The sequence below is a fragment of the Monodelphis domestica genome, chromosome 4, assembly GCF_027887165.1.
Source record: "Monodelphis domestica isolate mMonDom1 chromosome 4, mMonDom1.pri, whole genome shotgun sequence".
Lineage (NCBI taxonomy): Eukaryota > Metazoa > Chordata > Mammalia > Didelphimorphia > Didelphidae > Monodelphis > Monodelphis domestica.
This window is the reverse complement of record NC_077230.1, coordinates 73,007,500-73,079,588: the sequence shown is the minus strand read 5'-3', so window position 1 is coordinate 73,079,588 and position 72,089 is coordinate 73,007,500. Positions and strand designations below refer to the sequence as shown.

Below are 72,089 nucleotides of genomic sequence, written 5' to 3'. Positions count from 1 at the left end.
TTATTAGTTATAAACCCAGTTCCCTTGTCTTCTGGAATATCATATTCTCAGCCTTCTGATACATCAGTGTAGGAGCTGCCAGATTTTATGTAACCCTGACTACAGTTCCATGATATTTGAATTGTTTCTTTCTGGCTGCTTAAAGTATTTTCTCCTTGACCTGTGAGCTCTTGAACTTGACTATACCATTCCTGGGCATTATCAGTTAGGGAATTATTGCAGGAGGTGATCTGTAGATTCTTTCAATTTCTATTTTATCCTTTTGTTCAAGAATGTCAAAGCAATTTTTTTGGATAATTTCTTGTAATATGATGTCTAGGCTTTTTTTTTTAATTGTAACTTTCAGGTAGACCAATAATTCTTATATTATCTCTCTTGGATCTATTTTCCAGGCAGTTGTTTTTCAAATAGATAGTTCATATTTTCTTCCACTTTATTCTTTCAGATTTGTTTTATTGTTTGTTTATGTTTCATGAAGTCATTAGCTTCTATTTGTCCAATTCTAATTTTTAAAGACTAATTTCTTCCTTGACCTTTTGATCCTCCTTTTCCATTTGGTCCATTTTAATTTTCATGGAACTCTCTTCTTCATTGGATTTTTGTACCTCTTTTTCAAGTTGACCAATTTTGGTTTTTAAGATGCTATTTTCTTTTTTGCATTCTTTTCTTTTTCCCAATTTTCTTTGCCCTGTCTAATTTGATTTTTGAATTTCTTTTTGAGTTCTCCCAGAACCTGAGACCAATTTCCATTTTTCTTTGATGTTTTTCATGTGATTGCTTAGATCTTACCATCCCCTATTGATTCAATGCCCTATTCTTTGTCACCATAGACATGGTCTATGGTTAGGTCTTTCTTTTTCTGTTTGCTCATTTTCCCAGATTTTTTTTTTTTGCCTGTAAACTTGGAGTTCTGAAAGCTGATGATTCATTCTCCTCTGCTGATGGCTTGCAGGACTCAGCACTCTGAACTATTGTGCCCTGGGACTCCACCTTGGCTGGAAAGGACAAGCACTAAGGACTTTCAGGCCTCAGCAAGAGGTGGTATCAAGGCGTGGGACTTCAAGGTGTAGGTTTCGGGGGTGGGTTGCTCTGCTGTTGATATAGGCAGGGTCCCTGGATCCTGTAGTTGGCCTTTGTTCAGGCTCTGAACTTGGTGTAGTAGTTTTGCTTCACCTCTTATCCAGTAAAAATTGACCCTCTTTGCCTACCTGTAAAATTGTTTTCCACATAAGAGTCCCCTCTCTCCATCTTTTTGTTGGTTTTTGACTCCTATTGTTTCAAGGAGGTTTTTAAAGATTGATTTAGAAAGATTCTCACAGCCATTTTAGCTTTCACCACTACTAAACTTCATTTTTGGCTCAGCCAGACCTTTACATTTTGAATGGTGAAACTATCATTAAGGGAAGGTAAGAAATTATTATTATTATTGACAAAGAAAATGCCAACAAATGTATGAATAGGCAAAGATCCTTCTTACCACTATATCATGTCTCCATGCCCAATTTCTGATGAGTTTCCTAAATTTTTCTTTTTTTTGCTCTATAATATAATGAGATGGTAAGGTCACTTGCTCATTTCTCTACTGAATTTCAGTCAAATGCTCTGTAATCTCTAGTTCCTTGATTTCCTCATATGAATATATTTCATTAACAAAGGCTTTTTTTTACACCTTTATCTTCTGTTTTGGATCCATAATAAGTGCTGGTTCCAAATCAGAAGACCAGCAAGAGATAGCAATTGGAATTGACTTGCCTAGGTAGAACATGTGGGAATGTCTGAGGCCAAATTTAAACTCACCTTTCTCCAGGCCTGGTACTCTATCCACTGAATCGCCTAGCTGCCTTGATACTACCACATCTTAATGATATCCAAAAGGTCAAATATGCTTTCTTGCATTGCAATCAGTTGTTTATCTAATTTATTACTTGTACAACTATATGAAGGCTATAAAAATAACTTGGTTTGCTTTCTGTGTCTTTGTTTAAAGATATCCAAGATAGGTTTTACTGCTGGTTCCTTTAATTTTGTTGCCTGAAAACTTTTGGCTTTCATTACTGTTATTATTCTTCCTACATTGTAGTGACTCTTTATAGTGTCTAGATTGGTCTAAAGATATAAATAGTTTTCTTCTGTCCCTTTTCTTTTCAATTTGAAGATCTTTTGTGATTCACCCTGATACATCCTCACTATCTACTCACAAATGTTTTTATCTAGGCAAGCTTTCTCAGATTCCAAGAATTCTGCATGTTTTTATACTCTTAAAACAATAACTCACAATACCCTCCTACTATGTTTACTTTTACTAGTCAGCCAGATGGTGCAATTAATTTAAAACAAAGCCATTTACTGAAATAGATTAGTAAAAAAAAAAAATTTTCCTCTGTAAACCCATGGCACACATTCCCACAATTATGCTCATTATTAGTGGGAAAAGTAGATACATGGAAAGAACAGATTTCTAGGAGCACACACAGGTAATGCACATTATAAAATAACGGTAATCTTCCTAATTCACTGAAGAGTTACCACTGTCTTACAGTGATAACATTTTCCCACTTTTATCAGACCTGGTTCACACTGGTCTTCCTTGGCATTCAGGTTCTTGGCTTTTTCCAGTGTCCAACTATAGCTAAAATACTCAACTAGATCCTTCCTCTTTTCTTTCAGGAAAAAAAAAAGATGGGCCTTCACATTTTTTTAGCCTACATCATTAAATATACCTCTTTCAATAATGTAGGGCCTTCACTATTTCAGTCATTAGACTAGGGGAAAACACTTAGCTTTGTTTTTCACTATATGGAGATGCCATCCTTGGCCATAATAGGCTTTTTTCCCCCAAAGAAAAGTCATCAACTGCTGAAACTAAGGTTTTTAAAACATAGAACATCCAGAAAAATAAGTCATTCCTTTGGTATTGTTTATTTGTTAACCTTTATTTCCTGTTAACATAGGAAGTTGTTTCTACCTGAAATCTCTATATAACAAGATTAGAAAGCCCTTTAACTCCTTGCTTGATGTCACTTTTCTTGGCAAAGAAACTGGAATGGTTTGCTATTACCTTCTCCAAGTCATTTCACAGGAAACTGAGACAAACAAGGTTAAGTGACTTGCCTAGAGTCACCCAGCTAGTAAGTGTTTAAGCCAGATTTGAACTCAGGGAGATGAGTGTTCCTGGCTCTAGAACTACCTCTCTGATCACTGTGTCATCTAGTTGCCCCAGAAGTTAGAGAAATAGATAAGCATTTATTAAGCACATATTATGAGCTAGTCACTGTTCTAGACTGTATACAAATACAACAAAACAAAATTACCTTGACTCTAAAGGTTGTTATATTCCAATTTTGGAAAATAAAATTTAAAAGGGAGCTGGAAAGCAGGAGATAAAGGAAGTAAGGTTGTTGGTGAGGAGGTAGAACAGTCTGGAGAATGAGTTGAGCTAGGAGTGAATTGAACAGAGCTGCCTCTCTACCTCTTCCCCAGTAAGAATGAATAGAAAGGAGAAAACAAGAGGAAAAAAGAAACCTGAGGTTCAGCCAGCCCCTCAAGTCTTTGTTTCAAGTACCTGCCTTTATCACACATATGTGCTTAACCTTTGGGGATTTTGAGCAATACCCTTTTAGAATTAGATTTATCTAGTTCTAAGAAGGGGAAATTAATGTCCCCACTCTTCTAAAATTCTATATACCACCTTAATTTCTACAATTAGATCTGCAAAATTGCATTTGGCTTCATTTCAAATATAAGTACTGTCATTTACAGATCTTTGACTATGGACAGGTCATTTCTCCTTTCTGTGTATATCTCTTAATTTGTAAAAACAAGTATTTGACCATTTAATGCAGTTAGTGTGATGAAAGCATTTTGTAAAAAAAAAAATATGTTATCCTAAATAATACTTGCTATCATTGTTCTTTATATTTTTATTCAGCAAAATTAAGAAATATGATCTGTAAGATTCTTGAACAGGTCTTCTCTCATGTTGACCCCATGACTGGTAGTTTTAAGCATAAATGAGTACACACCATTGTAGTGCTTATCTCCATCTTCCAAAGTGTACTGATTGTTTTATAGAAAGAAAAATTACATTGAGAGTCATAAAACATATATTTTAATAAAAGCTTTACCATTGACTAGAAGTAGGATCTTGCCCACGTTACTTTCACCTCTCTTAGGCCTCAATTTCTTCATACTAAAGAGAATAGAAGGACAATATATCAGAGTCCCAATTCTAAAATTCCTACCAATACTATTTCAAGATCTTATACTTGTTGAACTAATGGGGAAAAAAAATGGGAAGGAAGGTAGCTTAGCAGAACCAGATCTCAAACTGTACTATAAAACAGCAATCATCAAAACAGTCTGACTGTAACTGGCTAAGAAATAGAATGGCAGATCAACAAAGTAGATTATATACAGGGGTAAATGACTTTAGTAACCTAGTATTTAATAAACCCCCAAACCCAAGCTTTTGAAATAAGAACTCACTATTTAACAAAAACTGCTAATAAAATTGGAAAATAGTATAGCAGAAACTAGATATAAACCAATATCTCACACCCAAGATAAGGTCCAAATGGGTGTATGATTTATTTTTATTAAATTAATTTATTTAGTCAATTTAGAACATTATTGCTTCTCTGACACTTCCTAGCTGTGTGACCCTGGGCAAGTCACTTGACCCTCATTGCCTAGCCCTTACCATTCTTCTGCCTTGGAGCCAATACACAGTATTGACTCCAAGACGGAAGGTAAGGGTTTAAAAAAAATAGTTTTGATTTCCCCAACCAAAACTTGCCCATTCATGTCCCCTGCCCATCCATCAACTGGAGAATGGCTCAATTGCCTACACAACTGGTTTTGTTCTTTATAAATCTGGTCAGAGGCTTGTCAGAGGCTTTTGCTATGAAGACTGTCTCCCAACTTGTTACTTCCCCTCCAATTCCAGATGCATTAGCCCTCTTTGTACAAAAACTTTTCAACTTGATGTAATCAAAATTTTTTATTTTACATTTTGTGATTTTTTTCTAGCTCTTGCTTGGTTCTAAAATCTTTACTTTCCCAAAGATCTGACATGTACACTATTCTGTGTTCACCCAACCTGCTTATAGCCTCCTTCTCCACATTCCGGTCACTCACCCATTCCAAGTTGACCTTGGTGTAGGGTGTGAGATGTAGATCCAAACCCAGTCCCTCCCATACTATCCTCCAACCTTCCCAGCAGTTTTTATCAAACAGTGGACTTTGGTCCCAAAAGCTGGGATCCTTGAGCCCACCATAGACCATCACGTTGAGGTCATTTACCCCAAATCTATTCCACTTATCCTGATGACCACTGCTTTATACTATAGTTTGTGATCTGGGACTGCAAGTCCTCCTTCCTTCGCTTTTTTTTTTCATGATTTCCCTAGATATCCTTGATCTTTTGTTCCTCCAAATGAACTTTGTTATGGTTTTTTCTAATTCAGTAAAAAAAAGTTTTTTGGTAGTTCAATGGGTATGGCACTAAATAGGTCAATTAATTTGGGTAGGATTGTCATTTTTATTATGTTAGCTCATCCTACTCATGAGCAGTCAATATTTTCCCAATTGTTTAGATCTAGTTTTAATTGTGTGGAGAGTGTTTTGTAGTTGTGTTCATATAGTTCTTGTGTTTGTCTCAGCAGATAGATTCCCAAATAGTTTATATTGTCTAGGGTGACTTTAAATGGAATTTCTTTTTCTAATATTTCCACTCCTAGTGCTACCTTTTCTTCTTTCATTATTTCCTTCTACACCAGTTTTGTTTTTAATCAATCCCCCTAATTCCCACCCTTATTTGACTTCCCTTTCTACCCCGATCCCTTCTTATTCCTCTCTTATTTTCTTTACATTTTTTTATACCACCCCTACCCTCTCCCTCCTTTGTAGTGCTTCTCTCCCCACCAGTCAGTTTGTTATCCTTCTACTTCCCTATAGGGCACACATACGAGTTGAGTATTTCCTATCTCCAACCTCTTTACCCTTCCAGTATATTGATGTTCTCCCCCCTCCCACCATGTGCTTCTTTGTGACTTATAAATTTACCCCCTTCAGTTTCTTTTCCCATTTCTTTCAGGATTAATCTCTTTTTTTAGCTCTAGTTGTATATATATATATATATATATATATATATATATATATATACATATACATATAAATATACACATATATATGTATATATATATACATATACATATAAATATACACATATATATGTATTTGTGCATACATATATCTATATACATATGTATGTCTTATCATTTCATCCTATACAGTTTTTCACTGTTCTCTCTAAGTGTAATTCTTCTAGCTGCCCAAGTGGTAGTAACAATTTTTAAGCGTTACCAATGACCTCTTTTCTTATAGGGATACATATCATTTTAACTTATTGGATCTCTTATAAAAAAAGGTTTTATTCTGTTTTGTTTTGTTTTTCTTTTTTCCCTCTTTTTTAATTATCTTTTGATGATTCTCTTGAATTCTGTGCTTGGACATCAAATTTTCTGTTCAGGTCTGGTCTTTACAAATGCTTGGAATTCTTCTATTTTGTTAGATGACCATACTTACCCCTATAAGAATATAGTCAGTTTTGCTGAATAGTTGATTCTTGGTTGTAGACCTAGTTCCCTTGCTTTCCTGAATATCATATTCCATAACTTTCGGTCCTTCAGTTTAGATGCACTCAGATCCTGTGTTACCCTCACTGTGGTTTCATGGTATCTGAATGACTTCTTCTTAGCAGCTTGTAATATTTTTTTCCTTGGTCTAATAGTTCTTGAATTTGGCTATAACATTCCTGGATGTTGTCAGTTGTGGATTAAGTATAGGAGGTGATCTGTGGATTCTTTCAATCTCCACTTTTCCCTCTTGTTCTAGAATATCAGGGCAGTTTTCTTGGATAATTTCCTGTAGTATGATGCCCAGGTTTTTCCTTTTGTCATGGTCTTCTGGTAAGCCAATGATTCTTAAGTTGTCTCTCCTGGAACGATTTTCTAAATCTTCTGTTTTGTGAATGAGATGCTTCATATTTTCCTCAATTTTTTCATTCATTTGGTCTTGTTTTATAGATGCCTGCTGCCTTGTGAAGTCACTTGATTCTAGTTGTTGTATTCTGGTTCTTAAAGACTGGATTTCATCCCTGGCTTTTTGGTCATCCTTCTCCTTCTGGTTTGATTTTCTTTGGAGATCTTCTTTCATCCTCTTTACCTCTTCTTTCATCTCCTTTGCCTAATCTTTTATCTCCTTTGCCTCATTTTCCAGCTGGTTGATTTTGGCTTTTAGGACACTATTTTCTTGTTTTAGTTCAAGTGCCTCTGTTTCCAGATGGCTTATCTTAGTTTTTAAGTTCTTTCCCCAATTGTCTTCAGCCTCTCTTAATTTTGTTTTGAATTGTATTTTGCATTCTTCCAAAGCCTGTGTCCAATTCACTGGGATTTCTGTTTTATTGTTTGGTGTTTCCTCCTGCTCTGTTCCATTTGCTCTTTGTTCATTGTCTGTATAGAAGCTGTCAATTGTAATTTCTTTTTTCTTTTTCTGTTGTTTGCTCATAATTGCCCCTTCTTTCCTCCCTGTAGTTGCCTGTACTCTTGTTACTCTCATTATGTGTTGGATCTTTGGATTTGGGCTTTTCTGTCAGTCTTCCCTCTTGGAGTTTTGTCAGCAAGTCTCTCAGTGCAGTCTGTGGGGGAGGGGTATTGGAGCTTTTGTTTCCCTGTGCTCTGGAGGCTTTGATTGGATTAAAGTCCACCAGTCTGTGAGGGAGGGATATTGGAGCTTGAGCTTCCTTGACCTATGAAGATTGTTGATGGGATTACGTACTGCTGGGTTGGACTGAATGTGGCCTGAAGCCAAAACCTCCTGGAAGGCTAGAGCAATATGGAGGGTCTCCTCTGCTGCAACCAGGCTGCTCTCTCTGACCTCCCTCTCCATCTCCTTCCCCACTGTCTGTGTTCAACGCTCTCAGTTTGGCACAGCCATGCCCACAAGGTACTCCCTCCAGACCAGCACCTTTGCCTGCCCAGAGGTTCTAGCGGTCACTGGAGGCTTAGTGCTCTAGGTGGGGAGGGGAGTCCTGGGACCTTTCTTCTCCCTTCTCCTTAAACCCAAGTGTTCTTGAATTCCATATTTGGAGGGGGTGGGGCGTACTTTTTAAATTGAGTCCAGCAGGAGGGTTCCTTGGCTTTGTCTTGTTAGGTTTGATTTTCAGTCCCCTGGGAGCATTTAGTTTGTAATTGGTAGGGTTTTCAGAGGTCTGAACTTTTGCTGCCTCTACGCCACCATCTTGACTCAGTCCCATATGATTTAGATATAAAAAGTGATACAATAACTAAATTAGGGGAATAAAGAATAGTTTAGTTGGCATATCTTTGGATATGTCCAAACAAGAGACAAAGATTATTATAAGATATAAAATGAATAGTTTTTTATATTAAAAACATTTGTACAAATAAAATGAATGTAACCAAGATTAGATGAAAAAAAACTGGGGGAAATTTTAAAACAAATTTCCTGATAAAGCTCTCATTTCTCACATTTATAGAGAACTAAGTCAAATTTATAAAACTACAAGTCATTCCCCAATCGACAACTGGTTATGGATATGAACAAGTGATTTTTCAGATGAAGAAATCAGAGTCATAAATAATCACATGAAAAAATGTTCTAAATCCTTCTTGCTTAGAGAAATGTAAATTAAAGCAATGCTAAAGTACCACTTCACACCTATCAAATTGACCAATATGACAGTAAAGGAAAGTGGTAAATGTTGGAGAGGATGTGGCAAAATTGGGGCACTAATGCATTGTTGGTGGAGTTGTGAACAGATCTAACCATTCTGGAGGGCAATTTCGAACACTGCCCAAAGGACTCTAAAACTGTACTTACCCTTTGATCTAGTAATAACATTACTGGGTCAGTATCCCAAATAGATCATGAAATGGAGGAAAGGATATACTTGTACAAAAATATTTATAGCAGTACTTTTTGTAGTATCAAAGAATTGGAAATTGAGGGTATGTTTTTAAATGGGGGAATGACTGAACAAATTGCGGTATATGTTAGTGATGGAATACTATTGTACTATAAGAAATGATAAGCAATCTGGCCTCAGACACTTCCCAGCTGTGTGACCCTGGGCAAGTCACTTAACCCCCATTGCCAACCCTTACCACTCTTCTGCCTTGGAGCCAATACACAGTATTGACTCCAAGACGGAGGGTAAGGATTAAAAAAAAAAGAAATGATAAGCAAGATGATTTCAGAAAAAATCTGGAAAGATCTATATTAACTGATGCAGAGTGAAATAAACAGTACTGGAAGAACATTATACATAGTAACAACAATATTGTACAATGATTATCTTTGAAAATTTGGTTCCTCTCAGTAATGCAATGACCTGGGACAATCCTGAAAGACTTTATTCACTTCCAGAGAAAGAACTGTTGGAGTCATCCTTCACATCAGAGTATTTTTGGTTTTATTTTGAGGTTTGGTTATATATGACTTTGCTCTTTCAACAATGAACAATATGCAAGTGTGTTTTGCGTGACAATAAAAATAAAATTTTAAAAAGAACTTACTCTTGCTAGGGAAATGATCATTTGATTGAATCACATAAGCATGTTGAAGTGGAAAGCATGCTAGATATGTTCCAAATCCTGACTCTTCCATTTACAACCTGTGTGAGCTTGACCAAGTGACCTTGCTTCTGTCCTTCAGCTTCATCATCTACAAAATGATGAGGTTGGCAATAAAATTCCTAGAGAAAATGAAACCGAACTCTCCCTTCATGGAAGAGGGAGGGATCTATCTACTAGGATAGAAAGTTAACAAATGTTGTCACTGTAGCAATTATATTTGTCAGAAATAGAATAGCTTTTTATAGAGGCGGGGCAAAATTAAAATAATTGCAATATGCAAACCAAAGACATCAATGATATTTATTTTTAAAATTATATTTTGATGATGACATTGAAGGATAAGAACTGTGAATGAAGAACACTGCATGTACTGTCAGAGTAGTACATTGGATAGTTTTTCTGAAGCCTTTTAAAATTTATTTTTCTTTCTTATCTTTTGTTACAATGAGGTAGTGTGATGCTGTGAACAGAGAGTTGATCTCAGAGCTAGGAGGACATGGGTTCAAGTCCCACATCTGAAGCATAGTGGCAATGTGACCTTAGGCCAAGTCACTTAATGTCTTGGTACTCTAGGCACCAACCTAAGACGAAATTTCAAAGATGGAAATCTACATTGACAGAAGTGCCTCATGAGAGCTCTATAAAAGCCCACTTTTAGGTCTAGTCCCTATCCTTACCCTTATAATGACTGGCTTCCTGAGTAGGGGCAGGGATCCATTCAGAAATGAGTGCTCTCATAAACAACAGATATCAATAAAATTGAACATAAACAAAATAGGGAATTGAGCTGGATGACCCTTAAAGTCTCTTCTGACTTTAAATCCAAGAGCCTATGGTTTCTTGTAGGACTGAAGTATACTCTCCCTTTAATATATTCATTTTTTTCTTCAATGCCCCTGCAGTAGCACTGCAGCTGGAACCTCCAGAATGATGACCTGCTTCACTGATTTCCTTAGATTCTGTTTTTGGCATCTGTAACTAAGCCACTAATCTGTGCTTGCCCAAAGCTTCAGCCTATTAGAAGTACTGTAAGACAGGAACTTACTGGGGAAATGGTCTTCTGGCATTACAACAGCTATTGATCTTATTGGAATATTTTAAAATGTGCAGGTCATTCTGACAGACTCAGCACAGACTCTAAAGTACAGTGGAGAGGGTGAACTCTACTGCCATTTCCCAAATCTTAGCATGGCATTTTTTATTTGCTTCTTGCTCAGTGATTGCTGCTGATCTCTTATTCTTACTTGAAGCATAAAGGACAAATGAGTGAATATATTAGAAAAGCATCTATTCATTTTCTCAGCATAGACCAATGACCCAGAAAAAGTAAAATTTCCATCTCAAATGATTCTCTACTATTTCTGGTCACCAGTAGCATTCTATTCCAGAGTCTATAGTCTTTCCCATTGGTAGGCAAGTATATCTATCAAGGTTCTCTGCTTCAAAAGCATAGAGTGTCCTGATAAAATATATCAGAGAAGTCAAAATAGAATGGTGGCAGGTCAGGGGGCAAAGCCAGAACAAGCAGGGCTAGATAAGATGAGGCATTAATTCCCTTCCCTTCTCCACAATCCTCAGATTGAGCCCCACTTTTATGGAGCTAGAGCAGCATCACCAGAATCAGCCTAAGAGATGCCTTTTGCTTTTTGCCAAGGTCACGTTTCACAGACTCCAAGCTAGAAGCAAAGTGGCAAGTACCATGAATAATTCTGGAAAGTGCTGTAAGATGTTTTTGTTACCTGTCATATAGCAAATTAGTTCATCCACAAATATATGTATTTTGTCTTTATTTACATAGAAGATCCCTTTGAATTTTAATCAGAATGATTTCTCCTAGAATTCTCTACACCAATGAAATCAGGGGGTCATACAAAGTCAAAAATAAAACCAATGTTCTTCATCTCAAATGTGTCGCTGAAACTTCATGATATCATGGAGTTTTCCCTGATTTCCCAGTGGTTATGCCAGAATGTTCTGCCAGTAGACAGCCATCTACTAAACCTTTGAGCATGGTTCCAGTGGCCTTTATCTCCTGAGGACCAACAATTAATCTACAGAGGTTTATCATCAGAATATGGGCTGACAGGATATAATTCTTAGCCTTATCACTTGATAAAGCCTATCATTTAAGGGGTGGAGGAGTCACACAGACTGTGAGGGCAAGAATCACACAGTCAGCTAAAGTCAGTGATCTTTGTTGACTCTTTGGCAAGTCTGACCTTCTGGTTTCTTGAATTTCTCTATATTGTTATTGAGGAGCCCCTGGGTGGTACAGTGGATAGGATATCAGGGCTGGAATCAAAAGACTCTCCTGAGTTAAAATCTGGCCCTAGATACTTACTAGTTGTGTAACCCTGGGTATGTCACTTAATCCTGCTTACCTGAGTTTTCTCCGCTGTAAAACAATCTGGAAAAGAAAATGACACACCATTCCAGAATCTCTGCAAAAAAACAACAACAACAACCCAAATGTGGTCATGGAGAGTCAGGACATGACTAAAGTGACTAAACACCACCATATTGCTATTTGCTTTTTGGTCATCTTGAGCCTCACTACTGATACCTTTAAGTGCAGAGAAGCTCTTTCTTCACATATGAACTCTGGACTTCAAATACTTTATCACCTCTGGAGAAACAGAGAAAAAGAGAGATTTCCATCAACCTGAAAGGATTTACTCCCAGTCTACAAAGACTCCTAGAAAAAAAACTAAGTGTGGCTTAGTTTTGTACCTCTTTTCTCTATTCCCACATTACAGGTCCTCATTACCACCAATCTTGATGATGATAATTGTCTCTAGTAATCATTCTCATTATTATTATCTTTCCTACTCCAATATCCTTCAAAACACTGTCAGACTTTTTCCTGAATGCCACATTCATCACTATTATGCTCAAAAAATCTTCAAAGTTGGAGGAAATCTAAGACTTGGGAAAGACCTTGGAAGTCATCTAGTCTAAGTCATGCATGTCTTAGAATCTCTTCTATAGAATTTTCAATAAGTGGTCATCCAGACTCCATGTGATGACCTTTAATGAAGAGGAATTACTAAGTTTGTCCACCTTGTTATATGTTGTTGTTCAGTCATTTTTTAGTCCTTCTGTCCTCCACTATCTCTTTTTTCTTTTTTTAAATGGCATTTTATTTTTTCCCAATCACATGGAAAAACATTAATATTCTTTTTTTTAATTCCACTATCTCTTGAAGTCTAAGTTCATGTTTGTTTCTAAGACTCTGTCTATCCATCTAATCCTCTGTTGTCCCCTTCTCTTTTTGCTTTTAACCTTTCCCAAAATTAGAGCCTTTTCCCATGAGTCCTGTCTTCTCATTATGTGGCCAAAGCAGTTAAGCTTCAGCTTCTGGTGAATATTCTGAATTAATTTCTTTATGATTTTGATTTGATCTACTTGCTGTCCAAGGTTCTCTTAAGAGTCTTCTCCAGAACCACAATTTTAAAGCATCAATTCAATGATGATGCTCAGATTTCCTATTTCATTTTTTGGTTAACTGTAATTGTTAGGAAGTTTTTCCTTTTCATAGAGAGCCAAAATCTGCCTCTCTGTGGTCCATTGCTCTAAACTATAGATGAAATTAGCCTGAGCCCATTCTTATCACATGGTTCCAACTGGGGGAGCCACTAAAGATAAATGAGCACACTACAATTCTGCCTCAACACTGTGCTAGCCTAACTCTAGGAATTTTGAAGCACTGTTTAAGAACATAAATTCTCATATAGTTGACAAATAATTATCAGCCCCTCCCTAAGTCTTTTCTTTTCTCTGGGTTAAACATCTCCTTTCTTTCAGCAGATCTTGACATGATCTTAAGACTAGAGTAATATCATTTTTACCATATTGGTGTCACCCAGTTATAGACATTAACTATTTCTACATTATTTAGATTTCCTTTATTTTAGAAAATGTGTTTCATAGTTATATTTTTATAAATCTACTATGTGTTAACAGACTAACTCACAAATATGTATTGCATTTTACAATTATTTTCAATGGAATTTCTTTTAGTACCTCTTCCTGCTTCTTGTTATGGAAATGCTGATGAATTTTAGATTTATCTGTAAACTACTATTTTATTGAGAAAACCATTATGTTATAATAAAATAGAGTAAATTCTTCCTTAGTATATTCTTTTCATTTACTTTTTCTCTATTGCTATCATTTATATTTCTAATACTCTATCAATAACTCTCATGACCGTGCCACCCCCTTGATCTTATTATGTTTTTCCATAATAAAGGATTCTTATCCTTGTTTACAAATGCTATTAAAAGATGTGATTTCAGGGGCAGCTGGGTAGCTCAGTGGATTGAGAACCAGGCCTAGAGATGGGAGGTCCTAGGTTCAAATCTGGCCTCAGATACTTCCCAGCTGGGTGACCCTGGGCAAGTCACTTGACCCCCATTGCCTAGCCCTTACCACTCTTCTGCCTTGGAGCCAATACACAGTATTAAGGTAAGGGTTTAAAAAAAATTCATTTCAATGACTTTCAGTGTAAGCATAAATGAATTTGTTGAATGCTTTCTCTCACCCTATTGACATAATCATGTGACTTAAAATTGTTATTAGTGTGAGTAATAATTTTAATAGTACTGTACTGTACACTGGGACAGCTAGGTGGTTCAATGGATTGAGAGCTAGTCCCAGAGAAGGGAGGGTCAGATCTGACCTCAGGCATTTCTCAGCTGTGTGACCCTAGGCAAGTCACTGGGCAAGTCCCATTGCCTATCCCTTCTCACTCTTCTGCCTTGGAACCAAAGCACAGTATTGATCCTAACACAGAAGGTAAGGTTTTTTTTTTTTTTTTAATGTCAATAGTTCTTCTAAGGTTATGCTACCCTAGTTTAAATCCAGCTTAGTCAACACTGGTATTTTATATATTTATTTATTCTCATTGCTATTTTTCATCAATATTCATTGATGATATTGGTTTTTAGACTTTTTTTTCTCTGCTTTATCCCCCCACTAATTTCTTGTCAGACAGGCAGAAGAGCAGTGAGGGGTAGTCAATTGGAGTTAATTGACGTGTCCAGGGTCACACAGCTAGGAGGCATCATAAAGTCAGACCTTGCCTCTCTAAGCCTGCCTCTCTATTCATTGAGTCACTTAGATGCCAGAAAAATTATCAGAATTCATAAATTAGTTGTTGATTTGATCTAAAGTATTTATGTAATACTATGCAATGTATCTCAGTGATGGTGAACCTTTTAGAGACTGTAATATTTAAAATAGTGTATGGCATAAATTGTAAGTGATTAAAATAGTGGAAGATATAAATTGGGATAGATATAAGAGTGGGTGAGTAAATTGTGACCACAGGAAATATGTTTTCACTACAGTGTCTTGGTTTTTAAATCAAATATAAGGTGGTCGCCAGGGAATATATTCCCAAATTATGAATATGCCCAAGTCAACTGGGTTTTATAGAGAATTTAATTAATAATACAATGAGTAATTAAAGGAAATAAGTATGAAGGGCCTTAAGCCAACATGGCCTAGACCTGAGTCTTAAGAGAGAGAGAGAGAGATCAGTCAGTGATCACTCACCATAAGATTTGTCTTAAGCAAGGATGTCTGGGGAACAGAATCTCCCCAGAGGGAGTTCCAGCCAGAGTCAGCCTCCCAAGGGACTTCTCAAGAGATCTTCAAAGGATCTCCTCCAAAAGGATCTATCTCCAAGCCTCCCAGGATCCAAGGATCTCCAAAACCTCTCGTGCTTGAGATTCCTTTTCTTATATAGGGGTTTTTTTTTCCTATGTCACCTCCCCTAAGTTCTTCCATCTACCAATCACCATAGATGTTTTCTAAAAGACAGCCCATCTGAATTCCAGCTAAGTCAACTAATCTCCTCAGTAAGTCTGAACCAGAGAAAAAACTGTTGTGTTGACTAATCCCATCAAGAGAAAACCTGCCCGGCCTTTATAGGTACCTAGCATCCCATTGTATCAATTCTAAAAACAGGCATGGCTCAAAGAACTCCCTGCCTCATCATATGCATGGGTCCAAGTACTTTCATTGTTTAGCAAGGATTTTCTCCCCTAAAGCAGTCTTAAGTATGGGTGGAGTAGAGGTCTTCCCATTTCTGATCCTGGCGAGTTCTCACATCAAAATGGGAAATGTTTCCAGTAGGGAATTTGTTCCAATGGAGGATTCCTCAATGTGGAAATTTTTAACATTCACAAGTCTGAGAAATTTCAAGATTTACAAGACTGAGTACCCAAACTGCCACATATGAGCCCTCACCCACCCACTCCTACCATCACCTTACCCCAGGTGGGGAGGAAGGAAGTGCTCCTATTTGGCTGCCAGCCAGAGTGGTGGGTGATGTGAAAAAATGTCCTTAGGTGCTCATGGAAGGGAGGAAGGGAACAGCCCACTTCTGCATGCTCCAGAACATGTATCATAGGTTGGCCAACATAGTATTATTTTTATTTGCATCATCTTCCTTTCTAAATCTGAGAGAATGGACTGTATCTTATCTAAACTTTGTATCCCTCCTCCCTCAGCACTTAGGATACTATTCTACAGTGTAGGGACTTGAAAAAATGTAAATGAAATACAGAAAATTAATGGTATCCCAATTCATTCTAAATTAGGTCTTTGTTCCTTCCTTCCTTTGTATGAAGTGAATTTTCAGAATTATCAGGCACATCCATATTCAAATATTAATGCAGAAAGTTATTCTTAAGCTATTACTTGTGGATTTCACATCTTTCTCCCCTTTATTACAATAATTAAGATTTAATTGCAGCAATCTCATCTCTATTGTATTCCATACTCATTTATTTGTGTGCTTTTGTCTTTGCTGCATATTTTACAGTATATTTTTTTTGGAAAACAAAGACAATGAAATTTACTTTGAACAGGAACACACTTAAAAGGAAACTTATAAGTATGCTGGAATAGGCAGCCACTCCTGTGATGTGATCTAAAGGATATAATGAAGAAACTCATCCTTCCTCACTTATGTTCCATATTATTTCCCTTACTGCCCTTTTGTGACCTGAAGGATATAGAAATTCAGTTGGTAGAAATTTGAGACCATTGAAAGTCAAGTCTAAGTGGAGTATGATGGAAAGCCAGTAAGCAGTGTTAAGTGCTTGAGAGGCTTGATGTAAGAGCACTCAGCTTGAAGGAAATGGCAAGATTCAAGCTGACGGAACCATGATATCTTGAGATATTAGAGTGCATGGGACTGCCATGTTAGTGCAGACCCCATCAGAAGGGACCACCTCATCCCTTCTTGACTTATTTCTGCAGTGATTCATTTTCATCTTCTAAATCTAGTTTCACCATGATTCTCAATCAAGCCACTTAAAAAACAAACAAACAAACAAACAAAAAAACAATTTTACCTTCCATTTTAGAATCAATACTATTTACTGGTTCCAAGGCAGAAGAGCAGTAAGGGCTAGGCAATTGTGGTTGTTACTTACCCAAGGTCACATAGTTAGGAAGTATCAAAGGCCAGATTTGAACCTCTCTTTTCCAGGCTTGGCTCTCAATCTGTTGAGTCACCTAGCTGCCCCTATGCAAGTTAATTTCAATTCTCAGTTTTCATTCCTATATTTCCTGTTTGTAATAATTGCATCAGTTTGGACTTCAGTATTACATTATGCTCATCTCCTCTTTCTAGTGTGATGCTGTGGTACCTTTCTGTTATCCTTACATTCAGCCATGCAAATTTGTATCAACACATACTAGTAACTTTTACTCCCCTGTGGGGTTCGGCACTGTCCCCAGTGGTCCATACCACTTCCCTAGGCAATTGAACTAGCATCTTGAGGTGTTGTTTTTTTACACTGTAGATGACACCCCATTCTTATCACATGGCTCCAATAGATGGAGCCACTAAAGATAAATGATATCTTCATAACCCTGCTTAAACAATGGTCCAGCTAGCACAATCCTAGGAGTTTGTGAGCAACAATTAAGGACAGTGTTTAGTCTTTGTGCTGATGCAAAGATAACAACTAAACATGAACAATTCTTCCATCATCCCACCTGTTACACTCTAGAAAGCAGACAAAGGGAAAGGTTTCGTCTTCAAAGAACAAGAAGCTTGCCTTGTTTGTTTCTTTCAAGTTTTAAAAAGATCTCAGGAAATGATAACATGCCTAATTTTATACATATTAACTGTATTGTTCAGAGGACATTGGGGACTTGTGGAAAGGGAGACAAAATTCGGGATGGAATTAGGGGAAATTTCTAGGACTCTTAAAATTATTTTTACCTCTAATGACCAGACCCCACCAACTTCTTCAGATATCCTTTTGAAAATAGAATTGATTTCTTTTTTAACCTTCTTTTGTTTGTGAAATGGCTTGATCTAGCTGGTGCAATGGACAGAGTATTAGACTTTAAGTCAGAAAGACCTAAGTTCAAATCCCCCTCAGACACTCACTAGCTATGTAACCCTGGGAAAGTCAGTTAATCTCTTTCTGCCTCAGTTTCCTCATTTGTAAAATATGCACACATATGTCTATATACATGCATAAATATATATGTACACACACACACACACACACATATATATATATATATATAATTTGTAGACCATAAAATGTTAGCTCTTATTTTTAACCTACTTTTCCTTGGGTACCCATACCATTCATCTTCAAAAAGGCTTTCAGTGATATCCCTAAAAGGCTTCAAAAGGTCCACAAGTTTCTCATTTATATTAGTTTAGGTTTATAATATGAAATGATTGATTAATCTGAAACAAATATAGATGATTTACTAATGTGCAGTGAAAAGCATGAGAGCAATGTTATATAGTAGACAGAGGACCGAGCTTGGTCCCCTAAGAAGAAGGCTTCTCAAATTTTAGCTCTATCTTGTATTAGTTGAATGACCACGGGCAGGTCATCTAATCTTTTAGTGAAAAAAGCACCAGCTCTGGATTTAGAAGTCCTGGTTTCAACTCTAATTTTAATCTACATGGTTTTATTCATGTGAGCAAGTTACTTCTCTTCCTGGGACTTTTTTCAGTTCAGTTATCAATGATGTTTTTGTTTTTTCTGTTCAGCTGTTTCAATTACATCTGACTTTCTGTGACCTCATTTGGGGTTTTCTTGCCAAAGGTACTGGAGTGGTTTGCTTTTTTTCCTTTTGCAGCTCATTTTACAGGTGAGGAAACTGAGGCAAGTGGGATTAAGTGATTTATCCATAGGACCAATGATCCTATGATTCTATAAATTGCAGAGATTGGCTGAGCTGCACCTATGAAAGAAATATCTATAGCCAGAGTTTCCAACATGAATGAGATCGTTAGCCTGGACCAAAACCAAAAGGAAATAAAAAAGCAGGTCTACCTGATGATATCTCAATTACAGCAGGCCCATTTTCCCTTTTTATTTTAGTGAGGTAAGTTTAATAATGTAGCAAGCCAGACTAGGAAGGCTAAAGGATCCATGGGCTCTTTTGCCCCTCTGAAGGGCAAGAATTTTAAGCTCAAGAAAACAGAAACCGGGGGCAGCTGGGTAGCTCACTGGATTAAGAGTCAGCCCTAGAGATGGGAGGTCCTAGGTTCAAATCTGGCCTCAGCCACTTCCTAGCTGTGTGACCCTGGGCAAGTCACTTGACCCCCATTGCCTAGCCCTTACCACTCTTCTGCCTTGGAGCCAATACACAGTATTGACTCCAAGACGGAAGGTAAGGGTTTAAAAAGAAAGAAAGAAAGAAAGAAAGAAAGAAAGAAAACAGAAACCAGTCCCTCATTGAAAAAAAATCTCCAAAAATTTCATTCCTTTTGGAAATCAAAGCAAATCTGTTTGTTTGTTTCTAGACACACTGTAAAACTAATTATATTCTTTTCTTTTTTTTAATAGCTTCTGCTAAAAACATGCTTTTGCCTTCCTGCTACTTTGAGAATGTTGCCTCTGTAGTGCTGTATAGTTGTTACTCTGAGTATACAGAGTATACTCTGCACTTGTTATCTGTAGAAGGAAAACGGCTTACAAATGCAATCTAAATGAAAAAAATTATAGCTGGGGATTTCTCAACGTCTCTATCCATTGGAACAAAGCACCTTTTTCCCCTCCATCCAAAAGTAGACATTTCTCCATCAACCCAAATTCCCTATCTCACTGTCCTTCCAGACAAAATTATTCCAACACAGAACATTTGGACCAAAGCCATAAAATTCCAATTTGGGGGGGAGGGGATAATGTAGAGGGGGGTGCAGGGAAGCTAGCATTGAAATTGAGGGAAAGAAAAACTATAAGGAAACTAAAATGATCCTATCTTACCAAAAAGGAATTATTCAATAAGATGCTGCTCATATGATTGCCTTTAGCATTTGCTAAGGAATTCCGTTTTCTTTGATTTGGCTCATTTCTAAAGGAGGTGAAGGCAAGCCTGGGCTGCAGCATCTGTTTTTCATACTTGCTATCCCTGGAGGCTTTAGGCATCTGTTCAATGGAAGAGAAAACTGTGATTATGTTGGTTTAGATCTCTAGGGCCAGATGAGACCAGCCTGCCACACAAGCAGCCGAGGACCCACATTTCCAAACAGGGCTACTCCATTTTATTTTCCCCAAGTCTTTTGAGTAACCTTGTATTTAGACTTAAACATCTCTTACTCATTTAATTGGGTGAAAATGAGAAATGAAGGAAGATAAAAAAATCGATGAATCAATTCAGTGTCATTAGATGCTAAAAATAGTAGGTTGGCGGTTGCCACTGACACAAAGAATATATTCCGAAAGATTGAGGCAATTTACTCAACCCCACAGAAAGCTCTGCCATAGAAATGGTCTTAACATTTCAAGATTGGGGAAAAATATGGTTTACAGGATAATAATGCTTATTTACATGTATTTGCATGACCCTTCTTCCATCTCCCATTTTAATGCCAATTTTTCCCCCCTGAATGAAATTCTGTCATTCTCTGGTACACTGTGTTAACATTTTAGTTTCTGAATTCATTAATATAAATTCAAATATTGGTGAACTTTTTAGTATCTTCCCAACCTCTTGACTGAACTGTGTCATAATTGCACAAAGTAGGCACTCTATAAGGGCAGCTATATGGCACAGTGGATAGATCACCTGGCCTGGACTCAGGAAGACCTGAGTTCAAATCTTGATTCAAACATTTTCTAGAAGTGTGACCTTGGGCAAGTCACTTAGCTCTGTTTGCCCCAGCTTCCTCAGTTATAAAATGAGCTGGAGAAGGAAATGGCAAACCTCTTAAGTGTCTTTGCCAAGAAAATCCCAAATAGTATCATGAAGAATAGTCGGACATGACTGAATTAAAATCTGGTCTCCAACACACTTACTGGCTCTTTGACACTGGGAAAGTCATTTAACTTTGTTTACCCCAGTTTCCTTATTTGTAAAATGAGCTGAAGAAGGAAATATCAAACCACTCCAGTTTCTTTGCCAAGAAAATCCCAAATAAGGTCATGAAGAGTCAGACATGACTGAAATGCCCACCCTACAATGTACACTATAAAGAGTTATTTTTTAAACCCTTACCTTCCATCTTGGAATCAATACTGTGTGTTGATTCCAAGGCAGAAGAGTGGTAAGGGCTAGGCACTGGGGGTCAAGTGACTTCCTCAGGATCAGACAGCTAGAAAGTATTTGAGACTAGATTTGAACTGAGAACCTTTCATCTCCAGGCTTGGCTCTCTATTCACTGAACCACTTTCCTGCCCCCTCTGTAAAGAATCATTTAGTGAACGCTAATATTTTGGATTTTTAAACTTGGTGATTCTATCCTGGTGTTAATTCTGAAACATCATGATTCCAGAAGAATCAGTTGCAAGTGACTGTATGATGGGATACAAGCAGCATACTACCAATGATGATAATAATAATAACAGTAGTAATAAAGATAATAATATTTTATTTAGATGGAAATTTAAGGCATACCAAGAACTTTGCATAGATTATCTTTCTTTTATCTTCACTACCACCCTTTATAGTATTTGGTAATACTTTTCCTACTTTATAGCTTCTGTAAGGAAATTGAGACTCAGGGACCAAAGTCACTCAACTATTTAGTTTCTGAATTCAAATTCGGGCCACCCTGACTCCAAGTCTATTACCCAATCCATTACTCATAAAAGACATTATTAAGGACATGCCTGACCAGAAAAGGAATCAGATGAGTCACCTAGCTAAAATGAGGGATAACAGTTGCATAGCCCAAGTTCCTTCTGGGTGACCATAAAAGATAAAAAGAAACCTAAACTGTGCTTTCTAGAATTCATTCTATATTTGTCCTCTTTCTGGTGTGACTCTTTCTATAAAGGAAGAAGCTTGGAGAAGCAGGATACATAATGAATAGATATCTGGTTTCTACCCGTCAGGAAAAGAGGCAGCTGGGTGGCTCAGTAGATTGAAAACCATCCCCAAAGAGGGAACACACATATTCTGTGTTCTACAGACTATTCTAGAAAAACTCAAGAGGGTTGTATTAAATCAGGAATCTAGACCATAGACAATCTTGATGATATCATTATTTTTTAAATTTCTGTGATGTCCTTTATAACCTAAAGACCCCCTAGGGAGGAGGAGACTGGGTAAAGAAAAACTTATAGATCAATGATGGCAAACCTTTTAGAGATGGAGTGCTGGGCTCTACCCCCATCATACCTCCCAGACTGAGTACCATGCTTGTCCATTCCCTCCCCCACTGAGTGCCAGGTATCCTCTGCCCCCACCCTTACCCTACACAGGGGAGGGAGAAAACACTCCCATTAGGCTGATGGCAGAGGGGCAGGTGAAGTAAGGAATGTGCTCTGGAAGTGTAGAGAGGGGGAAGGGAGTGATCAAGATGCTCTGCTCCCCTCCATCTCTGCTGCCTCTGAGCTGCCCACCTTACTGCTGCCCCTACCTATGAGCTCCCATTGGGCTGCTGGGCAGAGGGGTAGGGGATGTGAAAAAATGTCATCAGGCACAGCAGAGAGAGGGAAGGGAGTAGCTCCACCAGAGACACTCTACCTTTCTAGTAACAAACTTGGGGGTAGGGGATGGGGAGGGGAGTTGGCTAAGTGCCCACAGAGACCACACTGTGTGCCATATTTGGCATACATGCCATAGGTTCTCCATCACTCTTATACATAAATATTTTCAGGGGGTCTATCAAAGGCTTCTAGATGACAGTTGTTCTCAAACTTGTTGGTCGCAGGACCCTTTTACACTTTAAAATTATTGAGAACCACTTCCCCCAAAGAACTTAATGAGGGAAAACAAACCTAGGCACAAAACAGAATGGATTAAAACTTCCATACTCATCACTAGTGAGATCTATTCATGAGTGACTACTGTTTTTTCATTCTGAATAAGATGGGGAGACCTATGGAGAGACAGAGACAGAGATAGACAAAGAAGGAAAGAAGGAGAAGGGGAGGGGGAGAGAGAGAGAACAGAGAGAGAAGGAAAGAGATAAAGAAAAAGAGAAAGAAAGATAAAGAATGAGAAAGAGAAAAAAGAGAGAAAAAAGATTGATTTGTAGAACGAGAATAGACATTTATAATATTTCTTCTCAAAAAGACTCATGTATATATGTGTCAAATGATAAATAATATGTGTTTATATGATAAAAGTCATAAAGACGATATTCTTTAGAAATCCATTTGCTCTATAGCAAGATTTATACTTGCCATTTAAGATAGTTTTTCATTCTCAGAACAGTGACATGGAAATTGACACTATTATTTTAAAGGAAGAGGAATATAACAATAAGAAAAAAATGTCATAGAGTTATCATCAGGCTTCCACCAGCAAATCCAGTCATTGTCAATTCCCATGATTAGAATCCATGTCCCAGCTCTGTTCTTACAGAGACAGACTTCCACCCTGTACAATGAATACATTTCCTCTTCTCTCTTGCCTTCTAGAGTCATTGGCTTTCTTTCCAAACACAACTGAAAGGCCACCTCTGGTTGGGAGCCTATCTTGATCCCCCTTGCCTACAGCTACTAATTCCCTCCCCTCCCAAATTATTGTATGCGTAAATTTTATATTAATTTTCTATGTCTTAATAGTATCTTCCCTAGTGGAGTGTAATTTCCTTACAGGCAGGGTCTATTTCATTTTTGTCTTTCATTTCTAGTATCTAGAACAGTTCATGTCATATAGCATGTACAGAATAATTCTTGTTGAATTTAATGTGATCAAATCACTTCATTTAGGAATTTTTTTTTTTTTGGAAATCAAGTAAGCCTGCTTTATGAACACTCTGAATGTTGGTCACAGATTAAATTTGGAATTCTAGGAAGAACATGCACTTTGTGAATCTAAGGAAAGTAAATATATAATTGGTCATTTAATACCTAGAGTCCCCTTTATTCCAGAAGGGATGAATCATATTGTAGAAGTAACTAAGAATTAAGGATTTACTTACTGATTGATTTTATTATTTTTTTCACAAACCTTACTTTCTGTCTTAGAAGAGTGGTAAAGGCTAGGCAATTGAGTTAAAGTAACTTATTCAAGATCACACAGCTCAGATGTGTCTAAACCCAGACCCTGCTCTGTATCCACTGAGTCACCCAGCTGCTTGCTCCCTGATATGAGCATAGCATCATTGTTGTTCACTAGTTTCTCAGTCATCTCTGACTCTTTGTGACCCCATTTGGGCTTTTGTTGGCAAAGATATTGGAATATTTTGCCATTTCCTTCTCCAGGTCATTTTACAGATGAGGAAACTGAGGCAAACAGGGTTAAATGACTTGCCCAGAGTGAAAGAGCTAGTAAGCATCTGAGGCAGGCTTTGGACTGAGATGTAGTCTGACTCCAGGATGGATACTCTGTCCATTGTGCCATAGCATCAATAGTCCAGAATATTAGGGAGAATGTAGCTTTGACCTTCAAACTGACCAGGAAAAAGGAACAAACAAGCATTCATGAAATGCCATCTATGTTCCATGAACCATGCTTTGCACTTTAAAAGTATTAATTCATCTGATCCTTACAACAACATTATCCCATTTTATAGATGAATAAAGTAAGGCAGATAGAAATTAAGTGGCTCATTGAAAGTCACATAACTAGTGGGTGCCTGAGGCTGTATTTGAACTTGGGTCTTTCTGACTCCAGATTCAGGTGCTCTATCCACTGTGCCACCTAGCTATAGGTACATGAGCCATAATTTGGACTAAGTCTGTACTTAACTACTGATTAAACCAAATTCCTCTGAAAATGGAATCGTATTTAGGTGGAGAACTTTGTCCTTTTCTGATCTCAAAAATGAAGTATTATGAAACTTGTTTGACTGACTTTTTCATGTTGCAACTATTCTCCATTTTGGATATCATGTCAGAAGTGGTCTTGGAGACACAGACATGGTAGAGATCGTTTAGTCTGTGTCCGTGCCACAGTCAGGCTTTTTTCTTAAATCCTTCCTTCGTCCTTGGCAAATATCTAGACTGGATTTTGGATTCAGTATATCTCTTTGGTATAACTTAGTATCACAGGAAACCAGCCCTAGAGATCTGATACCATTACGTGGCCTTTCCACACAATAACTGTTTCTCCTGATAATCAGTGGGGCCCAAGTCTCAGCTTCTGGGCTGACACAATATAACTAGAGATAAGATAGAGAAGAGTGCATGATCAGGCAAAAGTTTTGCATTTTCTGCCCTGGTCTTAGTCCTGTGATCTCTGAGCCCTTTGAGCAAACAATTGACCTCATTTTCCCTTAAATGCAGAGTAAAGAAGTTGAGAGAGAAATAAAATATGACAAACTATATAATGTCAAAGAAAATAATACAGTCTTATCCACTGCTGTAAAGATGAGTTGCTGTCCTTGATAGGATATCCCTTTCATGTTATATTATCCACTGATATCTTAGATGAAAGGGACATGTACAGGATTTTTATAAAACTCCTTACTTTCCATCCTAGAATCAATACTATGTGTTGGTTCCAAGGCAGAAGAGCAGCAGGGGCTAGGCAATAGGGATTAAGTGACTTGTCCAGGATCACACAACTAGAAATTATCTGAAGGCAGATTTGAACCTAGGACCCCTATCTCCACACCTGACATTCTATCTACTGAACAACCTATCCCCCCCCCTTCCAATATAGTAGTTTTTAAAGCATATGGTCACCTTTTTCTTGATGTTCTTGAACAGGGAGTGTTTTCCCAAACCTGAAAACAAATCTTACCAGTTATATGGCAAATGTTTCTACAAGACTCACCCCACTTTATTTTAGTTCTTTCCTAGTGACTCAGTGAATAGAATCCCAGACTAGGACTCAGAAAGACCTGAGTTCAAATCTGGCTGCAATCAATTCCTACTGGTGTGACCTTGGCTAAGTCAACTTAGACTTTGTTTGCCTCAGTTTTCTCAAGAATACTTACCTTACAGGTTGTTGTGAGGACTGAATGACATAATATTTGTAAGAGCACCTAGCACGGTTCCTAGCACATGGTAAGAATTAAGTAAATATTTATTCCTTCCCTTCCTCCCTTCCATTTGCCCCGCCTTCCTGTACCTGGCTGAAAGTACCACAGAATGCTGCTGATTGGTTGTGTTCTCTAAATGGATCTGGAAAAATTATAAATCTGTACCCTGAGAAACTGAAGTTTCTACTAGCAAAGAGTCTTCCTAAGCTGCTAATAAAACTTTTCTCTTCTTTTTCATTTGACCTCCAGGCTGTAGATCCAGCTGGTGGGTGAGATTCTCCTTAGGCTTTCCAGAAAACTAGACTGAGGAATCCCCCCCCCCCAAATGAAATCTGTGTCTTTGAAAACATTATACTTATTTATCTAACTTCTTCCACATCCATTTTTCTCTCTATGGCCAAATTTCAAACCCACAAATAGTATATAAAAAATTTTAGCCATTATCTCCCAGAACAAAATATCTGATGAGAGATCTGACTACACCATTAACTGATGTATTAAACAAACAGGCTAGAAACTATAGATCCCAAGCAGGGCTGTTCTTTAGCTAAAAATAGTCATCTCGGGAGGCTATGTACTTTTTTCCAGTGACATTGCCACTGCTCAAAATATTTCTGGAACTCCTTTCAGGAATGGCCTTCAAATCTAGTTTCCCAGTCACAGAAGAAATTAATTCTCAGAATTTTCAAACAATCCCTTGGATTATATAATGCCTTATCACCCAGATGACGCTTATTGACTTTCTTTTATGATGAGGACGTGGATGACCAAATCATCTGTAACCTAAAACTTGCTGCCCTGAATTTCCAATCAAGGTCACTAGGCGGGCTCTCCTAAAATCCTATTTCGAGAATAATGTGGTCTTTGTGTGCATTTTTCAGACTGTCTTGGAGACTCTTGGCTTTTGGTTCCAATAAAAGCTCAAAGTATGTTTAATCAATAACACCACCTATTCTCATTATCTTAGATTGGTCTGAGACCAAGATGCATTTACAAATAGCTGGCTTTGATTTACCGGAGGCCTCAGAAAGATTTGTTCTTACATAAGCGCAGTCCATAAGATATTACGAAGACATACAAACATGAGCCTCTTTCTGTGTCATAGCTAACAAAAGTTCAGTACTTTATCTCTTCCCTCCCATCTCCCACTCTGTTCATCAGCCTCGGTCCAGCATTTCCAAAGAGATATCCTGGCATAATTCAGGAACTTGGGATCACCAGTCCACATTCAGAACCCATCAACAACAGACAAGTCATTTTGCTTTTCTGTCTCTTGGTATCCTTACGTTGGGATAAGGAATAAGGATCACATCACTGATCCCGTTCTTATACTTTACTCCCTTTGATGGAAGTGGGCAATGGACAATGAAAGAAGCAGGATCCTCATGCTCCAAAATCTCATACGTCTCACCAGTTAGCACTAGATAAGCATAAACTGCAAAATCTGTAACCATGCCATATTATTAATCACTCATAGTGGCTTTGTGCTATTCTCTACCTTAGTTCTGAACTGTTAGACTGTTCTGTGCACTAGTTCTGTGGCTGGTTTGTATTGTTAATTGTTCTGTACTTACCTTAGTTATGTTCCCATCTTTGTCAGAAGAGTAGCAAGACCTCTCCCACAGCTGACAAATACAATAAATAAGCAAGCTTTGAATTACCCTGGAGTGGGGCGGGGGGTCTACTCCACCAGCCCAGGGCTCTGGGGGCTATACCAGCTTCCAGGCTACTGCATCAGCTATTATTCCATCAGTCTCTGAGGCTACTCTATCAGCTCGAGGGTTTATTCCACCAGCTCCCAGGCCATTTCAACAGCCTAAGTTACTGCATTATCTAAAAACCTCTTCTTCTTCAAATAAAATTATTTTCTTACTTCTGGATTGAACAGAATTTGACCTTCCCATTCTTGGGGTGAGATCCTGCTACAAAATTGGGTGTGTTTTCCCACAATGCTTTTTAAATCCTTTAAGTTTCAATCAAGGGGCAGCTAGATAGCACAGCAGATAGAGTGCTATCTGGGGCTGAAGGCAGTAAAACCTGGATTCAAATCTGGCCTCAGATACTTCCTAGCTGTGTGACCCTGGGCAAGTCATTTAACCCCAATTCCCTAGCCCTTACCACTCTTCTGTCTTGAATCAGTACCTAAGTGGGACCCCCTCCTACCAGTCCTTCTCTCTTGCACAGGATCATCTTTCTCCTTTCAAATTGTGAAGTCAGAGACTTGACTTACCAATTCTCTTTCAGAGAGACAGTGTTAACTGTCACCTACTCTTTTCTTTTTCTGGAGTTCTCATGCCTAGTCATAGAAAGAGAAACATAAATTGTTTTCTTATGCCTCTGTTCTCTGCAAAAAAGTGTGGTTGCTACAAAAACCTACTGGAAAATATAGAATGAAGTGGGAGTAGGAAAAGTTGGTTCAGTAACAAAAATCAGAAAATTGTTGCCATGTAATACAGGTATTTTTATTTAATCCCAGGCTCCATGTACAACTCACTAGGGAAGGGTGACAATCCTTAACTTTGGGAACACTTTTAACAATAAGATGTCAGGAGTATCAGGCAGAAATATGGCAGACTAGAGTATAATTTTACTATACACCTACACCTCTCTCTCTCTTTCTCTCTTATTTTTTTCTCTCTCTCTTGTTCTGAGACATTCATTATTCTGAAGATGTGAAACTAAACTGTAAGATCCTAATATCATACAATTAAAACTGGAAGCAGGATGATAGAGCCATCTCAAACTGGCTCTGAAGAGGCAATGATTAAATTTTCAACATGGAATTTTTGCCTAGGAAATTGTTAAACCTCAGAAATCAGCAAAGGATACAAATGAAGACTTGATTTATTATTTTGTTGACTTATTAAACATCAAAGTGTCCACTGTACATTTTTTCTGACATGAAAGTCCATTGTTAGACATTTGAAAGCACATAACTGGCTGGAAAGAAATTCAAAGATCACCTAATCCAATTTCTTCATTTTATAGTAGAGAAAATAGAGGTTATGGGAGGTTACATGTCTTTTCCAAGGTTACATGGGTAGCTAGTTTGGAGGAGATATAATTTGAACCCAGGTTCCAAACTCAGTGGATGCTGTGAGATTTAAAATGGTTGAGGTCTTAAACTGTAGTGATTAAAATAGTGGAAGATATAAATTGTGATAGATATAAGAGAGGGTGAGTAAATTTGACTGCAGAAAATATGTTTCACTACAGTATCTTGGTTTTTAAATCAAATATAAGGTGGTCGCCAGGGAAATATTCCCAATTATTCAAATACCCAAGTCAACTGGGTTTTATAGAGATTTTTAATTAATAATATAATGAGGAATTAGAGAAAGAGAGAAAGAGTAGGAAAGGAATAATTATGAAGGGCCTCAAGCCAATATGGCCTAGACCTGAGTCTTAAGAGAGAGAATCAGTCAGTCAGTCTTTTAACACTCACCACAAGGTCTGCCTAAACAAGGATTCTAGTGACACCAGGCCAGCTCCATCTCAACTGACTTCACCAGAGAGCCTTCCAGCCAGAGACTGTTTCAAAGTGCCTCTCTCCAGAGCCTCCAGAGGGACAAAGACCCCTTAGAGGAGCTCCAGCGAGACCTCCTTAGAGATTGTCCTCCAAGAGCTTCCCTTCTCCAGAGCCTCTCTCAAGAGATTCTTCCCAAGCAATCCTCATCAGAGATCCTCCAAAAGGAATTCCTCCAAAAGGATATATCTCAAGAGATTCTGCTTTTTCTTATATAGGGGTTTTTCTCCCATGTCACCTCCCCTAAGTCCCAACATCTACCAATCATTGTAGATGCTTTCCAAAGGACTGCCCATCTACATTCCTACTAAGTCGACCAATCTCCTCAGTAAGTCTGAATCATAAAAAATGCTGCTGTGTCGACCAATCTCCTCAGTGAGTCTGAACCAGAGAAAACACAGCTGAGTCAACTAATCTCATCAAGAGAAAACTTGCCCGACCCTTTTAGGTACCTAGCATCTCATTGTATCAATTCTAAAAACACGCCTGGCTCAAAGAACTCCTTGCCTTATTATAAGCATGGGTCCAAGTACTTTCATTGTTTAGCAAGGAGTTTTCTCTCCTAAAGCAGTCTTAAGTACGGGTGGAGTAGAGGTCCTCCCATTTCTGATCCTGGCGAGTTCTCACATCAAAATGGGGAATGTTTCTCAGTAGGGAATTTGTTCCAATTGAGAATTCCCTGATGGGGGAAATTTTTAACATTCACAAGTCTGAGAGATTTCAAGATTTACAATGCTCCATTTTTTTTTTTGTAGTCCTCAAACATGACATCATGACATGAAGTTATGTTCAAAGAAAATGCAACTGAAAGGATATCGATACTCAAAGGTCTTTCAGTTCTCTCAGGATAGAACATTAGCAATAATATATATTTTTTATTCTTGTGCTCATTCTCTCTGTCTCTCTCCCTCAAAAAACACAAAACCCAGTCAATGTCACAGACTACTTTCATTTTGGGGACTTTATTATTGTTGGGCTTAAGTTTTACTCTTCTGTCCCAATGGAATTTCTGTTCTTTTCCCTCTAGCATTTGTATCCCACCTTTTGTTAGCACTACTATTAGCTGGAGAAGAAAGGAAGGAAAGAAAAAGAAAGAAGAAAGAAAGAAAGAAAGAAAGAAAAGAAAGAAAGAAAGAAAGAAAGAAAGAAAGAAAGAAAGAAAGAAAGAAGAAAGAAAGAAAGAAAGAAAGAAAGAAAGAAAGAAAGAAAGAAAGAAAGAAAGAAAGAAAGAAAGAAAGAAAGAAAGAAAGAAAGAAAGAAAGAAAGAAAGAAAGAAAGAAAGGAAGGAAGGAAGGAAGGAAGGAAGGAAGGAAGGAAGGAAGGAAGGAAGGAAGGAAGGAAGGAAGAAGAAGAAAGAAAGAAAGAAAGAAAGAAAGAAAGAAAGAAAGAAAGAAGAAAGAAAGAAAGAAAGAAAGAAAGAAAGAAAGAAAGAAAGAAAGAAAGGAAGGAAGGAAGGAAGGAAGGAAGGAAGGAAGGAAGGAAGGAAGGAAGGAAGGAAGGAAGGAAGGAAGGAAGGAAGGAAGGAGAAGAAAGAAAGAAAGAAAGAAAGAAGAAAGAAAGAAAGAAAGAAAGAAAGAAAGAAAGAAAGAAAGAAAGAAAGAAAGAAAGAAAGAAAGAAAGAAAGAAAGAAAGAAAAGAAAGAAAGAAAGAAAGAAAGAGAAAGAAAGGAGGGAGGGAGGGAGGGAGGGAGGGAGGGAGGGGAGGGAGGGAGGGAGGGAGGGAGGAAGGAAGGAAGGAAGGAAGGAAGGAAGGAAGGAAGGAAGGAAGGAAGGAAGGAAGGAAGGAAGGAAGGAAGGAAGGAAGGAAGGAAGGAAGGAAGGAAGGAAGGAAGGAAAAACAAAAGCAACTTCAAAGACTTAACTCATATATTTATTGTTTGGGAGTCTATGATTTCATTTGGAGTGGAGGCTATTTCATTCACTTACAAAGACCTTGAGATCCCTATATGACCTTAATAGATGATTTTCCAGGGTCATTGTGGACAAGAATATCCATCACTCTGCACCCTGCAAGCAGCCAACCTGGTTCTGGGCTTCTCCAAAATTAGCTAGGCTGTTTCTGAGATATCAGGCTTACAATTCATCACCAGGATGCGCCTTGATGCCTTTCCAAATTAGTAGGACATACTAGAGCTGCACTCTGGGAGAGCCTGTGAGAACCCAGGGTCACCTCCACCAAATGATGAGGAGGGCTTGAGTGAAGGATTTTAAGAGAGACAAAGTCAGAGGCAGAGATTCAGATAATTTACATAAGACATCCTTTTACCCTTACAAAGGTAAGTGAAATTATTAAGATATGCATATATCATATATACATAGCATACACAGAGAATATCCATGTTTATGTGTGCATGTGTATATATATGCAAATGGGTGTGTATGTATATGTATCTATACATATGCATGTGTGTATATATGTTCCACATGAATATCTTACGTGTATACATATATATGGTTGTGTGTATTAATATATATCTATATATTCTTATATGTGTGTATGTATATACATAAGAGATCTAGATAGCACAGCTCAAGGCCTGGAGTCAGGAAGATCTGAGTTCAAATCCAGCCTCAAATATTCCTGGGCAAGTAATTTAACTCTACTTTCCTCAGTTTCCTCATCTTTAAAATAAGCTAGAGAAGGAAATGGTAGAACTCCCCTGTATCTTTGTCAAGAAAACTCAAATGGGGTTATGAAGAGTCAGGCAAGACTGATATGACTGAAGAACAACAAAAGAAACGTATTAAAAGATTTTAATCCGATAGATAGATAGATAGATAGATATATAGATAGATAGATGAATGGATGGATGGATGGATGGATGGATGGATGGATGGATGGATGGATAATTTATTTTTCTCATCTTCTTGAAGGTAAAAGAAAGACCTTTTTTTGGAAATTTTAATTTCTCTGTACACACACACACACCTGTGTTTGTGGGTGTGCATAATGGGGTTAGTGGGGGGGGGAATCCACCTCCTCCAGCAATTCTGACTATAGCACACCCCATGGAATATGTGTGGAATTGAACTAAGTTCCCCAGAGAGGTCTTTGATAAAGGATTTTAGAATGACACATTTCTCCATGATGTCTGCAGGGAGCAAAGAGCTGAGTCAAAGAGTATTGAACATTGACTGAGCCAGGAAGAATGATACACTCAGTGGATCTTAAGAGAAGTGACTACCATTTTCCTGCTCTCTATTGATCTTCTTGGGACTCTTCAAGACTTTCCATTAATGGCAATATTATTGTTCTTCAGTCTTTTCAGTCATGTTTGACTCTATGTGACTTGATTTGGAATTTTCTTGGCAAAGATAACAGAATAGTTCATCATTTCCTTCTCCAGCTCATTTTACTGATAAGGAACTGAAGCAAACAGGGTTAAGTGACTTACTCGGCATCACTCAGGTAGTATCTGAAGTCACATTTGAGCTCAGGAAGATGGGTCTTCCTGATTTCAGGCCTGGCACTCCATCCACTCTGCTACCTAGATGCCTTAGAGATATTGTGAAGAAAACCTTGAAACTGTGAACGATTAAGCAATTCTAATCAACATAATGACCAGCCACAGTTCCAAATGACTCATGATGAAACATATTCTCCACATTCAGATAAAAAATGATAGACTCAAAGTGCTCTAGATTGAAACATATTTTCTTCTTATCCTTTTTTTTCTTTTCTTAAGAAATGGCTAATGCTGAAATTTGTTTAGTATGCTCTATACACATTTGTAATGAGTTTTCTGTTGTTTGTCTTATCAATAGATATAGAGGAAGAAAAGAGAGAAATCAGAACTAAAACTAGAAAAAAAATTACTTTGAAAATTCAGAGAAACCAGGAAAGATATATGAATTGATACAGAATGAACTGAGTTAATAAATAGTTACAGAAATGTTTTAGGAGCAGCTAGGTGGCTCAGTGGCTAGAGAGCAAGGCCTAGAAATGGAGGTCTTGGATTTAAATATGGCCTCAGATACTTTCCAGCTTTGTGACCCTGGGCAAGTCACTCCACCCCAATTGCCTAGCCCTTATGGCTCTTCAGGCTTGGAACTGATGTATCAATTCTAAGACAGAAGGTAAGGTTTAAAAAAAATGTTTAAAAAAATTAAAAGAATATTATTACCTAAGAGAAAAAAAAAAGAGCTAAGAATAGTACATGAGCTAAAAGTACAATTAATTTTCTTTTGCATTAATGTATTTTAATATCCAGTTTTAAAACCTTTATGTAATAGAAGTTCACCTCATTTGAGGTCTTCAAGAAACAACTGGATGAGCACTTGTAGGGGTGACCCTAAAGGAGATTTTCAGTCAAGCTTGGGTTAGACAAATGGATTCTGAGATAATAAGTCTGTTCTGTGAGTGCGTGCAATTATGGATTCTTGATTTATTAATGTTTAGAAACCTCTCCTTATACTCATCTCATTCTCCAGTCTTAAATGGCAGCTTCCTTCTCCTCCATCTATAAAAATCTTGCCCAGCCTTCTTTCAAAAGCCCATATCAAATCCATTCCTCCCTAACCAGTCTAGACCCAAATAATCTTCCTCCCTCCTTTGAAGCCTGTAGCACTAATTGCTTATCCCACATATTTGGCACTTCACAAGGTTATATCTTTCTGTGCCCCGCCATAATGCTACATGTAAAATGTGATACACAACGATACACTTGCTCAGCAAGTGTCTTGTGGATTGATTGATTGCCTAATGAGATTGCTAAAATACAGGAATTATCTCACAACTATTTACAATGTAGAAAGAAATTTGTCACTAGAAGATCCAGGCTCTGGGTAATTAGGGTGTAGAATAGGGAAGATCTGAATAGGGAAGAGAATTGAGAATGCTTTGGAACATGGGCTTCTCATAGAAAGTCTTTGTGGACCTTCACCAGCATCTCTCTTAGCTTCACAGGACAGTAGATATCTGAGAACTAAGTAGCCTAAGCAGGCAATTCGATGGATCAGTTAAAAGTCTGTGTCTGGAGTTACAATAGCCTTGAATTCAAATCTAGCTTCAGATATTTGCTAGCTGTGTAACTCTGGGCAAAGCATCCCATCTGGGTCTCCTTCAGTTTCCTTAACTGTAAAATAGGGATAAGAATGGCCCCTACTTCCCAGGGTCATTTTGAAGATTGTTTTTGTTGTTGTTCAGTTGTATCCAACTCTTTGTGACCTATTTGGAGTTTCCTTGGCAAAGGTACTGGAGTGGTTTTCCATTTCCTTCTCCAGCTCATTTTACAGATAAGGAAACGAAGGAAAATAGGGTTAAATGACTTGTCCACGGTCACACAGCTAGTAAATTTTTGAGGCCGGATTTGAAATAAGAAATAGGAGTCTTCCTGACTCTAACAGCTCTCTACCACTGTGCCACCTACCTACCCCTCATTTTGAGGGTAAAATGAGAAAATATTTGCAAAGTACTTTGCAATCTTTAAAGAAATATCTGAGGGCTAGTTATAAATATGAAGTGACTTGCTAGAGAGGGAATTCAAACTCTTTCCATAATTGAGACATAGAAAGGGAGACAGAAGGTGCAAACTTCACTCTGTTCGGGTACCTAGATCCAATTCTGTGAATAAGTCTAGAATCCAGAGATCAAAGGAGAACACAGAACTGATAAAAAAATAAAATCTCCTTCTGCTGTGGGCCCATTTATATCTCTTCAAGCCTTAGTTTCTTCATTTATGAAATATGGGAGTCGAACTAAATGATCTCCAAAAGTCTTTCAAGTTCTCATTTACTCTTGTTTGTGGATTTCCAAAGATGTCTGTCTGAATGAATTCCAAACAGGAATCTTATCAACAGGTCAGCATGAATCCTTTTGAATAATTCATCTTTTTTTTAAAAAAAAATTCTTTTAGAATAGGCTGATCTGTGTTGAGAGGAATGAGCCCATCCCATCTAATCTGCCAGACATGATCATCCTAGGCTGTCTGAGCAGTTTATTCTGTTTTTCTAATGCTTCGAATGTAACTGACAATGACTATAGTTTTGTCTTGATCATGAGTTGTGATTCACATAGAACATTTAAGAAGCTATCATCTCATAGGCCTTTCATTCAAAGCACTCTTCTCATTCATCCTTGTTGTCTTAATGACCCATTCGAGGATTTCTTGGCAAAAATACTGGAGTGGTTTGCCACTTTCTTCTCTAGCTCATTTTATAGATGAGGAAACTAACACAAATAGGAGTAAATGACTTGCCCAGGGTCACACAGTTAGTAAGTGTATGAGATTTGAACTCAGGTTTTCCTGGCTCTAGGCTCTATCCACTGCTCCACCTAGCTTTTCACTCATCCTAGAGAGGTATTATTTTTGATTACTGTTTTCATTGGAAGTGAGCAAAATCAGAGGCATAGGTGGTACCATGGGTCTTTCTTTCCAGAAGAGTGGTCTGAGGATGAGAGATATTTGAGAATTTGACATATGACTGTCTTCTTTGGGTGTTGTTTTTTTTTTTTATTAACTCTCCAAACTTACACATGACCACAAGACCAGATTTCTAGAAGTGAAAAGGATCTTAGAAACTATACAGTCCAATGCCTCTCAATATCTAGTCTGAGAACTCACCCCTGAGGATGCCAAGACCCTTTTAGGAGTCAAAACCATTTTCATAATAACATTAAGATATTTTTTGCTTATTAAAATTCGACTACCTTTTACATATCAATACGAATCTCAATTTCTTTCTTATTTCTTGTTGTTTTTCAGTCATATTCAACACTTTGGAACCTCATTTGGGATTTTTTGGTGGAGATACTAGAATGGTTTGCCATATCCTTCTCCAACTTCTCTCCTATATCATCAATCAAAACAATAACCCACTTAAACAAAAGCTCTTTGGCACCCTCAATAATTTTTTAAGAGGATAAACAGGTCAACAGACTAAAAAGTTTGAGAATTACCAACTTCTTATTTTGGCAAATGAATCTGAGGCCTACAGATGTTAAGGGGCTTATGCAAGATCACAGAGTTTCTGAGTCATTTTTTGAAGATAGGCTGTTTGACTCAAGAGCCATTGCTTTCCCATTGTGCCATGATGCCTACATTTCATTAGTTAAAAGTTGCCTCAGCCTCTGTTTTAGATACAGAAGTTCATTTGCTACTCTAAAGACAGGATCATAGGATTATAGAAGCCCAAGAAGTTTAAGGACTTCCTTAAAGTCATAAGGATGGCACTCAGAGGCTGAATTCCAACCCAGATCCTCTGACTACAGATCCAGGATCCCTTCCATGCTAATGATGCTGACAACAAGTGTGAGAGGTTCATCCCTATGCATTTATGGATTGTCTTCTAAGTGCAAGAGACTCTTTGGGTCCTAAACTATCCCTGAGCCATTTGTGAATAACAAAGTACTAAACCAGACATTCAGCATCTATTGAGTTACTTTTTTGTTATTGTTAAAACCCTCACTCTGTCAGACTCAATACTGGGTATTGGTTCCAAGGCAGAAGAGCCATAGGAGCTAGCAATTAGGGTTAAGTGACTTAAGTGCCCAAGGTCTCACAGCTGAAAAGTATCTAAGGTCAACTTTGAAGCCAGGACATCCTGTCTCTAGGCTTGGCTCTCACTCCACTGAGCCACCTAGCTGCCACTTTGAGTTATTCTTATGATGTTAGATGGAGAGTGGAGTACTTGGACTTTTCCTATCCTGTCTTTCCCCCTAGGGAATTCCTATCTTTCTTCCTCTCTCAGAAGCTCTTTTAAATTTTTTTTTTATTTTCCCCAATTACATTTTTAAACTATTTCGAACATTTTTAAAAAATTGAGCTTCAAATTCTCTCCTCCTCCTTCTACCTCCCTGAGATAGCAACCAATCTGATAGAGATTTCACATGTGCAATCATTTCAGAAAAGTTTTAAGTTCAGGATCACATGCCATGCCGCAGTACGTGGGAACTGCAAAGCTGAGGATGTGAAATGTCATTCAGATGCCCCCCTCTGGTGATCCATAACCTCTTTGTCCTTGGTTTGACACAAGGAACCGGGGTAGAATAAGGATAACATAGGGATACTTCCTCGTTGCTTAATCTATAATTAGACTTGTCCACATTTGGAATGGGATACTTCCCATGGTAGTAAGTTCCCCGTGACTAGAGTTCTTCAAATTGAGGTTTGGTGACCATTGAAGAAGAATGTTGTAAAAAAATATCTTTCCAGGGTATGACTGGAGCTAGGAGGGCTCTGGGGTTCTTTTTATGTCTAAAGTTCATTATTCTATCATTGTTTCTCCTTATAGAGAAGGTTTATTGAATTTGAACCCATTTCATTTCTCTTCATATTCCTACCTACCGAAATTCCTCTCTTCCTTCAAGTCTCACTTGAGATTCCAGCTCTTCTTGGAAGATTTTGCTGATCTACTTCCTTGGCTAAAAGCAACAGGTTTTTGGTTTTTTTTCCCCTCAAATTTCTAATGTTTTGACAGCTAGGTGGCACTATGGATAGAGCACTTGACCTGGAATCAAGAAGATCTGAGTTCAAATTTTTATTCACTAGCTGTGTGATCCTGGACAAGTCATTTAAGTTTTCTGTGCCTCACTTTCTTCACCTATATGATGAGAGGTTTAGACTCTAAAGGTTTGTTCCAGGTCTGAATCTATGATCCCATGTTCTCTTCTTTATCTTTGTCATGTTCCATGTGGTAACACAATTACTTAAACTTTTTTTTTTATCCCTTTAAATCCTTATCTTCTGTCTTAGAATTGATACAAGCAGGGGATAGCTAGGTAGGTCAGTGAATAGTGTCAGACTTGGAGACATGAAGTCTTGGGTTCAAATTTAGTCTCAGATAATTCCTAGCTATATGATCCTGGGAAAGTCACTTAACCCTCATTGCTTAGTCTTTACCTCTCTTCTGCCTTAGAACCTAACATAGTATTACTTCTAAACAGAAGGTAAAGGTTTGGGGGGGGGGGGGAGAATGATTGTCATGTCCAACTCTTTGTGACCCTATTTGGGGTTTTCTTGGGAAAGATATTGAAGTGGATTGACATTTCCTTCTCCAGTTCATTTTATAGATGAAGAAACTGAGCTAAACAGGGTTAAGTGACTTACCCAGGGTCATCTAGCTAGTAAGTGCCTATGGTTGGATTTGAACTCAGGAAGAGGAGTCTTCCTGATTCCAAACCCAATGGTCTATCCACTGCATCATCTAGATGCCCCTAACCCATAGCAATCACCTAATAAGAATGTTCCTTGAATTCTTGTCTTTAGAAAACTCCCTTGCTCTCTCTTTCTCAAGTAGAGGAGGGGATGATTTCTGATGGTTCTTTCTAGTGTTAATTCCTATGATCTTACAAATCAACCCTGGCCCAGGAGAAGTTAAAAGGAAGAAGATGTCCACTTCTAGATGCAAGATTTATTATTATTTTTAATTAGGTGAGTACCTAAGAACAATAGGGGAATTGTTGGCAAATAAATAGACAACCAAATAAATAAAGTACTGGAGAGGAAGGTTGGGGGAAGGAAGGGCTTCCAGGAGAGACAGGGACATCTTTGCATAGTTCAGTAATGAACACTGGGTGGCAGCGATTTGAAATATGAATTCTCAGCAGAAATGTAGCATTTGCAAAAACCAAGGAGAGAGAGGTTTTGAGGAAGAAGAGGAGCAGGTTGGAAGGTTGACTAACTACATCTGTTTTTTTTTTTCAGCAGAGATCATGCGTGAACCTTTCATCCTCTCTACAGAGGAAGAGGAATCAAATGTTTTACATGATCTGCCTGGGCATCTCCCCATACCCAGTCATGCCCGACTGAGATGCTCCTTTGTTGCTGCCCATCTGTAGGCCTATTACATTCTGTCCTTGGCGAAGTTGCTCTTCAGAAAACCCTCTTCGGTTTTGCTGAGCTTTCCTGAACAGAGAAGAAAGAAAGGGAAATGTCATTCTGACCCGCCTCCATAGCAATATAAAACTTATTTCTATTACTTTGACCATCTCAAGATAATGTTGTTGGATAAGCTATAATGTGGCTTTCCGGCAGGTATAATCGGAACCTATTGGCAGATGTCATGATTTACCTGGTTGATCTCCAGATGGCTGCCACCATTTCTCTCTACCTTCTCTACCTCCCCTCCTTTTGAGTTTTGCCCTGATTTCGAGGAAGGAGGCAGTGAAGCCTGAAGCAATAACCTCCTCTCTTGAGAGAGACAGTTCAGGAATTTCCTACTCTTGGGCCCTCCTAACTCAAAACCTACTTTCATTACTTTTTTCCCATAGTAATCTCAGTTCTTAGGGGGAAATGAAAAGGAGCTTGCCCTAACTAAATAGATGGGGATCTTGGGCTGTGTAGATCATGGGTTGTTCATAAAGCTTGAAGGGCTTTAGAGAGCAGCTAGTCTAATGCACTCATTTTAGAGATGAGGAAAGAGAGACCAAATTGATGGTTTCCCTTATTAAATAGACAGTTTAAAAAATTAGCTCAAGCATGAGTCATGATAAAAGTACTTTTTGGTATTCAATACACACTATACATGCCATATCATACCTATCAATTTTTTTAAAACCCTTACCTTTTGTCTTAGAATAGATAGTGGGTATCAGTTCCAAGGCAGAAGAGCAGTACGGGCTAGGCAATTGGGGTTAAGTGAATTGCCCACAGTCATAGAGCTAGAAAGTGTCTGAGGCCAGATTTGAACCCAAAACTTCCCATCTCTAGATTTTTCCTATTAATTTTAAGCTAGGGGAAGATTGTGATGACATCTGAGGATACAAAAGATGTGAGGTGAGTGTCCTGAAGTTCTAAATGAGAATAAAGGTGGGGGAAAGATTATTGAATTTGGAATGAAAGGACTTAGGTTCAAATTTCAGTTCCCCTTCTTAATTACTAAATGGCTTGGGGTTTCAGGTTCCTCATCTATAAAATGACAGAAATTCCCTTCAATTCCAAGTCAATGATCCTATGATCCTATATATCCTCCCAAATGGCCAGCTCGCACCTGATTCCTTTATTTGGTGTCATGTTAGGCAAGATGAATGCAAGGTTCTTTCCAACTATGTGATCCTGTAATTCTGGGCTCCCTGTGTGCTTGCCAGCCTCCTAGGCTTCCCTCTGCACACCACTATTGGCTCCAAGTATATTGACTTTGGGATTTTTGTTTGTTGTTTACCTGTGAAACCATGATGGATCTCCTCTGTAGCAGCCATCATTCTTTGTGACTGCCAAGCTGCCTAGTGCCATCAAGGTTCTCTGCACAGCAGCCATGTCCTTCCCTAGAAATACATCAAGAAAAGTGTTGAATTAAAATATAATTCACAGGAACAAACAAATACTAGGATTGGAGCTCTTGTTGGGTTTCTAGAAGGAAAAAAAAAAGATTGACTAGTCATTATAAATGGTCCTAACAAGATCATATCAAATATACATAGTGTTTGAAAAGTGTTATTTTAAATGATTGGGGCTTAAAATTAAATTAAGATGGGATATCTAAGTAGTACAGTTGATAGAGTACCAGACCCTGGAGTCAGGAGGACTAGGGTTCAAATCTGGCCTTGGATATTTCTTAACTATGTGACCCCAGGCAAGTCATTTAACCCCCAATTCCCTAGCCCTTGCAGCATTTCTTTTTTTTAATTATTCCTAAGACAGAAGATAAGGATTTAAAAAATAAATTAAGATGTTTGGAATACCCTATAAACACTATAAATCAGTCAATCAATAAACATTGTTGAGCACTGACTGTTTGCTAGGCAATATGCTATGTGGTGAGGATGCAAAAAAAAAAAGAAAAGAAAAGGTTATTACAGTCCCAGCTTTAAAGGAACTCACAGTCTACTGGAGAAGACAACATGCAAACACACTGTACAAATAAGCTGGTTATAAGACAAATTGGAAATAGCAGAGGAAAGTGCTATAATTAAAAGGGATCAAAAAAAGCTTCCTATAACAGGGATAATTTTAGCTGGGACTTGAAGGAAACCAAGGAAGCCTGGAGGTGGAACCGAGGAGGGAGAACATTCCATACGTGAGGAAAAGCAACAGAAATGTAGGGAGATGGAGTGTCATGACTGAGGAACAGCAAGGATGTCAGTGGCAGCCAAAGTGGGGAAGGCATAGAAGGTCTATAGGGTATAAAAAGGATTGGGAAAGGTACTTGCGTGTAGGGTGGGGCATGTTATGAAGGACTTTTAATGCCAGTATACTTTTGTTTGATCCTGGGGGGGACTGGGAGCCATCTCCATTTGGGAGGGGAGTGAGGGAAACATATATACTTTGGGAAAAGCAACTTTGACAGCTGAGCAGAGAATGGAGTGGAATACAGAGCACTTGTGGCAGCCAGACCAATCAGCTGGCTTTGTGAACTGGTCTAGGTGAGATGATGAAGGTCTAGAGTGATGACCGTGTCAGAGACAAGAAATAGGGTATTCCAGAGATGTTGTAGAGATAAAATCAACAGGTCTTGGCAACAGCTTAGGAAATGGAGAGTGAGAGAGAAAGGAGATGAGTGGGTGCCTGCCAAGTCACAGTGATATTTCTGACAACGTATTTCTGAGGTTAAAGGTTTCAGAAGATGGACAGAACCGCCAGAGTTAAGTAGCACATTTCAGTCGCTGATGTGAGAAATCCTAATGAGTTTACAGTCACTGATTCTAATCAGTTCACAGTTATAATGTGATCATCTATTTCAAAGAATTAGCAGGTGGCAGGGCTAAACACATCCAGCTTCCTTCCCTGAGCACAGGGGCTCCATTTTGCCTTGCCATGTTTCTAAAACCATAGATTACAGACTGAGAGGTAGGATAGACCTCAGAGATCACTTAGGCCAACACCTGCCATTTACAGATGAGAAAACTGAGGCCCAAGGAACGGAAATGATTTGGCCTAAGGTGGGGAAGAGTCTATCCATCTGGTGGCAAGCATGAGGTGCCTGTACCTGACAATTTAATAGTAATAAGAGCTTCTGGCTAGGTCTAGATCTCCAAAGAGATCAAAGAAAGAGAAAAAGGGCCCATATGACGAGACCCATGTAATAATAATACTAATAGTAAAAATAACAAGCAGCTCTTATTATGGTGGCAAAGAACTGGAAACTAAGAAGTTGGCCTTTATTTGGGGAATGTTGAACAACTAATCATATAATTTTTAAAAATATATTTTATTTTTCCCCAATTACAAGTAAAAACAATTTTTAATGAACAAGTGATCATAAATGAATAATATGAGTACTATTTCATCGAAAGAAATGATGAATAGGAAAGGGATGATTTCAAAGAAATCTTGGAAGAGTTCTATGAATTGATATAAAGTGTGTAGAACTAAAACAGTTTATACTACAACAGTGTTAAAAAAGGAACTAGAAAGATTTAAGAACTATCCATGCAATGGCCAACCATGATACCAGAGGAGGAATGAGAATGCTACTTATCTCCTGAAAGCAAGTAAACTAAATAGAATGAGACCCACACTTTTGGATATGGTCAGTGTGGGAATTTGTTTTGCTTAATTATGTATATCTGTCTTTTTATCTTTTACTTTTACAAATAGAGTGATGAGGAAGTACAAGGGTGAGAAAATAAATACATGTTCAGCAAAAAAAAAAATAATTTTAGAAAGAACACCCAGAGCAGTTAGGTGGCTTAGTGGATAAAGAGCCAATCCTGAAGTTGGAAGGACCTGGGTTGAAATGTAGCCTCAGATACTTCCTAGCTGTATAACACTGGGCAAGTTAACTAACTTAACTAACCTCCATTGCCTAACCCTTACTGCTCTTTTGCCTTGGAATTAATACACAGTATTGATAGGAAGAAAGAAAGAGAAGAAAGAAAGAAAGAAAGAAAGAAAGAAAGAAAGAAAGAAAGAAAGAAAGAAAGAAAGAAAGAAAGAAAGAAAGAAAGAAAGAAAGAAAGAAAGAAAGAAAGAAAGAAAAGAAGAAAGAAAGAAAGAAAGAAACGAAAGAAAGAAAGAAAGAAAGAAAGAAAGAAAGAAAGAAAGAAAGAAAGAAAGAGAGAAAGAGAGAGAGAAAGAGAGAAAGAGAGAAAGAGAGAAAGAGAGAAAGAGAGAGAAAGAGAGAAAGAAAGAAAGAAAGAAAGAAAGAAAGAGAGAGAGAGAGAGAGAGAGAGAGAGAGAGAGAGAGAGAGAGAGAGGAGAGAGAGAGAGGGAAAGAAAGAGAGAGGGAGAGAAAGAGAGAAAGAGAGAAAGAAAGAAAGAAAGAGAGAAAGAAAGAAAGAAAGAAAGAAAGAGAGAGAGAGAGAGAGAAAGAAAGAGAGAAAGAGAGAAAGAGAGAGAAGAAGGAAAGAGAGAGAGAGAAGGAGAGAGAGAGAGGAGAGAGAGAGAGAAGAGAGAGAGAAGGAGAAAGAAAATGAAAATAAGGAAGAAACACCTAAAATATTAAAACTAACTTAATTACATATCTTTATATACTGTTTTTAGATTAATTAGGACATAGAGAAGTGAAATGATTTGCCCATGGTTACACAAGTATCAGAGCAGTTAGGTGACGCAATGGATAGAATGTTGGGCTTGGAGTTCAAATTTGACCTTAGAAACTTACTAGCTATGTGACCATGGGCAAGTCACTATTTGTCTCAGTTTCCTCATCTGTATAATGAGCTGGAGAAGGAAATGGGATATCACTCCAATATCTTTTCCAAGAAAACCTCACATAGGGTCATGCAGAGTCAGGCACAACTGTAAGAACTGAATAACAAATCAGCTATTAAATGTCAGACATGACTTAAACTCTGTCTCCTAAATCCAAGTATTGAAATCTTTTTACTGCACTAAGATGTGTGTCCTCCTTTAAAGAAGAACACTTGTCCAATGTCCAAGGCCTGATAATGGAGAGAAGAAATGGAGGTAAAGCAGTTGGCTCAGTTCACATTGTGTAGAGAAACCCCAGGTGGCTTCAGGGATTGGCATATTTTGTTTTAAACTTTAAAAGGTCTACCCATCTATGTACAGGAAACTGAGCATTTATTTCGTGATCCAGTGAAAACACTTTTGTGTTTTTATATAAATCCAGTGTGTGTGTGTGTGTGTGTGTGTGTGTGTGTGTGTGTGTGTGTGTGTGTGAGTGTCTGTGTGATGGGGGTGGAGGAGGGATGTAACTTGAGAAATTAAGTGACCTCTAAGGGACAGAAGACATGGTGGGGGACAATAGCCTGTTCTCCTCACTCCCACTCCTCTCCTTGTTTCCCCCAGTGACAGATGGTCCCAGTGCTGGAGGAGATGTATGGTGAAACTCATGTGATGTTTATAGCAAAATGAGCTGCACAAAAGAGAGATGAAAATTGTAGTGGAAAGATGGGGAGGACAAAGGTTAAATAAAAGGGAAGGCTCAAATCTGCTGGTGGTAGTGTTGAAAGTTAAAAGGCAGGTATTAAAATGTCCTATTAATATCTAGAATTACCAAGTCTGGCTGCTATAGTGCAGTCATTGGAGAATAAAGAATTATAAGGGGAAACAGATTGGAAGGGGCAAATGGAATTTGGAATTTGAAATATAGTGGAATAGACAAGGTGTATATAGGAAGACCATTTTGAGACAGATGGGTAGTCTTCTGTTTCAAATAGTGAATCCTAAAGCCCAGTAACATTAACATCTGCTTGTGGTCTACGAAAATGAAAAGTGATCTGTGAAGAGATGATGAAACTTGAGAAAGTACAGAAATAGAAGCCAGAGAAAAGACTGTGGAGGCAATAAGAGAAAGAAAGGAAAATCCAAAAGATAAAAAGGCAATATTGACCAGTGAATAGAGTTGCTAGGCTTGGAGTTAGGAAGACCTAGGTTCAAACCAGCTATTGATACCTGTGTGACTTTGGACAAGTCACTTGTTCTGATTGTACCTTGGGAACTCTCCTAAGATTACTGGACGAGAGCTAGAAGGTGCTTAGAGGTAGGGCATTGACCCTCTTTGCCCCATTTAATGGAAGAGGAAACTAAGTCCCAAAGAAATTAAGTAAAATGGTCTCATATTTATCTAAAGATAAATATAGATAGATTGAAATAGATATGTTACATATAAAGCATACATATACAAATAGATTAAATTATAGATAATAGATAAATATATAAATTATATATGTGTACATAAATATGTACAAAATATGTAAATATATTAGAATAATTCATTAATGTTATAATATTATATCATATTTTATATATACATATATAAACATGGCCCCAAACTTATAGAACTGGATGCCCTCTTCATTGCTGGAGAGAGTTTTCTTACTGACCCAATCACAGATATTTCCTGTATTTATATAGAAATATAAGAGGAACATTTCCTAAGAGAATACTCAAAGATAATGAATCTGACTGGTTGTGCGACATTTGTTGATAAAGGGACAAATAGAATTAAAACAAGAAAGGATGATACTACCAGAGGCAGAGATTCACCATATGATGCTGAAACCAAGTAGGCTTGAGCAGGCTTAATGAAAGATGTGGAGACAACTTTAATTACTAACTTGTCTTACTTAAAGTGATACCAAATTAGTTCTATTTTAATTGGACTAGACCTTTTCATAACCAAGGCAACTGATTCAGTCTGATTGTATATTTTAGCTTTCAAAAAAGTTGGCTCACCCAACTCATCACAGCCAAAGTAGGGAGCTGTCCTCCACTTCTTGCTTCAGCAGAAGATGACTATCCCTGACTTCAGTATTTTAAAAGACATATTAACAAAAAACACAGGATCACAAGATCATAGATTTAGATCTTGGGGACCCTTTCGAGGCTTTTCTATTCAAAGTTCTCATTTTATACATGAGGAAACTGATACAGAAGATTAAGGGACCTGCTTAGGGTCACACATCTAACTTTCTGACTCTTATTCACTGTACCAAGCTTGATCTCATCATTACTTTCCCCCCAGTCCTGACATACCTTCTAAAATGTGTTTATATAACCAAAGTAACATTAACAGCAGAAAGAAAGAGAAAAAAAGCAGAAATAGATGAAACCAAAGGCAGATTACAAAGCCTCCTGCTACATTCAAATCCCACATTTCATACTGAGTACCAATCCTTACAGATAAAAACCCTTAGTTCAAAATGTTTTATTTCAGAAGTGCTTATTCTATTTTAGATGAATCATGCATGATTCATACTCTTAACTCTTGGAAGACTGGTTGTTTTCATATTCCAGTAACTACCAAAGGGAAGCAAGAGCACTGCTAAAGCAACATAAAGATAGCATGAAGAAAACCCTCAATTTTTGCTTCTTTCTTAAACATGGACAGAGAGAGAGGCTACTTCTGAGATTTTGCTGGGATAGGGAGCTCTCAGAGGGAGAAAACTCTCTACCAATACAGGTTGACACCTCCTTAGAAATTTCTAATCTTAGAAAGTTGCCTAGAGTAGCAGTTCTCCAAGGGTAGTCCTAGGACTTCAGAGGTTCCCCAAGACTCTTTCAGGGGTTCCTTGAGATTAAATGTATTTTCACAATAATACTGAGATTTTAATTTCTAATATGATAAATGCTAATAAATGTAATCCATATAAATAAAAAATACCTGGGGGCAAGGGCAGCAAGATAGCACGGTGGACAGATTGCTAGACTTGGAGTCAGGAAGGTTCATCTTCCTGAGTTCAAATCTGACTTTAGACACTTATTATCTGTGCAGTCCAGGGAAAGTCATTTAAGTCTGTTTGCCTCAGTCTCCTCATCTGTCAAATGATCTGGAGAAGGAAATGGCAAACTATTCCAGTGTCTTCACAAAGAGAATTCTAACTGGGGTCATGAAGAGTCAGACACAACCAAAATGACAAAACAATAAAATTAGGTCTCTCCTCAATAATTTTTCAGAATGTAAACAAGTTCTAAGACCAAAATATTTTATATTGATGGTCTACAACACTGAGAGACAAAGTGATTTGACTTAGACAGTCCAGAATTTATGTGTGAAAAGGCATACTTTAACCAAGTTCTTCCTGGCTTCAAGGCTGTCTCCCTATCCACCATGTTACAATGTTTCCCTGAAATAACCTTGGAATCATCCCTAAAGGTGTGGATCAGAGTACAGGAAAAAAAAAAAACTGAAGAAAGGGCAGAAGGGAGAGAGGGATGAAATATGGTTCTCCTCAGAATGTTCTAAGTTATTGTGTTTGCCTCACTGAGTTTTTTGAGGAAATACTAAAAAGTAGAAAAACAACAGAGGACCTGTCCAGAACACAGTCATATTTCCCTCTAAGGTTACCAAATTATATGGAAAAAAGGAGGAAGAAGAATAGCAGAATAATTTACCATGAAGAAGGCTAGATAAAACAACAATAAAAAACTAGTGGGGAAAATATTTCCAGCCCTGATAAAAGTCTGATAACCAAGCTATATGGGGTATAGGCACAAATGAATAAGACAAAGGGCCATTCCTCAATAGATTAATAGACACTGGATGTGAGTCTACAATTTTCAAAAGAAAAATATAAACTATTAACAATCATGTAAAAATGCTCCAATATTGAGAGATATGCAAATGAAAACAATTCTGTGGTTTCTATGGGAAGGGACCTTGGTAACCATCTTGTCCAACTGATACATGGAAAGGAATCCCAACCACAATATATTGACAAATAAATACTCCTCCAGTTTTAGCCTGAAGATCTCCAAGGTGGGAGAATGTGCCATTTAAAAAAAAAAATAGCCCATTTTATCTAGGGACAGCTCCAATTATTAGGAAAATTTCTTTACTCTGAACCTAAATTTGTCATTTTGAAACATATATCCATTGTTCTTGGTTCTGGCTCTCTGAAGTCAGATGGATTCAATCCAATCCCTCCTCCACATACCAGTCCTTTGAATCAAATTGTCAAAGATGATTTGTAAAAAAAAAAAAAGGTTAAGTAAGCAGATTGGCCAATATGACAGCAAAGGAAAGTGATAAATGTTGGAGAAGATGGGCTAAAATTGGGACACTAATATACTGCTGGTAGAGTTGTAAATTGGTCCAACCATTCTGGAGGGCAATTTGGAACTATGCCTAAAAGGCACTAAAAGACTATCTGCCCTTTGACCCAGCCATAGCCCTGCTGGGTTTTTACTCCAATGAGATAATAAGGGAAAAGACTTGTACAAGAATATTCATAGCCATGCTTTTTGTGGCAAAAATTGGAAAATGAGGGGATGCCCTTCAATTGGAGAATGGCTGAACAAATTGTGGTTTATGTTGGTGATGGAATACTATTGTGCTCAGAGGAATAATAAAGTGGAGGAATTCCATGGGAACTGGAATGACCTCCAGGAAGTGATGCAGAGTGAAAGGAGCAGAACCAGGAGAATGTTGTACACAGAGACTAATACACTGTGGTACAATCGAATATAATGGAATTTTCTACCAGTAGCAATGTGATGACCCAGGACAATGCAGAGGAACTTAGGAGAAAGAATGCTATCCACATCCAGAGATAGTACTGTGGAACCAGAAATGCATTAGAAAAATGTTATCTATCACATAGTATTATAGGGATGTAATTGGGGTTTGGACTTTAAAAGATCACTACTGTAAATATGAATAACATAGAAATAGATTTTGAACAATGATGCATGTATAACCCAGTGGAGTTGTTTTGGGAAGGGGGAGGAGAAAGTGTGGGGGGGGAGGATCATGAATCATGTAACCATGAAAAAATGTTCTAAATAAAAATGTTAAAAAAGGATAAGTAACATTGGAGAGGTTCTGAGAAATTAAACATACTAGTACACTATGAATAGATCCAACTATCCTGGAAAACTATTTGGAATATAATAGAAAAGTGACTAAAATGTGCTGGTTCTTTGTCTCAAACACTGGGCACTTACAACAAGGAAGTCAAAGGTAGAAACATCCCAAAATGGACCAAAATATTCATAGCAACAAATTTTGTGCTAACAAAAAGCTGAAGAACAAAATAAGTGTTCATCGGTTTAGAAATGACTGAACAAACTGTGGTGCTGAAATGTAATGGGATTTTTGTGTGTGTCATTAAAAACAATGAAAATGAGCAAATTAAAGAAACTTGGGAAGAGTCAATTGCCATTGTATTATGGGATTCAGAGCCAAAACAAAACGAAAAACAGGGCCAAGAAATCAATATACTCAAAGGCTATAATAATGTGAAGGAAAACAATACTAAAAACCATCAGAAGTTACATTAATGCAATGACAAATCTTGAACCCAAAAGACTGATGATGATAGATACTTCCTCTCTATGAAGAGGTGGTAGACTACAGATGCAGAATGTTTCATACTTTGTTGGACCTGATGGGTACATCTGATTCCCTTTTGTTTCTCTGTGTTACTAAAAAAAAAAAAAAGATTCTATTGTGGGTGAGGGATTATTGGGAAATTACAATGATACTAAAAATAACTCCAAAACCATAAATAAAACTTTCTAAGGGGAAAAAAAGATTCTGGACTCGGTATCAAAAGATGTATGTTCGAAATCCGATTCCATTAATTATTTTGCAGCATGCCTCACGTCAGTCAATTAGTCTTTATGACTTTCAGTTTCTTCATCCATAAATGAAGGGAGAGATAGACCTTTGATTCCCTCATTGCATAGCTCTAAACCTGCCTATGATTTTAGCACATACGTTGCTCGATGTATAAGGAATTTAGATGATTGGAGCAGGATCAAATAGTCCGTAAATGTTGATCTGAATTTAAACCCAGGTCTTCCTTCCTGATGCCAGTCTTAGCATTTTTCCCACTATCCTGCATTCATTCTCGCCCCCTGACAAAAAGGATATAAACACTTGTATGACTCATCTCAAGGGAGGAGAGGTATTGAGAGGAAAGCATTTACTAAGCCATGACAGGGCTACCATATAAAGGTGAGCTATTGTTATGGATGCACAGGGCAGAAGGCCTCCCCCTGTCTTTCCACAGGTCAGAAAGCTTAAAATGATTAGCTAAATTGCAATGTTTAATGTCACCAGGGAAATGTCTTCCAGGCAGATCCCTAGAATACTTCCCAAATGGAAAGGTTTCCTCCTCCATGGAAACACAGCTCAGCTGCCCGTGGAGCTAAGAATGGACCATGTGGCAATACCTCTTTCCTCCCCCAGCAGCCTGGGGATAAACTTAGGAGCACATTTAAGCCTCCCTACCATCCAAATTCTAGCTTAAACCATTTTTTCACAGATCTAGTGAGGGTGGCAAGGAAAAAATGAAGGAGAGACAGAAGCATCTTTGCAGATATTTGAGTCACATTGGCAACTCTTCTAGGAATTCCACCCATTTAGCTTCTCCCTTTCCACCCATGGCAAAGAATTGCTTCAGCTTATTGCCTGCCCTTATGTTCCAGAACCATCAGCATACAGGAATGTCCATCCACCTCCCCACACCATCCCCTGTTTCAGGATTTCTCAAATTTTTTTCAGTCCCCTCAACCCTTGACTTTCCAGTAAAGCTTCTTGAACTTCCTATTCTTTATGAAAGGAAATAGTCTAGAGTTTACCAATGTATAATTAGAAAAGTTGGACTCCATCTCCCAGAATTCTCTCCTCGTCCCAAAATTCCTTTTCCTTTTCTGTTTACGTGTGTTCTTGCATTGTTGTATATAATTTTTTGTAACTCCTCCCTCTCTTTCTCCACATGCAAGGCTGGGTGAGCTCTCCCTGTTTCTCTAGATTTTAGTTTCCTTTTGCTTCAAGTTAAATATTAATAAATCTTATTTAATATAATACTTGGAGTATTGGATATTAATTTTTAAGATCTACACCACACACATGCATGTAAGAAATATAATGAATTAATTGATTTCAATAAGATTAGTAATTAACTTTACTTATAGCCCCTGGGAGTTTGAGTACCCCAGGTTAGAAACCACTGTTTTTCCCTCTGTATACCAGGGACTCCAGGGCTATTTCTTTCTTTTTCTTTTTTTAACCCTTACCTTCCAACTTAGAATCAATATGGTGTTTTGGTTTCAAGGCAGAAGAGCAATAAAGGCTAGGCAATGGGGGTTAAGTGATTTTCCCAGGGTCACATAGCTAGGAAATGTCTGAAGCTAGATTTAAACCCAGGACTTCCATATGTAGGCTTGGGATCTTAATTCACTGAGCCCCTTAGATGCCCCACAAACCTTGACTTTTAAGTAAAACTTCTTGGAATTCCTATTCATTATGAAAGGAAATATTCTGGAGTTAACCACGTAATATGCATATAAAAAAACATAATGAAGAGGGGGCAGTTAAGTGGCTCAGTAGGCTGAGAGTCCAAGGCTAGAGATAGAGGTTCTGGGTTCAAATCTTGCCTTTACACTTCTTAGATGTATAATCCTAGGCAAGTCACTTAGCCCCTATTGCCTAGCACTTACCACTCTTCTGCCTCAGAAACAATACAAAAAAAGAAATATCATAAATTAATTTCAATAAGATTAGTTATTAGCCAATTATTTTCCATACCTTTCCAAACCCCCTGGGGGCTTGAGTATCCTAGGTTGAGACCTCCTGTGCTACCCTCCCTTCACTAAGGACTCAGGGTTATTTTAGGAACTAAGATCAGGTTTGGGGGTTGAAGGGTGACAGGGAACTCAGAGATGTCTCAAGGCTTCATCCCTAAGACCAGACAAGCTCTGAGCTTCCTTGAAGTGGAGAGACCTCTGTATCAAATCCAGGGTTACTCCCTAGAGTTAATATCAGACAAATCCTGGCAGATTGGACAGAGTACCAGACCTCGAGTCAGGTAGAACTGAATTCTAATCCTGTCCCACGCATACTTAGAACCTTAAGGCTTTGGGAAAGTCATTTGATGTCTTTCAGCCTCAGTTTCTTCATCAAGAAAATAGAAATGATAATAGTACCTGTCTCAAAGAGTTGCTGTAAGGATCAAATGAGATAATATATGTGTTTTAGAAGCCTTGAGGTTCTATTAGCTATTATTACATTTACCCAAAAGAAGTAACTCCAGAAATACTTGTATTTCCCAGATTGAATCACGGCCCTGGTGTAGTTGGGTGCATGGGCTGAGGAGCAGTCTAAACTTCAAGCTGGAATCCTCATGCTATCACCCACTTGCTGCACGATGTCCACTGAATTGCCCAGCCTCTCTACACTTCTACTCTTATAGGGATTTGGGGGTTAGGAAGCAAGGAATGGCAGTTGGGTACACTTCAGTTCTTCTCTCCTTCAAAGCAGTTATGAGGGACCCTGCCTTCCTTTGTCCCTCTTCATTCTCTCTGCTAAGGTGCCAGCTTGTGTCTATGGGGGTGAGAGAGAGGGAAGGGAAGGAGGCTGAAGCTATAATTCCTTTATTTCCTTAAAAAAAAAAAAAACCTTTACCTTCCATCTTAGCAGTACTAAACTAAGTTTAGTACTAAGTACTTAGTCCTAAGATTCTAAGGTTGAAGGATGGTAAGGACTAGGCAATCGGGATTAAGTGACTTGCCCAGGGTCACGCAGTAAGGAAGTATCTGAGGCCAGTTTTGAACCCAGGAACTCCTAGCTCTAGGCCTGGCTCTCTATCTACTGAGCAACCCAGTTGCCCTCTTTCTTTCCTTTTTTAAAAAATTCCTTACTCCATGCTCTGACTTCAAGTAGGATAACCAAACAATTACATAAAGGCAGCTAACATGGCACAATGCATAGAATACCAGACTGGAGTCAAGAAGACCTGAATTCAAACCCAGACTCAGACTCTTATTAGCTGTGTGACCTTGGACAACTCAATTAATCCTGATTGCCTCAGTTTTCTCATCTATAAAATGAACCAAGAAGGAAATAGTAAACCACTCCAGTGTCTTAGGCAAAAAACCCCCAAAAGAAGTCATGGACAGTCAGACACAACTGAAAACAACTGAACAACAACCACCACACTAATCTAATTCATTGGGTTATTTTGTATAATTAGCCCATACTGTTTTAACCATGTTATAAATGCCAATAAATTCCTTTCTTAATCTGTACCAGAATTTTCACCAATATAGTCAATCAACAAACATTTATTAAGCATATACTGTGTGACAGGCACTGTGCTCAGTTCTGGGGATGCAAAGAAGAGTAGAAGACAATGGCTGTCCTTGAGGTACTCATATTCCAATGGAGGAATATGTAGGAGCTATGGGTATGGAAGAAACAGAGAGGGTAGATGGAAGGTAATCTGAAAGGGGAAAGTGTTAGCAGCTGAAAGGGCCAGAAAAGACCTCCTGCAGAAGGGATCGTGTGAGCTGAGTCAGCTTGTCTTCTACCTTTACACTAACCCTTGTAAATAAGACTGAAGTTCATCAAATAGAATCAGGACTGACTCTATGAAAACCATGAAGGTGGCCCACTATCTCTACTGTAACTTTTGTCCAAACAAGAAGAAGGAATGGCTTCCCCACTCTAAACAGAGCCACAGCCACCACCATCACCACCTTGGGGAAGCCCCAGGCACAGCTGTACAATGGAGAGAGGACCAGATGTTGCAAGCATCAGGGGGGTTAGAAACAGACTACAGAGTATCTAGGGGACCATTTATTCCCCATCAGCTTGGAATGGGATAAGGATAGGGTTACAGCAATTTGTCAAGCAAAAAAGAAAAGAGAGATAATGGTCCACAGATGGGGGAAGGAAGAGGGGAGACAAGGGGACAAAAAAGAGAGAGCTGCCCTCTCACCCTGAGAGTTATGGTATGGCAGGACATACTAGATGGGAGTTAGGGAGGGGAGTTTTCAGCATATCGCTTCAGGATAAAACATAAACTTGACAGTTGAGCATTTGTACTCCCCATCTGTCAAAATCTGGCTGCAACCTATTTTTCTGATCTTATTTCAACCTCCTTATATCTCTCTCTCCTTAGTTTAGGTTCTCATCACCTCTAACCTCAATTATTACAAATAGAATCCCTGTTGGCCTCTCTTCAATCCATTACCTACATCAATTGGCCTTCCTTTTCCAATCCATTCTCCACAAAAACAATCTTTGAGACATAAGTGTAACTATTTTATTCCCTTGCTCAAATACTCCCTATTCTCTTTATTGTCTCTAAGATAAAATACAAAGTCCTCAACTGAATATTCATTACACATCCAGACAAACTGGATTACTAGTCAAGGAAACCTATTTCATAGCATACACCTTGGTCAAACAAGTGATTGTCTTCAAGATCATGAGGATCAGCAAGCACTGGCTTAGACCCCTGCCCTTGAAAATAGATAAGTAGCATGATTCAGTGAAAAGAGTAATGGGTTTGGATTTAGAAGACTTGGATTCAGATACCAGCTCTGGTTCTTAGTGGCTGGGTGACTTTTTTTTAGAGATGTTTCCTCATCTACAAAATAATGTATTTGTACTAGATGACCTCTGAGATCCTTTCCAGCTCTAAATCTATACTCCTGTGATTCAGAATACTGTTGTTCAAAGAAAATGCATATATGATCTAACCTTAGCTCTCTCAGAAGCTAGAATTTAAGTCTATGATTTGATACAATCCTTTGTCTTATCCACATGAGGATTTTGAACAACTAACTAGCTAGTTCATTTAGCATGCACCTGCTACTGCCACAAGGAAGAGATTTAACAATATTCCTTAAAAAAAACCATAATTATGGTTCAGAAATTCAATGGAATATCATTGCCTTACAGGAAAGGATGAATGTGTAAAATAATAGAAGAGGATGGGAAGAATTATATAACAGATGGCAAAGTAAAGTAGGCAAACCAGGAAAAAATGAAAATTATATATATATATATATATATATATATATATATAGAGAGAGAGAGAGAGAGAGAGAGAGAGAGAAAGAGAAAGAGAGAGAGAGAGAACAGCAAAAAAACAAACAAACAAACAAACAACTAAATGTGGCATAATTACTCATTACAATGGACAAGATTGTGACCCAAAAGAAAACAAAGAAAATGCACCTCTATCCCATCTTTGTAGAGATGGAGGGAGTGGTCTTCTGTGAAAGAGGATGATTGCATATACCATCAAACTCAGTTGACATATTGGTAAGTTTTCTACAACTGCTTTGTTTTTTCTCTTATTTTTCTTTTGTGTATATATATATATATATATATATATATATATATATATTTATATATGTTATAAAGGATGGCTTGCTAGGGAGAGAAGAGGATGAAATCTATTTGGAAATGAAGGTGATATAAAAATATAGCAATAAAAACATTTTTAAAATAATAATATAGATACCATGATCCATCATGTGTCCACACTGTTCCAAGTTTCTGTCTCCCTAACACTGGAAAAAACCCAATATTGAATTGAACGTTTCAGTTGATCTAAATTTTACAATTTAGCATCTTAGGTTATTATAGACTGCACTATTCAGAGAGTACTGGGACCTTTTAGAAACTATGGGTCCTTTCTGTTTGCTTCCAGATTCATTGCAAATGTAACTGAAATGATAATGCTACAATAATATAATCTCATAATTTACATAGAACTTTGAACTTTATGAAGCATTTTCCTTACAATATGAAATAACTTTGTGAAAACACATCTTGCCTCCATTTTATAGATACAGAAACCGAGATTTAAGGAAGCTGATTTAAAAGTCACTCTTCTAGGAGGTGTTGGAGCCAAAACCAAATTCCAAATCTTCTTTTACCTCAGTTTCTTCATCCGTAAAATGGGCATCATATGAGATAATATTAGACATTATAAAAATGCTATTATTATCATTTCAGATCATTGAATCCTGAATGCATCTGGAATCCCAGCCTGCTTGAATAATTGAAATCTCAAAATGAGGGTACATCTGGCCAGTCTTTCCTTCTGAGTTTCTGTTAACACATGGCCTGGGGCTAGTAGATGTCTGAAGGTATGCTGTGGCTCCTTTTTCAGAGGAAGGTGAAGAGCAGCAGAAAAGACAAATGTAAATGAGAAATGGAGGAAAGATACAGTGGAAAGAGTGAAGAACTGGGGGTCAGAGGTTGTAGTTGTTCAGTTGTTTCTGATTCTTTGTGACCCCATAAATTTGTCCATGGAGTTTTCTTGTCAAAAATAATGCAATGTTTGACTTTTTCTTCTCCAGTATGTTCGATTTTACAGATGAGGAAAAGGTAGTTTAAGTGACTAGTCCAGGATCACATAGTGTCTGAGACCAGATTTGAACTCAGATCTTCCTAAATCTAGTTCCAGTGTGCTATTGACTGTATCACCTAGCTGCTCCAATGATGTGAGTTCAAATTCCATCTCTGATACTTTCTATCTGTATGACCTTGGGGAAGTCACTTAACTTCCCTATGCTTCAGTTTTGTCATCTGTAAAATGAGGAGGTTGGACCAGAGGACCTTTAAGTTCTAAATCCATGGTCATCTCATTACATTGGCATGAGGCAGGGCAGTTTGGATTGAATCAGAACCAGAGGCTCTGCAGGGAAGAAAAAGGATGGAAGGAGATACCTAATAGTATGGGCATCTGGGGATTTAAATAGCCTGCAATGCTGAGGTTGGCATTAAAACCACAGGAGAGACTGAAGTGAAGAGGGAGATTTGTGAGCAGAAGACTGAGAGGGATAACTCATAGCCTCGTGTTATTGATGTACACACTCGCACCCGCACTGACCCTCCCTCCTAATCCTGGCCTGCCGTCATCTCTCTAATCCGAGAGCATTTCCACCTCAGTGCCTCTCCTACACCTGCTCAGCTGCTCCTCTAAGCAGATGCCTCCTCATGATGCCTGGCTCAGCTCCTGCTCCTGCTTCCTGGCTGCTGCCTCAGTCACCGCTCTGCTTGCTCTGAGTCATCTCCCTCCCTTTACTCTTTGCTCTCTGGGCATTTCACCTGAGCCTCCATCCGGTCCCCTCCCCACTCCAACCCCCAGATTGCCCTCTCGTCACTCCAGAGCTTTTCCTTCTTCCTGCCAATGGCATAATCAACAGCCCTGGCTTGAGCTCCAGGGGATGACATCCGTTAGCCTTCTGAGCTTCAATCATCCTTACCCAGGACTAAAAAGCCACCATTAGAACATTTTGGTTCAGTGGATAAAGTGCTAGCCCTGGAGTTAGGAGAACCTGAGTTCAAAACTGACCTCAGACATTTACTATTTGTCTGATCCTGAACAAGTCATTTAACATTGTTTGCCTCAGTTTCCTCATCAGTAAAATAAGATGGAGAAGGAAATGGCAAACTACTCTAGGATTTTGCCAACTAAACCTTTGATGGGGTCATGAAATATTGGACATGATTAATTAATCCCCACCAAAATATAGATTTTAAAGATAAAAGGGGCTACAAAGATCACCTAATCCAGTCCCTTCATTTTTTAACCCTTCGCTTCTACCTTAGAATCAATAATGTGTATTGGTTCCAAGGCAGAAGAGTAATAAGGGCTAGGCAATTGGGATTAAGTGACTTGCCCAAAGTCACACAGCTAGAAAGTGTCTGTGGCCAAATTGGAATGCAGGACCTCCCAGAATTGCAAAGACCTCTAGGAAGGCTTCTAGAACACTGGGTAGCACCCCTTTGAAAGATCTTTAGCGAAAAATCAATTAGAATTGACCAGAGTAAGATACCATCATGGGACTTCTATCTGCTGTGATGGGGGCTAGAATGAGCACTGCTTCTAGAGTCAAAAGACTTGGGTTCAATTCTTACCTCTTATGTACTACCTGTGACTTCTTGGGAAAGTCCCTTAATATTCCTGATCCTCAGTTTTCTTATCATAAAATTAGAGGGTTAGACTAGATGGTCTTTAAGTTTCCTCCATCTCTTAATCTATGATCCTATCATCTGTATGGTAAGAGATTTTGGTAAGAAATGCATAAATATTGGGTAGAAATTGTCCTCAGTAGCTTCAAAGTTCCCTTCCTTTCCACTGTGATATAGTGGAAGAAGTACCCCTTTTGGGATTAGGGGTTCTGAGATAAAATCCTAATGTTCTCATTTGTTTCCTGTCTAATCTTCTTAGACAAGTCCCTTACTATCTCTGGAACTCACTTTACTATTTGGCAAAATGAGGAGGTTGGAGTTGATAGTCTCTGTGTCCCTTCTAGTTTTAAAACTATAATCATATGGAACTCTTCATTTCTGTAATGATTCTGTCATACTCTGAATCACAGCAGACTATTTTTTTTCTTTTTTTAGGAAGGTAACAATGCTGCCTCTGTCTATTTTTCATAGAGGCACTTCTAAGATTAATGGTACAAATCATTTTTCATACACTGCTTTCCTTAGCAGGTAGGTACTAATACTAGCTCAATCTAAGGTGCCATTAGCTGGTAGACTGGAACACTTAATGCACTTTAAAATACTATTATCTCTAATAGAGAGAAGATACTGCTATCACCAGTGAGCCCCATGTGATGACAGCCCACTCGGATCACTGTGTCATTGATTTGCTCCAATGGGCCTTTTGAGACAGCCAATAACAATAAACAGATGAAATAACGGTTGATTCAGTAGCCACCGTCTGTCTCTTAGTGATTCGAGCAGGCTTTATTGGAACCACAGTAAACAAGAACAGATATGTACATGGGGGGGGGTATAGTGAACCCCTGGGTAAACGTTAACTACAAGTTAGGGTTTTCATTCACTTCCTGAATTTAGTGACAAAGGTAAAAGAATCGTTCTTTCATTAACCCTATTAAGGAATGGAAGGCATATTCTCATCCCTATACCACTTTTCTCTTAACTAGTGTTTGGATGGGTGAGGCAAAAGAAATAAAATATATTCTATGTATACTTTTCTTCCAAATAATGTCTTCTGGCTATATGTCAAATTGCAAAGACTCCAAGATATCCTTAATTTGATAGCTCTTCCACAAAATGGATATAGCACACCACTGACAGAGCATTAGGATAACAGAAAACTGACAGGCAAATGAGTTAATGGCACTACAAGATGTTTCTAGATGAAAGAGAGAATCAAAGTGAGAAATGGTAAACAAAAAAAAAGATAGACAGGGAGAGAGAGAGGGGAGAAATAGAAGGAAGTAGGGACAAAGAAGAGGGAAAAGGAAGGAAGGAAGGAAGGAAGGAAGGAAAGAAGGAAGGAAGGAAGGAAGGAAGGAAGGAAGGAAGGAAGGAAGGAAGGAAGGAAGGAAGGAAGGAAGGAAGGAAGGAAGGAAGGAAGGAAGGAAGGAAGGAAGGAAGGAAGGAAGGAAGGAAAGAAGGAAGGAAGGAAGGAAGGAGAGAAAAAAGAAGGGAAGAAGAGAAAGAAGGAAAGAAAGGAAAAAGGGAAGAAGGAAGGGAGGGAAGGGCAGAAGAAAAGGAAATTTCTTAATATATAAATAAGTTGTTTGCCCACATGCCCTTCAGTTGTTTACCTTCCCATAGATCCACAGTCTGAAAAATATCTGTGGTTCTGACTCCATAGATTTCAGCAGCCTTTAAAAACTGAGAGATTTGCTCCATCTGCTTGAAAGCCATTTTTGACTCTGAGATCTTTGGGATTGGCTCTTGTCCTGTTGGGTGTAAACTATTTATCAACTTGCACAGCACCTGAAAAAGGAAAGAGGGGGTGGAGAGTCTGTCTAATATTATTAGTTACAGGTCACTAAAAGAGAAAGCAAGCAACTTGCACTGTGAGCAACATCGGAGGGACACAGAAAGGCGTGGCAGTTTATACCAGAAAATGAAATGATCCAAGTCCTATTCCCAATGCTGCAAATGATTTGCTGTGCAGTCACAAACAAGCTACCTACCCTCTCTGAACCAGGAAACCCGTGTACAACTGGGGAAACCAGGGCCCAAACTTCAAAAGACAGTGCTGATGAGCAAATTACTGGGCATAGGTGCTGGAGGGAGGTTATTTCAACAGCATGTTAATTAATTAACTAATTAATTAATTCTTCTCTAGCCAGACAGACAGACAGACTGAAATCAAGCTTGGTGATCAACTAAGCAAATGGCATTGCTCTGACAAAGAACTGAATTAGAAAATCCCGCCCAACACCCCTCTATAACAATACTATAAAAATCCAAACATATGAGGTAAAGAATAAGCTAAATATTATGTAACAAGCTAAGGGCAGGGCTCAGAGAATTGCTTGAGTCACAGGCTCATGTAGGCAGGACTCCATCTCCCCACAAGCATCTGGTTGGGAAAGCAGTCATGAAATGATGATCTCCTTGGGTTTCCCACTAGCTGCAGCCCTGAGCCTCTTGAACAAAACAATAGGACCACCACAGTCCAAGGTCCGGTAACTGAATCCATTCACCTTAAAGGCGGAGGGGGGACAAGCAAAAAAGGAAAAATCGATTCTGAAATAAGTTATTGAACCATAGATGGCTGGTGGGTTAAAAAAATGGGAGCGTGAAAAAGAACTATTGTCTCTGAAGAGGGGCTGAGTTCCTTTGAATTGCCTGAAATTTCCTCCAAAGCTATCAGAAATACCCAGGAAGCATGGCAATCCAATACCTAGCTAGAAAGGGGGATTGCTCAGGTGGGTGAGTGTGGACCATGGAGAGCTCCAGAGATTGTTCATCCCCCAATGCCAACCATAGCCTAACAACACAAACTAGCAGCCTGTCTATAGAGGAGAGCGAGGAGATGCTTTCCTAGCCCACTGACTTAAGGCGGCCATCAGAAACAAAAGATCAATCAATGTTTACCGTCCCGTCCATTAACCAGTTCTGAAAATTGGTCCGGCCAGGGGATGGATGTTCTATGTCCTCTCCACATTGCAGAATAATCCAGTCCACTAGTCTATTCTCCAACTCCTGATCATACTTCTGTTCGATCTTCTCCTGTACCTCCCGGCTTAAACCATAGCTTGGTCCCCTGTTAGCCATCTCTGGAAGAGAAGAGATAACACAGCCGTCATTCAAACAATAGCAGCAGCCTCCTCTCCAAGATCCCAGACCAAATGCAGCGGTGGCTTTGGTTTAAAGGGCCAGGAAGAGAATGTAAGGAGTCTCAGCAGCAGCTGCAGGGACCAGTGACAGCAGAAGCGCGTAGAAACGAAACGGGGGAGGGAAGCTAAGGGGGAGGGGAGAAAGGGGGAAAGGGTGCACTTTAAATCGAGATCGTGAGCAGGGCTTCTCCTGGATCCAGCAAAGGAAATGCAACAATATTCGGATGGAGCTTTAGAGTCAATCCTCATTAAGTCCAAAAAGGGAAGCAGGATCCCTGAACAGCCCCCGGGGTGGGGGTGGGGGGGTTAGGAGAGGGGAAGGGGGGGGGGGGAGAGAGAGAGAGAGAGAGAGAGAGAGAGAGAGAGAGAGAGAGAGAGAGAGAGAGAGAGAGAGAGAGAGAGAGAGAGAGAATACTGTACATGGAAGCTCTGGAGAACAGAAGCCAACCAATAGGGGAAATTGGATGGTGATTGTTTCCCCCCCTGTTCAGTTGCTCTTTGGGAAGCCTGAAAACATGGGATCTAAAGGAGATGGTAATTAACAGGGAGAGCAGGAGACTGGCTTGATGCTGCGTTGCTGATGCTGCATGGTGATCTGGAGAAGGATGTACTGATTTGATTTTCTCTGTATGAGGAGGGTGAAACCAGGGGCGTTGCTAAGAGCTCTTCAAGGGGCCAGCCCACTTCTGCCAGTCAGTCAAGCCTACATTGCTTGTTTCTCCTCCAGCACAATTCTTTCCCCTCCCCTTGGGAGAAGGGATGAGAATGAGAGGCAGGCTGTGGTCCAAAGGACAATGGATCTGGGACTGGGGAAGAAGGGGAGAAAGGGGAAGGGGGGGGGTGGATAAAGAGAAATATGTAAATCTCTAGAGAGCCTTTTGTATCTACTGACCATCTGGTATAAAGAACCGAACTACTTTCCTCCATTGTCCACCATTGCAGAAGAATAGGGGAGATCCACTGCCACTGGCATTTGGTCTCCATTCCAGGTTTCATCACAAAACTTTCACCCTCCTTGGAAACTAGACTGTTTCCAAAAATTCAATGCAATTTTTAAAAATTAAGCTGCCATTATCGTTATTATCTCACTATTCTTGTAACAGAGTGTTTAAAGAAAGAGTTCTTAACCTTTTTTTTTTATCTTGGGCCCCTGTGGCAGCCTGGTGAAACCTACAGGCCACTTCTTAAATAAATGTGTTTAAATGCATACAATAAAACGCACAGGAGTATGAAGAAAGTCAATTATATTGAAATACAGTTATTAAAATATTAATCAAAAAAGTCCCCAGTCTCCATGTTCAGAACTCCTTAGATTTGTTTTAAATTATAATGTGTTTTATTTTACTTTTTGATGCACATGGAAATGACTTTTGGAAGGCTGTACTTTTAAAGCAAAATGCCTTTAAATTCATTTCCCTGGAATGCTTTTTTCTTCGTTAAAATACATTTTTATTTTTCCAGATTACATGCCAGTACAATTTTTAAGTGTTCGCCTTCTGATATTTTGCAATCTATGTTCTCTCTCTCCCTCCCACTCTCCCCTCCCCAAGAAAGCAGGTAATATGATATAGGTTGTACATAAATTATCATATATGTTTCCAGGTATGTCATGTTGTGGAAGAAGATACATTGCTTACACTAGGGGAAAATTCATGAAGGAAATAAAGTAAAGAATGATACATTTCAATTTGCATTCAGACTCCATCTGTTCCTTCTATGGCATCCTTTTGTTGTTGTTGTTGTTGTTGTGAGTGTCTTGGAAATGTCCTGGGTCCTTGCCTTGTTGATAATAATTAAATCATTCACAGTTGATCATCATACATTATTATTGCTACTGTGTTCAACATTCTCCTGGTTCTTCTCATTTCACTTTGCATCATTTCATATAAGCCTTTCCAGGTTTATTTGTTTGTTCCAGTCATTTTGTTTGTCATTTCTTATGGCACAATAGCATTTCATTCCACCGATATACAAATTGTTCAACCCCCACTGATGGGCATCTCCTCAGTTTCCATTTTTTTACCATTACAAATAGAACTGCTATTAGTATGTTTGTGTAGACATTTTGTATAGACATTTTTGTTCTTTCCCTCATCTTTAATTTCTTTGGGATAATAAGAACCTATTGGGCTTTAAAGAAATTATTGACTACTAGAAATCGGGTTTCACAAATCATTCCTAGCTCATAATGTAAACTATTGGTATTACAAATATACTTGCATTTGTTGTTAGGATAGGTTTTGATAAACAGTTTTTTTTCTATGAACTTAAAGATGCTATTGACTTACCAAAAATTAAAGTTTTTAATGGTTTTTACAATTTCTGACTTTTTCAGAAGTCTATCTCTCCAATGGGTATAGGGATTTCTCATGTACAAAACTGAGGAAAAGAAACAATGAAAAATGATCATTCCTAGATGTCTTGTCATTTCTGAGATTTTTTCATAGACTAAGGAATATTTACCAGTCTTTGTTAAGTATGTTTCATTTCTGGCTAGGAATCTGAAAGTTATTATGCATTACAGTGATTAGATTACTGAACATGGAGTCAGGAAGGCCTAAGTTCAAAACCAGCCTCAGATACAAGCTGTGTAATTCTGGGCAATTCATTTAGTCTCTGTATGCCTCTGTTTCCTCAACTGTAAAATGGGGATAATAGTACCTCCTACTTCTCAGAGTTTCTGTGGATCAAATTAAAAAAAATATTTAGCAGAATGCTTAATAACTGTCTTTTTAAAATTTCCTCTCTTCACAAAATCCAGATCCCATTCTCAGAGACCACTTTATTAACCAGTTCTTAACTTCTCAGATTCAATTTTCCCTTCCAGTATCCTTTGCCTTTAATGGACAACAGTGAAGAAAAAAATAACTTTGTCACTATGGTCTTCAGATTTTTGACCAAGGCTTCATAATCTTTGGCAATGCTTTTACTACTCCTTCTGAAAATGTCATTTGTGCCCATGTGAATCATCATAAGTGAGTGATTATCATCTGTTTTGATGTCTTGAGAAGTTCACTGTTGCATCTTGAATGTACGCCTCAGTAAGACAAACCTTTCTATTGTCATCAACGTTAACAAATGACTGCTTCAGTATCCCTGGGCAGGGAATTACCTCTAGTACTGCTCTTTTCTTCTTCCTGTGCCTCTTACTGGGAGAAAGATCTCTCACCCAATAAGTTTTGTAACTCTACTACATTAGGCTTGAAAGGATAAGAGGTTCCTTCTTCCTGAGAGCACTTATCTCTTCTTCACAAAGAGACACAGGTCTGCTTCTTAGCTTTAATTGTTCATGTGACCTATTCCTTACCTTCCTCTTTCATTTGACATTTCCATTTCCATCATTCTGACAAAAGTTGTCTCTTGCCCCCTAATTTAGGTCCCCCCTTCTTTGCTATTAAAACTTTGCATCTATTTCTGAATATAATGTAGTCCCTTTCCCTTTTCCTCAAGGAGGGAGATTATCCTGTTCTTGGAATGCAGCTAAAAGTCACTCACAAGTGACAGAAATATCTCACACTCCAGGAAAGTCACTGCATAATTTAACTCTCCATAATGGTTGAGATTTTCAGCCTTATTTCATAAAACTACTCCTGGGTTTTTACAGCTCAGCCCAAAACACCTGGTTGAAAGTCGTTGGTTTTTTCTTTCAGCTAATTATCACTTCCCAATCATTTGACGATTCCACGAAAATTCTTTTCCTTTGTCTCCACAATCCCACAGCCACAGCTACACCCACTTCCCTTTAATTTTTCCCAGTCTCCTTTCTATTATACCTATTTGCCTCACTCAGGAATCCATGTATCAACTTGCCTAATCCTTTAATCATACTACTAACCTTTCCTTGTCTTGCCAACTGCTTGCTCCTTAGCCTTCTTGAGTCTCCATCTTTGTGGTCTATGTTAGTCTTCCTTGATCCTTCTAATCCATTATATATTATTATGTTATATATTATAATTCTTTATAATTCTTATTTTTCTTGATCTTACTCCCTTTTATAAGCAGGAAGTAGAAACTGGACTACAGTAGGACCTTTTTTACATGACCAATAAGTTCCAAGACCCTTTTCTTCAGTTGAAAAATACATAATTGCAAACTCCATTATTTAATAAGTATTTCTTATATGAACATATCTAGACACTATGACTTTTCCTTTTTCTCTTATTGATGATTCTATTTATTTTTAAAATATTTTTCCATGTTTACATGATTCATTTTCTTTCCTGGCCTTCTTTCCTCCTCCATCCCAGAGCCAATGTTATCACTTATACCTATTTCCATATTATTCATTTTTGCAACAAAGCAATCTTTTAAAACCAAAATTCAAAGCACATACCCATATAAACAAATAATAAGTCATATGTTTTTCTTCTGTTTTTCTACTCTCATAGTTCTTTCTCTCAATGTGGATAGCATTCTTTTTCATAAGTCCTTTGGGATTGTCTTGTAGTAGTAAAGTCCATTACATTGGATTGTTCCACAATGTTTCACTTTCTGTGTTTAATGTTCTCTTGGTTCTGCTCATTTCACTATATATCAGTTCCTGGAGGTTCTTCCAGTTCATAAAGAAATTCTCTAGTTCATCATTCCTTGCAGCATAGTAGTATTCCATCACCATCAGATACCACAATTAGTTCAGCCATTCCCCAATTGAAGGGCATCCCCTCATTTTCCAATTTTTTTGCTACCACAAAAAGCGCAGCTATGAATATTCTTGTACAAACATTTTTCGTTATTATCTCTTTAGGGTACAAATCTTGTAGTGGTATTGCTGGGTAGAAGGGTATGCAGTCTTTTAAAGCTCTTTGGGTATAATTCCAAATTGACTTTCAGAATGTTTGGATCAATTTGCAGCTCCACTAGCAATGAATTAATGTCCCTACTTTGCTACATCCCCTCCAACATTTATTATTTTCCTTCACTGTCATATTGGCCAATCTGCTAAGTGTGAGATGGTACCTCAGCATTGTTCTGATTTGCATTTCTCTAATCAGGAGGGATTTAAAACACTTTTTCATGTGCTTATTGATAGTTTTGATTTCTTTATCCGAAAACTGCCTATTCATGTCCCTTGCCCATTTATCAATTGGAGAATGGTGTGATTTCTTATACATTTGACTTAGTTCCTTATAAATTGAGAAATTAGAACTTTGACATTATGACTTTTCTAAGACTTATCAGAGCTTCCAGCATCACTATTTTGTACTTTGGGGCCAAGATTAATTGGGACCATTATTAATAACTAAATAGTGTTAATGAAGTTAAAGAAAAGTATTGATCTGACTTGGAAGGGACTTGTTTCAAGTGAGAACTCTGGACAAAGATTGATGTTGGAGTTAATGTTTGTCCCAAAACAATGTACTGACTCCTTAATGTTTCTCAGAGTGAAAATGAGCATGATTGGAGAAGCTGCTGTAAGGCTACATTAGTTGAGGAAATGCCTGGGATTTCGTATGTAATTATTTGGGGGGAGGAGGTATTTTTCTGCTTTTTTTTTTTATAGCCAATCACATGAACTTGAACTTCTGTGTGTTGAATTCAAGTAAAACAAGATCCTACTAAAATTATCTGAAGTGTTCTTTGCCAAATTTCTTCTCCCAAAATGCATACTCTGATTGACTTCACTAACATTATATATGTAATGATTTTTCTTCTTCATATTAAAATCAAAGCTTTCTTCTCTTACAACTGGCTCTGAGGGAAGTCCAAAGTAGTAGAAGCAACTACAAAAAGTTTTCTTTTTAGCTTTATGGGAGAAAAGGGGGCAGTTTGGAATTGGAAAGATTTGAATTCAAATCCAGCCTCAAACACTTACTAGACATGTAACCCTGGGCAAGTCACTTGAGCCTGTTTGCCCCAGTTTCTTCATGTGTAAAATGAGCTGGAGAAGGAAACGGTAAACTGCTCCAGTACCTTTGCCAAGAAAACCACAAATGGGGTCACAAAGTGTCAGACACAACTAAAACTACTGAATAACAACAAATTGGGATAAAAAGGAATCATCACAGGAAGATTAGAACCTTTACTTCAAATGAATGAGATGATTATAATATAGTAAAAGAGAGAAGGAAGGGTCACTTAATTCTTTTATTTCAATTTTTTTCTGCCAAGTAATGACAGAACAAAAATTGACCAAAAGTAGTTTATACTAAAAATATGTAAAGATAGTAATTAACTGCCCTTGAATAATTCGTCAGGTCCTAAAACAAATGGACAAAAATAAAAAATCCCAGAGTGATTGCTAAGCCATTTGTCCATGATATTTGAAAGATCATGGAAAATGGGAGAGATACCACAAGATTAAAGAAGGGTAAATGCCTTCATTTATGGGGCAGTGAATATTATTAATTAAATATCTGAGAAATTTGGGAAATGACTCATCAATTCCCAGGGGTTTAAATAGAGTTTCTATAGAAATGACTCCTGGTTCAATATATCCTTCCCCTTCTCTCCCCCTGATCTTCAGCTTCTCATCAATTACCTCAACATGCCTAAAACTAAATTTGTTCATTTTCTCCTAAACCCTCCTCCTTCAGAACTTTCCAATTTTTGTTGAAAACACCACTGTCCTTCCAGTTTCTCAAATTTATAATTTCAGCACTTTACTGGACTCTTCACTTTCCTTCTTAGAACATATCCAATTAGTTGCCAATTTTTACCATTTTTTATTTTCATATTTCTTTTATGTAACCTCTTTTCTACATTTCTACAGCCATTGCCTTGGTTCTGGCTTTCATCACCTCCTGCCTATATTAGTTGAACAGCCTCTAATTAGTTTCTCTGTGTCAAGTCTTTCCCCACTCCTATCCATCCTACTTACTGCTTCTAAAATCACTTTCCTAAAGTGCAGATTTGATCATGTGACTCCCCTGCTGTAAAATTCCAGTGGTCTCATCTTGCTTTTAAGATAAAATATAAACTCCTTTGTTTAGCTTTTCAGTTTCCAAACAACCTAGCTTGAAAACAGGGGCTATCTTTCCATTCTGCTTGGATAATTGCTTCACTCCCGCATTCTGTGATCCTGTTAAACTGGCATTTCCCACGTCCTTTACACGTAACACTCCATCTCTCATCACTGCATTTGTATTGACCATTCCTCATGCCCCAAATTCATTCCTTTCTTAGCCCTGTCTCTTTCTTTAAGATGTAGCTCAGGTACCACTTTCTGCATGAAGCCTTTCCTGCTTCACCTGCCCCAAATGCAAGTGTCCTCTCTTCCAAATTACCTCGTATTTAACTATATTTGTACTTGTTTCTGATGGCTGAGTGGCATAGTGGACAGACCACTAGGAAGACTCATCTTCCTCTGTTCAAATCTGGTTTCAGACATTTACTAGCTGGATGACACTACACAAGTCACTTAAGCCTGTATGTCTCAGTTTCTTCATCTGTAAAATGAGCTGGAGAAGGAAATGGCAAATTACTCCAGTGTTTTGCAGAGAAAATCACAAATTGAGTCACAGAGTCAGACACTTTCGAAAAAAATGGCACAACAATATATTTATGTTTATAAACTTTATGTTTCTGCTACATACATATATTTAAATTGCTTGTCTCTCCCATAAGCAGCTGGTGATGCAATGGACAGAGTGCTGAGCCCAAAGTCAGGAAATCCTGAGCTCAAATTTGGTTCCAGACACTTGTTAGTTGTGTATCCCTGAGTAATTCATTTACTCTCTGTCTGCCTCATATTCCTCAATTGTAAACAGTGATAATAATAGCACCTGCCTCCCAAGGTTATTGTAAAGATCAAATATGAGAATATTTATAAAGCATTTAGCACACACTGTGTTTGTGCACATAGTAGGTGTCACATAAATGCTTATATTCCCCTCCTCTTCCCCGTCAGGATATATGATCATGATAAAGAGGAATTGTTTCATTTTTTTCACTTGCATTCCTCCTGCCTAACATGTAAAAGGAACTTTGACTGCTTGATTCAATAGATGGTTGTCAAACACATAGAAAAAGAAAAGGTGATTACAAAGCATGGCTTCAAAAATAGGTCCTCCTTACTATTCTGAGCAAGGGGATTTCAGAACAACCTGGAAAGATTTACATGAACTGGTACAAATCAAAATGAATAGAACCAAGAGAACATTGTACACAGCAACAGCGATATTTGATGATTATCATCTCTGAATATTATCAGTAATACAATGATCCAAGAAATGCAGAAAGTAGGCATAGACCAACGTGTCACATCATACACCAAGATAAAGTCAAAATGGATCCCTGGTCTAGAAGTAAATGGTGCTACCATAGACAAATTAGGGGAACATGTGGAAAAGTGTATCTCTCAGACTTATGGATAAGAGAAGAATTTATGACCAGAAAAGACATAGAAAGCACAACAAAAAAATGAAATCAATAATTTTGACTACATCAAATTAAAAAGGGTTTGCACAAACAAAACCAAGATTAGAAGGAAAACCAAAAGGCTCAGGAGAGAACAGAAGGAAGTTCAGAAAGAAGCACAGATAAGCAGGACAGCTTTGAAATAATATGCTGAATTTATTATCTATGTTTTAATAAAATGAGAAGAATGAAATTATAATCTGTAGTTTCATAAAAATCCTCTTTTGTGTACTACAATGTATATGTGGAAATATCTGTTTTGGTGTTCATGCTCAGAAAAAAAAAACTTTTTTAGAATCATAAGATCATAGCTTAAAATGTAGAAGGTATCTTACAAGTCATATTATCCGTCACTTGGGGGAATGAAGAAACTATAACATAGAAAGGTAAAATCAGTTGCCCAGGATCATACAACTAATAAAAACCTGAGTGAGAATTTGAATCTAGGTCCTCCTGAGAGTTTCTAAGGTTCTATCCATTATGCTATGCTTCTGTTCCTTAATATGATAGAGGGAAACACGGAAAAACTATCATTCTTTATATCATATAGTCATATCAACTGATGGAAAATGAAGCAAACAATACCAGGAAAATGCTGCCTGCAATGACTACAAACATGAAAATGCAAATAAAAGCAATAAAAAAATATGAAACTGAATTCTGTGGACCAATACGAAAGAGGGCTAGACACTTTCTCTAGTCCTCCCAGACTCTCAAAATACTCTCAAATTGGAATTATACACAAGAGAGAAAGCAATTGCTGCAGCCTTTGCAAGTTACAATATTAAGAATTCCAATAAAATAACAGCCTAACAAGAAGGCTAATCTTCCATCAGCATCATGCTTTGCTCAGCATTCCCTCCCCAGCTAGCCTAGGGTGGTTCAACCTGCCCCACTGACTTTTGCTCTCATCTCTTCTGGAATTTTCTTACTGCTGTTATAGCGTCTGCCAATCCATCCTGTTGTTGCCTTCATCCCACCATTCTGTGGGCACAAGGAGCAATCTTCAACTCTGCTTCTCCTCTTGCAGTAAAAAGGGAAAGAGAGGAAGGCAAAGGCATGTGTTATCTGTGGCAGCAGTACATTGCAGCTGTTTTCAGTCAGAGAATTGAAGAACAGAGAGAAGTGAGGGAGGGCTTTAGCATTATGAGGGTCTCCACTAGACCTTAAAGAAAGGGGACTGGCATTCCATTTGAAACCAGTTTTGACCTTTCCAAAGTCACTATTGACATGGTTGGAGACCCATGAAAAGTGAATATCCTAATGAAGGAGGGGACCAAGGCAACTTTGAGGTCTTGTTCTTCCTTGGGGGATTTGTCTTAAAGATGGGAAGAGTCCAAAAATTAAGGGAAAACTCTATATCAGATTGCTTACCAGCTCAGGGAAGGTGGAGGAGTAGAGAGGGGTTGAGAGAGAATTTGGAACTCACAAAATTTTTAATGTTAAAAATTGTTTTTGCATGTGACTGGGGGAAATAAAATATTATTAATTTTTAAAAGTTAGTTGATAGGGCAAAATAAAGGGGGGCCAAAAGAGTAAAATTACTAAAGATCTCAAAAGGAAGAATACTTAGTTAAAAAGAAAAAAAAACAGATAAATGAATGAGGAAGATATTAATAATAGAAGGAAAGATGTCCTATCACCCAACCTAATTTGTACTTTGTTGATATTGTATTTTATCTTTAGGAGGCTCAGATCACTCATAGAAGTTTGAACTAGATAAGTCTCTAAGGTTCCTTCAGCCTCTAGATTCTACGATTAATAGAGTATCTTTTTTCTTCCTACTTTAGATAATTTGGTCATTGTTTTTGAAAAATAGAATGTTAGCACCTCACAAATTATCCTGCATCTAGTGAGTGCTTAATAAATATTTGTTGGGTTCAACTAATAGCTGACTTGACATAAACTAAAATGAGCATGGTAGAAGAGACTTCTGTTTGACTGAAGAAGCAATGTTGTCAGTATTTTCCCCCTGAGGAGAATTACACATGCTTAGAAAATGATAAACACAAAAAACTACATTGATATTGGAGTTTCTTGTTAAGAGTCTTTATTCACTTTAAGGTGTTAGTCATTTGCACCTGTTATGCCTCCTAAGGGCATCTACATCATAATTGATAACTTTGCTGAAGCAATAGAGGCTTGATAATGAAATTCTAGTCATCACCCAGTCATTGATAGATTTGCGGGGGGGTTGGTGAAACAGCAGTCTCTTCTGCACTCTTGTGGTTGTCACATGGACAAAGGGTGATCCTGAGTTTATGGCTAGTGTTCCCGCCACCATTCGATTTTCTTAAGGGTGGGGAGGGATCCAGAATTGGAAGCACACTAAGATAATGAGGAGACTTGTGTTCTTCATAAATGGCTGAAACAAGTTCAGCTAGATTATAGGACCTACTTGTCAAACAGCTAGTAAGTAAAAGGTAGAATTTGAATGCAGTTCTTTTTTACTCTAAACTCAACACTCTTTTTGCTGTTTTCATTGCCTTTAAACCAACTACTGAACTTTAAACTTTATTA

The 72,089-nt window shown here is 38.1% G+C and overlaps 1 protein-coding gene across 3 annotated transcripts; it reads right to left on the bottom strand.

The window, feature by feature from the left end:
• Nucleotides 1–38,895: 38,895 nt before the first annotated feature.
• Nucleotides 38,896–61,900, bottom strand: TAGLN3 (transgelin 3). Of its 3 annotated transcripts, none has more exons than XM_007493657.3 (5): nt 61,635–61,900; nt 60,973–61,154; nt 59,685–59,859; nt 40,660–40,762; nt 38,896–39,404 (listed from the first exon to the last, which is right to left on the bottom strand). In XM_007493657.3, exons 2-5 carry the CDS (start codon nt 61,150–61,152, stop codon nt 39,260–39,262), a joined length of 603 nt encoding a protein of 200 aa, XP_007493719.2. In that variant the 5' UTR covers nt 61,153–61,154; nt 61,635–61,900; the 3' UTR covers nt 38,896–39,259. The 3 variants fall into 3 exon arrangements, with proteins under 3 accessions (XP_007493719.2, XP_007493720.2, XP_001362534.2); XM_007493658.3 differs by lacking the exon at nt 61,635–61,900 and adding an exon at nt 61,375–61,625; XM_001362497.5 differs by lacking the exon at nt 61,635–61,900 and having other exon boundaries at nt 60,973–61,624.
• Between the last annotated feature and the right edge of the window lie 10,189 nt (nt 61,901–72,089).

What these genes read in the sequence shown, in the direction of transcription:
- TAGLN3 (XM_007493657.3), bottom strand. Translation starts at nt 61,152, where the DNA reads ATGGCTAACAGGGGACCAAGCTATGGTTTAAGCCGGGAGGTACAGGAG. An exon ending in ACTGGTTAATGGACGGGACG is followed by an intron (nt 59,860 to 60,972) that starts GTAAACATTGAT and finishes TTCCTTTTTCAG; the next exon opens with GTGCTGTGCAAGTTGATAAA. An exon ending in GACTGTGGATCTATGGGAAG is followed by an intron (nt 40,763 to 59,684) that starts GTAAACAACTGA and finishes ATGTATTTCTAG; the next exon opens with GGAAGGACATGGCTGCTGTG.